Source organism: Dipodomys spectabilis, unplaced genomic scaffold (genome assembly GCF_019054845.1).
Source record: "Dipodomys spectabilis isolate Male_0828 unplaced genomic scaffold, ASM1905484v1 ptg000017l, whole genome shotgun sequence".
In the NCBI taxonomy this organism is placed as follows: Eukaryota; Metazoa; Chordata; class Mammalia; order Rodentia; family Heteromyidae; genus Dipodomys; species Dipodomys spectabilis.
Window position 1 is genome coordinate 6,925,796 of NW_024870694.1, and position 71,538 is coordinate 6,997,333.

The 71,538-nt window shown below is 47.0% G+C and overlaps 1 protein-coding gene across 2 annotated transcripts; it reads right to left on the bottom strand.

Annotated features, from left to right (window-relative positions):
- Nucleotides 1-466: 466 nt before the first annotated feature.
- On the bottom strand, nt 467-44,992 carry Sema5b (semaphorin 5B). 2 transcript variants are annotated; one of them, XM_042668675.1, is made up of 21 exons: nt 44,796-44,992; nt 39,226-39,325; nt 33,625-33,670; nt 17,591-17,653; nt 17,233-17,331; nt 16,321-16,534; nt 15,377-15,662; nt 14,774-14,909; nt 13,213-13,420; nt 12,863-13,070; nt 6,047-6,164; nt 5,725-5,906; nt 4,563-4,706; nt 4,177-4,324; nt 3,825-4,050; nt 3,419-3,637; nt 2,872-3,042; nt 2,623-2,772; nt 2,239-2,283; nt 1,624-1,829; nt 467-1,469 (listed from the first exon to the last, which is right to left on the bottom strand). In XM_042668675.1, the coding sequence occupies exons 1-21, from the start codon at nt 44,944-44,946 to the stop codon at nt 1,311-1,313; spliced, it is 3,279 nt and encodes a 1,092-aa protein (XP_042524609.1). In that variant the 5' UTR covers nt 44,947-44,992; the 3' UTR covers nt 467-1,310. The 2 variants fall into 2 exon arrangements, with proteins under 2 accessions (XP_042524609.1, XP_042524608.1); XM_042668674.1 differs by having other exon boundaries at nt 3,825-4,324; nt 44,796-44,952.
- Nucleotides 44,993-71,538: the final 26,546 nt, after the last annotated feature.

Sequence of the window (71,538 nt, forward strand, 5' to 3'; positions counted from 1 at the left end):
CTCTTCTGCTACATTCTTCCGTCTTCACCCTAAAGTTGTTGCCAAGACCCACTGCTCTGGAAACAGGTACAAATCTCTCCTGTTGTGTTGCTGTTGGTATATCTTGGGTCTCCACTTACAAATCTGTTTATCCCCAACTTTTCTGAAAAGGGACTAGGGCAAAATGTGTATACATGCATATAAACCCACACATGGGATGAAATCCTCTATTAAAGTCAGACTCAACTTGGATCATTTCCTCCACCTTGAGAAACCATCTGTTACCCCAGGGTATTGCTCAGATGGACTACATTGTGCCAAGAGGGGCCCACACACATATGCACCAAGACAGTTACATTCGGAGACTGGATATCATCTTTAATTAATAATGCCACAGCTTAACATCCTTTCTGTTGCTGCAGCAGATGGTGTGTGTGTGTGTGTGTGTGTGTGTGTGTGTGTGTGTGTGTGTGTGTGTGTGTGTTTGTGTCTTCCTGAATAGATGAGGGGCCAGCAAAAACTCCCAGTCAGGTCTCAGCCAACAACTCTGGTGAGCAGCAACTGGAATAGAGTCTCCATTGAGAAATGGAGGCCAGACTCTGCCTCCTAGGGTCTTAGCCTTCCTTCCTCTTGGGTTACCTTTCAAGCATTTGGAGCATGAGGCTAATGTTTGTTCCAGGCCAGATTAAAGGGCTTCTTGGCAAAGATGAGTCTTATCTCCAGTTCCCAATTCTCATTTCCTCTGACCAGAGGAAAATCCTTGGGTGACATACAGATTACTAGGAAGAGGTGGACAATCTGGACCCGCATTGGTCCCCTGTGCCACATGGCTCAGCACCACAATGGTCCATCCCTGGGCAGAGGTCCAGAGTTACTGAGCCGTTTATTTAGTTCCATCAGAGACGAGCTGGATCCATCTCAGGCCTTTCTTGGGGTCAGCCAGAGGGGGGGATTTGGCTGATGATGCCCCTGGAAGTCATTTCCAACCTCAATCTAAGAGGCTGCCCTCCTGCCAACTCTATTCTCCAATTCTTCACAGGCCCAGAAAGTCCACAGCTCAGATGTGGCAGGGGAGGGTGAGCCTGATGGTGGGTCACAACGAGGCCATGAGAGACCTGGGCTGAGCTGGGTCCACAGCCATATGCCAGCCTGAAGTCAGTCCTCTCCCCCATGGTCACCAACAGCCAGAGCTCTCTGACGCTGATGGGATCTCCACAGGCCAGGCAACAAGTTTTTGGCCCAGTACAGAGGGAGAAAACCAAAGTGACTGTCCGATCTCCACTGCTCTGTGCCTTGGAAAGGCAAGGAGCCCAAGTCCCAGGATGGTAGGATCAGCTGTTGGGGAAGCACCGCTGTCCAGGTGAGGCCTCGGACCGAAAGCTGGGCTTGTTCAGCGGGCTGGGGTAGTAGGTGGTCGTGTATACATTGGTCTGCTGCAGTGGGTAGAAGTTGGCTCTGTCATCAGGAATCAGGTTATTCTTATTCAGGGTCTGTTTGAGGAAGAAGGAACCAGAGAGAAAGGAATGAAGGGAGAGATAGGAAAGGGGGTTAAGCCTAGCCAGCTTGTGAAGGAACATTCCAGATGCCATTCCATTATGCCACGACTCTTCACCCTGCTCTGTGCTAATGTAAGAGGATTCCCACCTTGAACTCCATGGGTGTGTACTTCTCATTCTTAGGGGTGCCTCCGCCCTTATAGTGCAGATGGTTGGGGGTGGCAGGATGGACAATGGTGGACTCCTGGGACTGGCGCTGGCAGTGATGGCAAGACAGGTACACTGCCAAGGTCAGGAGTCCAGAGCCGAGGAAGCAGGAGACGCCTGTGGCCACCAGGTGGATAAGATTGAACCCTGGAAGACAACAGATGTCTGGTAACAAAGAGCCACTGTGAAGAAGGTAGGTTCTCGACTGCCTCCTTGGGAACACAGACAGCAAGAGGAGAGTCTGGGACATGAAGAAAAGACAGGGCTCTGGGCCAGCCAAAAGAAACAGGGAAGGCAGGCAGTCTGTCACAAAGGCCTCTCTCACAGGACAGCCTGTGGCTTGAGTCAGAGGTAGCAATCTTAGATACAGACTGCTGATGGCTTAGCTGGAGGACGTGGATAGAATTGCCAAGATCTCCTTGCACACAGCCCAAAGCAGGTGAAGACCCCTACCTCCCACCAAGGTTTGGCTGCCTGAAGCTAAGTGAGAAGAATCCAGACATGGGAGTGGGTGGAGAAACGGTAGAAGGACAGTCTCAGGAGTGGCTCTTTTTACCTGCACAGCTGGTGGCCTCTTCCATGCTGGAGGCAGGCAGGATGACTGCAGGAAGACAAGTGGATTGAGTGTTAGGATAGCATGGAGAGGGAACAGCTCTCTGCTGGGCTGCTGTGGGTCAAGCAGTGAGTTGCATGTGGGTCTGGGGCCTTTCCTCTTCTATGTCTACTGGCAGACCCTCTTTTATGAGGGGCCCTTCCTCCATGAAGAACAGCCCTTTCATGAGGTAGGGCCCCAAAGTCCTAAGTGTGTGCCAGGGATAAAGGTGTGGCTTTTGTCTGTCATTCTGCACTAGGACCCTAGCCCCAGGGACACAAGTTTCCAGAAGGGAAGGATACTAAAGGCAGAGCACATTGGTGAGCAGCTACTAACATAAGAACCTACCTGGAATCTCACTGTATGGGCAGGGGCGGCTCTGGCTGCTGTTGCCAGCACAGGCCCCGGGTCCTGGGACCAGCTCTTCACAGTGCCGGCTCCGGCTTTGGGTTCCATCCTCAGTGCAGACACCCCACTCAGACCACGGTGACCAGCCTTCTGTGGGTGGGAGGTGGAATGAGGTGGAGTGCCTCAGGCTCTCTCCTAGGGACCAGAGGCTCCACGATGCTCCCCGGCCCTAATGGACGCACTCAGTACCTGGGCAGGCCTGTGTGGCACATAATGCTTCCTCCGTGTGCAGCCCCAGACAGATGTCCTCACCTGGGGAGGGCGCCGGGCTGGTGCAGGAACGAGTGCGTTGATAGTGGCCCCCACCGCAGGAGGCTGAGCACTGGGACCACGCGGTCCAGCAGGACCAAGCACCCCGCACTGCAAGTGGATGGCATGAGGAGGGCCCCCATCTCCACTCAACAGACCACAAGAAGGGAGGGTCCCCAGGGGAAGCCAGGGAAATACAGGCAGCAACTGAGACCAGGAGGGAGAGGAACTGAGAAACCAAATTCTTTCTTTAACCCACTAGGGGAAAGAAAACAGTGAGGCAGGCTTAAGAAATGGCCACCAGAGTAGCCACGTCCTCCACGGTCAGGGTAAGGAACTGCTCTGGCCAGCCAGGCTCTGGTGGCTCACGCCTGTAATCCTGACTACTGGGGAGGCCAAGATTTGAGGATGGAGGCTCTCAAGGCAGTGCGGGCAGGGAGGGGAGGTCCTGGGGCCAGGCCTGTGCGCCCCTGGGGCACAGGGTTACCTGGGCAGGCCTGGGGGTTGCAGTCCTGGTAGTCAGCGGCATCGCCCACACAGGGCAAACCCCCGTTTCGGGGCTCGGGGTTGGTGCACGTTCTCTTGCGGACGCGGAAGCCCAGTTCGCAGTCCCGGGAGCAGGCCGACCAGGGACCCCAGGCGGCCCAGCCTCCGCTCAGCGTGTGCGGGGAGGTGTTCCCGCTGCGCAGGAGATCCTCCACCAGACCTGGGGAGGTGGGCGGGAGCGGTGGAGCTCAGCGATGGGTGGGTGGGGGGCCCAGGAGGCCCATCCCGCCCCGGGTGGGGGTCTCACCTGGGGATCCCGCGCCACCCCTCACCCCCTCCCTCGCTTCCCACCCGCGCCCCCAGGCCCGCAGCGCAGGCAGTCAGGGAGGGAGGGTCCTGCGCGGTACCATCGGTGTCGCAGGCTCCGGAGCCATCGGGCGGGCAGGTTCGGGTCTCGGTCCTCCTCTTTCCAAACTGCAGGCCGTGGGGGTCGGGCAGGGGCGCGCGGCAGGTGAAGCGGAAGCGCTGCTCCTGCCGCGCGCCGCCCCGCGTCACGTTCACCGGCAGCCACGGGGTCCAGGGCGTGTTGCGCCGCACCTCGGGGCAGCCCTCGGGGTTGCACGTCTTGAACTCCTTGGGGGGGGGGTGTGGGGTGGGGGTGTCAGAGCCCCAGAGCCTGCAGACCTGCCCCTGCCCGCGGGGGAGGTCTCCACACTCCCCCACCCCCACGACCCCCCTCCCCCCTCCCGGGACCCTCACCACGCCGCAGCCCGGGCACGAGTTGCCATTCTCACACGCCCGACGCCGCGATTGCACGCCACCCCCACAGTTGCTGCTGCATTTGCTCCAGGAACCCCACGTGGCCCAGAAGATGGGCACGGGGCAAGGCGTGTTCTCATTGCAGAACCTGGGGGGGGGGGGGAAGGGCAGGAGCGTCACTCTAGGGAGGGGTAGATCCCTGGGGGGGGGGGGCGGTCACAGGGTCAGCTGGTCCAGCAAGGACAAGTCACCTGGGTCACCCTGAGAATTCACTTCGAGGAGGTTCTGGAAGTCTGGGACCCCCCCCCCCCCACCGCACCACACACACACGCACACACGCACGCTCGCACGCACGCTCGCACACGCACAGCCACGCGCTAGCTCACCGCTCCTCCCTGCTCTTGCCCACGCAGATGCGGCCCCCGTGGCGGGGCACAGGGTTACTGCAGCTTCGCTGGCGGACCTGGAAGCCAATCCCACAGGATGTACTGCACTGTGCCCACGATGACCACGAGGTCCACGCCCCATTCCTGGTGGGGTGGGAGGGGACGGAGACACAGATGCCCCTCTGAGCCCTAGCTCCTTAGATCTGGTCTGCATCTGGGCAGATGGCTTTTTGTATTGTTTTCAGGAAGGAGCAGATAGTGACAGAAAAGAGCAGCTCCTAACCAGGTCATCATCTCAACCATACTTGGGATTCATCCGTTTGTTCATTCATGCCTCGAATCTGTACTGAGAGCCTCTTCCATACATCAGGCTGTGTCCAGGGCAAAGAACACACTCTTTAGATGAGGAGGGTCTGGGCACCTTGCCAACTTGCCACCTGTCTTTTCCCTCTTTTTCATTAGCCAGTACTTAACATGCAACCTTGAACTGGCACGTGCAAATGCTACTCTCTCTTGTCCACTTTGTCTCAAGGGATCAGAATTGGGCTCTATAACTTACTAGAATACTTATCTTTAAGACAAATGACTGCATTCCTACCCCTTGAGGTGGTTGTGAGCGTTACATTAGGGAACATATATGACATCAAAGATGCTTTAAAAGTATGGGTTGGTTGCTATGACCATTGAGCAGTATGCAACATTCTGCACACCTACCTCCTTTCATCTCAATCACTCTCTGGTCGGTATTATAATCCACACTTAGAGAAATGCAGAATGGGTAGGTGCTGGCCAAGGTCATGCTTGTAGGCCAAGGTCATGCTTGTAGGACCGCCACCATCCCATGCTGAACCTCAAGTCTGGACAACCAGGCTGATTGTAGCTAGTCATTGGAAGAGATTACCATGCCTGCTTAACCTTTCTTCTTTGCATCAGTGCATTGCATCCATGGCCTGTGAGGCAGAAACTTCTCTCCCCCTTGTGTGAAAACTCTCCTAGAGTACATGTTTCCTGCCTTAGACATCAGTCACTTGTCTAGTCCCCAGCACTTCCCAGGGGCAGTTTTCTATTCCTCAATTTAAACACCTGGGTGGGGATGCCCTATTTCTCCAATTCTCCCTCTACACCCTAGAAACACACCCATCCAAGCCCTGTCCTCACCTACCTGGAGCAGTTGGCGATGTGGATGGCTGGCCCCAGGCACTCCAGGCCCCCACAGCGGGGCCGGGGAGAGTCACAGGATCGGGCTCGGCATAGACAAGAGCCTGAGTTGTCTCCATCTAAGTGCTCACATGGTTGCCATGATGACCATGGGCCAAAGCCTCCATCCTGAGTCACATTCCGAACCTGCAGGCCCACATACAGGGAAAGGCCTCTGTCATATGGGGCAGGGACGGGGTAGAAAGAGACCCAGAGGGCGACTTGGGGAATTATACTAGGATTGAAGGGAAGGGCTGAAGAGGAAAGGGACATGAAGGGTTTCTCACAGGACAGGCTGTGATGTTCTGGGTCCAGAGGCTCATGTTGGTACTGTCCTCAAGCGTGCTGCAACGCTGCTGCTTCCCATCCCAGCCGCAGTATGGGTCTCGTGCCTCTAGGCATGTCCTGCCAAGATGGAGGTCCTGAGACTTAACCAAGCCCATTGGCTTACCAGTCTCAGCTTCATCTCAACAACATACCTGAACATACCCCTCCAGGTACCCCTTCCCATCCAGTTGCCCCCCCCATAACATGCTGTGTGTCCAGTATCATTTTAAGCACTTTACAAGCATGAATTAATGAATGTAGCATCCAGTGAAGTGTGTGCATCATCATCTCCAGATTTATAGAGGAAACCAAAGAGCTACCAAGGTCTATAAACCCTCCAGAAACTGTAACTTAACCAAGAGACTGACCTGCTTTCCCCGAGAATGAGCACTTCACAGTCCTTATACAGGGCCACAGGAAATATGGGCCACAGAAAAATTCAAAGAGCTCCTGATTGTCAGATTCTCTGATTACAGATGGAGAACACCTTAAAAGTGGTTCTCAGCTTGGTGCTGGTGGCTCATGCCTGTAATCCTAGTACTCAGGAGGCTGAGATCTGACAATCATGGTCTGAAGCCAGCCCAGGCTGAAAAGTCTATGAGACTCTTACCTCCAGTTACACACACACACACACACACACACACACACACACACACACACACACACACACACACACACACACACACACAGAAGTGGAACACAGTGGTAGAGCACTAGCCTTGATCACAAAAGTTTAGGGACAGTGCCTAGACCTAAAGACCTGTGACTGACACCAAAAAATGGGGGAGGGGGGAGAATTCTTGACTTTGGCTCACATGAGAATCACCAGAAAAGCCTTTAAATATCCTTATACCTGAGCCCACCTGGACAAGAATGGTAGGGTGATTTTTAAAACTCTGGGTGATTCAAAAGGGAGCCAAGGTGAGAGTCACTGGTATTTGTAACGCAGGATTTTTATTGTATAAAGGAGAGGAGAGACTAGTTTTCCTCTGAGATCACACAAACTGTACTAGGTAGAGCTGGGGCCAGACCTAAACTTCTCTCACCATCTGCCTTACAGCTGGAGTCATATCTAACTTCACATCCTAAGTGAATGTGGGCTCATCCTGAAAAACCCAGGTCAGATGCGAGGCTTGGGTACAGTGCAAGGTACACAGTGCGAGCTGTTCAGTAGGAAAAAAAAGCAGAGTCCAGTGCCTTGGTAGCATATGAATAAGCTCAGCTGCCAGAAGAAGGTCACATCCCAGGTCCCCCGTTTCCTGATCTCACAGTTGGTTTCTCTATAGTGGCCAACAAAAGATAATGGTTCACACATCAATGCATGCCCCAGACGCCCTCACTTCTCATGTTCCAGGATTCCTTTCTTCCTTCACTTTTTTGATTTAATCATATAATGTGTCCTTTACATTTTGAAATAAGAAATATTAATTTCCCCTAGCAGGACTTTAAGACAGACTATTGTGGGGATTATGGAGTTAAGATTGGCTGTCCCTTGTTAAATAAAGAAGGGTATCCAACCTGGAGATGGAACAAGGGACATTCCAACCCCTAGAGAAACCACTGCCCATCCCACAGGATGCCTGATCTCTTTACTCCTTCCTTCAGCTTTCCCCTCCGTGACCTGATCTCCTGGACAGGATATAGAAAGCAAGGGGGCAGGTGTGAAAATACACCTGAGAAGGTAATCTGGATTGAAAAGAAGGTAGGGGTGACCATTAGGAGAGTCCATGTCATTAAGTAACCATGCTGAGGGATTTTCCCCTGGCCAAAGGGGCCTAAGATGCTGGCAGATATGGGGATAGAGACAAGAGCCCCAGGTTTAGCTTTGCATGGCTCCAGGATGGATGCTGTCTTTTCTCTTGAGACTTCAAGATAGTCTCCTGTCAGATGAGTTCTTTATTTTCAGTATGCTCAACAGGTTATGGGCCCTAGAGATAAAAGAATTTCAGTGAGAAGCCTTATGATGTCTTGAAGGGGCTGAAGAAAATAATATTGTCCTCTGTTCTAGGCTAACTCATGATCTTTTTTCCTCTACCTCTTGCTCCACCACCCATCCCTTGTTGCTTTTAGTTTGTGTTTCAGATAGGGTCTCTCATTGAACTAACTTTGCCAAGGCTGGCCTCAAACCATAATCCTCCTGCCTCTGCCTCCTGCTGGGCACCACATATGAGGCATGGAACCACCATTGAAGGCTTCTTTTTGAGGTAGAATCTAGCTAAGTTTTCCCCTCCCCTGATGCTAGCCTGGAATAGTGATCCTCCTATGTCTGCCTTTTGAGTGGCTGGGATTGAAGGCATGTGCCACTGAGTAGCTTAGACCAATGATCTTATATAAGTGAAGTGATGCTTGGCACCCTTAGTGAAACTCAATAACAACACTCTGGTCTACCAAGGGATCCAAAACACCTGTTGCTGTTTCTACATTACTCACTCAAAGGACAATCTGCGTGAGCCATACAATGAAAGTGTGCTTCCATTTTCCTCCGGGGTTAATAGTTTGATCCAATGGTGTTTCAACAGCAGAAGCTATCAAAGCAGACATCATGGGGCTCAATATAATCCATGTGCACAGAAGTTCCAGCCAGCATGGCTTTGAGATTCTGCTGAACAGCAGATGTTTAGACCAAGAAGACTGCTATGATATTCAACTGAGCAGAAATCAAAGCCCATACCTGAGTTTATTTCTCCCTACCCTCCAAAAAGGGACATCAAACTTAAGAGGCAACTGATAGGGTTATTGATAAACACAGTAAATTCACTAGGCAAGAAAGAATTAGCCATGACTTCTAATGGATAATAATAAGAGATACGACTACCTACCAAAAACAAGTACCAGCCAGTAAATAGTTAAGGACAGAAAATTTGCCTCTGCTTCTTTTTTTTTTTTTTTTTTTTTTTGGTCCAGTCACGGGGCCTGAACTCTGGGCCTGGGCGCTGTCCCTCAGCTCTTCAGCTCAAGGCTAGTGCTCTACCACTTGAGCCACATCGCCACTTCCGGCTTTTTTTCTTTTTGCTTATGTGGTGCTGAGGAATCGAACCCAGGGCCTCAGGCATGCAAGGCAAGCACTCTACCACTGAGCCACCTTCCCAGCCCCTTGCTTCTGCTTCTATAAGACTAAAGCAGAAAAAAAAAAAGATTCTGGAGGAAGCCAGGGTGCTTTGTGCTACTTACTCCTCAGGGCCTAACTAGTTCTAGAGAAGTTGTTCCCAGTCTTCACTGCAAATCTGGGCACCTTTCAAAACTCTTAAGCTAACAGAACAAACAGCTTACCTACCTCTGGGCCTTTGGGGACTAGAAGAGGCGCAGACACTAGAACTTGTAAACAGTACCCCACCCTCATGCTCCGTGACTCCAGTGATGAGCCACAGTTGGGAACTGCTGTTCCAGGGCCACTTTTGTCAGGAACCCGAGCCAAGTGACAAAATGCCTTGTTTTTCCAATCAGTGAGAGAATAGGAAAAGAAGCAAGGAAGAGTGGAGGCTGGCCCCAGCCTCCCCTTTAAGGCCCTCTCATTCTCTCCAGTGTCGTTTAAGCCCCAAAGAAGGAAGAGGAGATCGGATTCTCCTGCCCTGCTGCTCCTGCCCCTGTCTCTGCCCCTCTCAGCCCGAGGTGCCTTTGAGACGCACTATAGTGCCTATGCTTTCTTGCTGTTACCAACTAAAGGGGATCACTGTTATCCTGGTTCAAGTGGATCACCCCCTCATCTGCCAAAAGGTGCTTCAAAGATAACAGAACAGGGGAACACACTTAAGAAAATGAAAGCTCCAGGCTGAAGAGAGTTACAGTTTGCTTTTGACTATAGAAGCTGGAGTTCTTTTCATAAAAGGAGCCATCCGGACAAGAATAAATCACCATTTTTTTTTAACTGTATTGTCTCAAGCAGCCATTACAAAAGTGAACAGGTTTATCCCATGGGCTTGCAGGTGGAATGGAGATGGATGGTAGAGATGTGAGCAGACAGATTCCAGCTCCCTGCAGTGACCACCTCACCATAGGAGCTATCCAGTACGGAAAGGCCATCCTGGTGCTTGAGAGCAAATGGTGATTACTTAACCCTGAGGAAGTACCAAGGGCTTGACTGAGAGGAGATGCTAAATGAGCATGGACCTTTCTGCTCTTTCAGGACAAGCAAGAGGACCTGTGAATGAGCTGATGTTCAGGACACCCTCTGAACGACAGGGCAGAAGGCCTGCTGGACAGATAAATGAGATGATTCATGCACTGAGCAACTGCTTCATGGAACCCAACAATGGTTCGTTCTCTTGGCTGTTCCTCATGTGTGCCCTGCTTGTCTTTGGCCAGACCAGAGTCTTGGCTGTGCCCTGTAATGCTGAGATTTGCCTGAGTGGAAGAAGACAGCTGGAAGTAACTCCCTGATCAGAAGAGGAAGCCTAATGGCTGCTCTCTGCTCACCCACCCTCCTCCTCATGCCAGCTTTGGCGAGGATGAAGACATATGCATGAAATGTCTCTCTCAGGACACAATAATACCCCGTGGCACACATCTCACAATAGTACAAATTCTTATATATTATGATTGGCAGTTAGCTTTCAGACACCTGGAATGAATGCTGGCTGCACATACCTGCTTGTGTCATTTTATTAACCTTGTAATAATGTGACTTTGCATTTTTATAAATTTTAGATCCACCTGGCAAGGATTTCATTATCCATTCCAAGCTCCTATCCCAAACTCATGAAACAAGAAAGGACAAAAGTGTCAGAATACAACCAACTTCCTGACACCTTACTCCATGGTAGGTGTGCACTGGACACAATACCAACCTCCTTGTCCCCTCTGCAGAACTGTGTTGGGAGTCAGCTGCCCACATCAAGACTGCTAGCCACTGTCCAACCGGTCATAGTAAAACACCATTCCATGCAGCCTGAGACTTCATCCACTGCTTCACAAGCACTTTTGCACCCACAGCCACAGAATTAAAGTCAAATTCTTCTCTTAGCTTTCTTAGCTGGCCTTCCATCTATTTTCCAAGCCCATTCCCTATGCCATGCCAACTATGATGGTGCACACCTGTAATTCCAGCAGTGAGGAGACTGAGGTAAGAGGATTGCAAGATTGAGGCCAGCCTGGGCTCCATAGCAAGACCTTGTCACGAAAAATAAAAATAGAAATATCCAGCCATTCCCCAGACCTCTTCTTTACTAACCTCCTTCTGAGCCAAATAATTAGTCAACTGAAAGATTGGTCCTGTGCGGCAGACCACTTTGTACTTTGAGCTGGGTAAGACTCCCTGGTGGGGTATAAATAATCTTGGGCCACTGGGTTTGCCTTTAAGGATTTATGACATCTTTGAGAACAAGGCATATGTGAAATGTTTAATAACAACACAAATGTTAAAGAAGAACACAAGAGATGAGGGAAAAGCTGTCAGCAGCCACTAGCCCCATGATTCATTGCCAGGCAGTGCTATCTGCATTCAACATCACAGATCCTGAGACTCCACAGAACCCAGGAGGCTGGGCTGCTCCTAAATGTGATTGGAGATTTAAAAAAAAAAAAAAAAAGGAATAAAGACACTAGCTACTGCTTATGATTTGCTAGACTAGGCATGTCACAAATACCATCCTCAGTCCTTACAAACTCTGCCTAAATTCAACATCATTTGTTCCACCAATTTCCCCCTATTTTTCTGTTAAGAGAACTGAAGCTCAAAAAGGTTAATATGCTCAAGATAATACAGCTAGGGGGATGATGGAATGGAGATGGATCCCAAGGTATGCTTACTTCCAGTACATGAATCCTTCCCACTATACATATTGGTCTCTCTCCACATGGTAGCTACAGGTTACCAGACATCCAAGCTCTGTGGCTGGTTCATCTTGCCTCCTTTTACATCAACAACCCTGCAAAAGTGCCCTGAACATAGTAGGGCTTTGTAAATATTGTTTCATTGGCAGAACCATGAGTCCAGGCTGATGGATGTTTAAGTGTCTGCCCTTTGCCCTGCCCTGCCTCGGCTGCCGTACTACCTCCATGCAGCCTCCATCCAGCCCTCCTCCCTGCCCAGCTCCCAGCACACTGGCTAAAGAACAACCCTTGGCAGAGTGGGTAACATTTGTCTCTCAGATCTCTCAGACAGATGGCACAGCCAGGAGTCTCTGTGGCAAAGACTGCAGAAGTCTGTGTGGCTGTGACTGTGCCAGCTTTTGATGATCATGAGGACAGGATGCAGCCTGGGCAACCTCAAGGGCTAGGAATCTGGAATACAGCTTTGCTTCCCCTGCCCCCTAAATACTGGTGTCACTGGTGCCAAACTGGTGACTCCATTTGACCGTGTGGTATGGATTCTTTATCTCAGAAGCAATGTGAAGCCAGTGCACTTCCTCCACGTGGCTTTGCCACCCAGATTTCTTTGCCTCTAAAAAGAGACAAAAGTTTAGAGCTGACTCAAAGCACACCTGGGCAACAAGGGCTTGCTGTGTCAAAGACAAGGACTTCTCCCTAACGCAGGGAGCAGAGTCAATCAAATAAGCTAGAAACGGCTGACAGGCGTGAACCACGGGATTGCCACCACCACGATGCCCCCCAACCGGGGCCGTGGAAAGTGCTGCAGGTTAAGACATTCGGCGAGGAGGAACCCACGTTTCCGAGAGGTTAAGTGACTTGTCCAAAGGCATGCAACTGCAGGCTGTGCAGGGATACCACCCCGGATGGCCCTGACTCCAAAGCTGCGTCACACCTCCAGGTGTGACTGGCAGGACGCACCTGCCAATCACGGGCGGGCCACGCCCTCGGTGCCGGCCCGGGTGGCTTACCCCTGGCTGCGGTAGGCGGCGCACCTCTCCAGCGGGACGCGCAGGACGCCGTCGCTGAGCCCCACGAAGAGCGCACGCGCGCTGTGCAGGATGCGCAGGCTGCGCAGGGGCTCGCGGCGCGCGGGCGGCAGCACGTGCAGCTCCTCCAGGTAGCAGCCGCGGAGGTGGCGGCTGGCGGTGGACAGCGCCTTTAGGATAGTGCCGGATTCTAGGGGTGGGGTGGTGGAGTGGCGGGGAAGGGGGAGCACACAGAAGGTGGTCTTGAACCCGTGGAACCTCGAAGCCCCGCTCTGCCCCACCCGGCAATCGCCTCCCCACCTGCAGCCCAGGGCGGGCCGGGGCGGGCTCACCCGTGCCGATGTAGAGCACGTGGTAGAGCGTGTCCTTGGCCTGCACCAGGTCCACCACCAGGTGTGAGAAGCGCACGCTGTCCTGCGTGACGCACGGCTCGGGGGTCACCGGCTGCACGGCCTCGCTCATCAGGAACAGGCGCTGCGCATCCTGCAGACTGCGCTCCGTCAGGTTCTCGTTGGGGCCGGTCTCGGGCAGGGTGCCGCACTGCCGCGGGCGGGTGGGGGGAGCGGGTCACCCAGCGCCTCCCGTGTGCCCACTTCCACCACGCCGCATCTGCTGCCCTCCCCTCCCACCCGCTGGCCTGGATGGGGTGGGGGGATGCCAATTCTCCAACACCCTCTCCCCCCTACCCCCAACATCCCTGCCTGGTCCCCTGAAGCCTTTCCCTGGGAAAGGATGGCCCTTCTTTGGAAGTGGGACATACAGGAGGAACATGGGGAACAGAGATCTGCCAAGGCTGGGAAAGAAGCAGCAGAAGAGAAGAGGTCTGGACTATCTCCAGTTGAGGATGAACAGTGCCTGTAATCAGTCAATCCTTCTCTCCCTCCCTCCTTTCTTCCCTGCCTCTCCCTCTGCCTTTTCTTCCTTCCTTCCTTCCTTCCTTCCTTCCTTCCTTCCTTCCTTCCTTCCTTCCTTCCTTCCTTCTTCCCCTCTTTCTTTCTTTCTCTTTTTCTTTCTTTGTCTTGTGCTGATACTGGGGCTTGAATTTGGGGTCTCCAGCTTTCACTTGACTTTTTCACTCAATGTTGGCACTCATCACTTGAGCCATACCTCCAATTCCACCTGGTTAACTGGAGATAAGAGTCTGGTGGACATTCCTGCCCAGGCGGGCTTTGAAGCTCAACCCTCAGATCTCAGCCTCCCGAGTAGCTAGGATTATAGGCATGAGCCTATAATCACCTTGGACTAATCTCTATTTTCTCTCTCCTGTATCTCTACCACTTCAAAGTTTTTATGTCTCCTAATCCAAAACTGTAAGGCAATCAACCACTTTTTATTGTGCACCTAGGACATTCTAAGCATATCAATCTTCGTACATATGTATGCAATATTATCTGTTTGGTATTTCCTTATCTGTTCCAGATAAGGAAAAAGAGACTCAAGGAGATTGGGTGACCTGCCACATTCGCACAAAGTCAGGCTAGATGTATATCAGGATTGCTGGACTGCAAAGCCTTTCACAGCTCCAGACTACTAGTGCACCCAGAGACCTTCTAGGCATTCATGCCCATGCTGGACACACTGTGAGGAAACCTTGGCTAAAACTCCTAAATTCTGGCCAGAACTTGCTTATGTACTGCTCCCCTGGTTCCCTAAACTTCATAGAACTGAGGTTCAAACTCTCCACCCTTCTAGAGATAGCTCAGAGCTGGTGGACTAGCTCTCTCACCCAGTATCCCCTCTCACTCATACTCTGAGAGATTATCACACTCTCAAGGACCCAGAAATTAGGCCTGAGAGCAGCAGGCTAGGCCTGATATTCATCTGTGTTGAGCAGTGGGGGATCCGTTTGTGGCTGGTAATGAGGGATGAGGGACAGAGGAAGAGAAGCTATACCTGGAAATTGGGGATGGGGTTGGCGATGGGGAGCCAGGTGGCCCTGGGATTCTCCTGGTAACGAAATGGGCCGTTGAAAGCCTGGGAGATGGCACTGAGGTTGAAGGCGCAGACAGCTGAAGCAGCAATGCTATTTCTGAAAGGTAAAAGGTGGTGGTGGGTGTCTGCTCTCCCTGGGGTTCGACTCCTTCCTCTGACACCCGCTAACAGGCCTACCCTTCAATGTAAGATCTCCAGGAAGGAGATCCCCAGCCTGTGTTTTCCAGGGCAGTCAAGTGGGATGAGGTGGCAGGTTTGCCAGAACAGCCTGCTGGCTTCATTCAAGAGTCATGAAGTACTGAGTTGGGACAGGACTACAGAGAATCCCCGAGCCTCTCAGAGGTGCTGCTGTGGGCCTCTTCCAGGGCCACTACCCCTTCATGCAAGGCACACTGCTTCCCATTAATAGAATCATAACCCATTCCAGAATTGTAAGCCCCCCAGTACAGGAGGCATAGCAATGCAGATATGAAGAAACAAGGGCTCACCAGGCTGCAAAGTCAAGCTAGCAGAAGCTCTGCCATGGCAGGAAAGGGCAAGGAATGACAGAGGGCCTGGACTCACACGTTGGTGGTAAAGACACCATAGATGAGGTCCTGCTCAGGCAGGTGGAAGGCACTCTGCAGCTCATTGTAGTAGAAAGGGACCTCGCCGGGGCGGGAGCAGTTGAGTCGAGCCTTCATGAAAGTGGTCCATGTGTCCTCCAGCAGGAAGCGGCCTCCCACATCATTCTTGCACACGCGGGCCACCCGAGAGTACACAGTGCGCCCACAGTCATGCTCCACCGCATTCTCCCGCAGGAAGAAGTATGCAAACAGCCCGATGTCATAGGCTGCCACAAAGTTTGGCTCTTGAGATGGAGATGCAGAAGGGGAGCAAGGTGTGTGTCAGGCCAGCAGGGAAGAAAAAAGGACAGTCAGGAGGATTTGACTCATTCAGTTCTCAAATGTACATCCTACCGCCCCCAACTTGGCAGCCCAGGGGCTTTAATCTTGTTCCCGCCTCCACTACTAAGTGCAGCAATAATAATTCATACATACCCATTACTCACTATGTACCAGATGTAATCATAAGTCTTGAACCCCCACTTAATTCTCACTACAATGTATGAGATATGCGCTAGGACTGACACCACATTACAGATGAGAACATCACAGCCCAGAGAGATTTAAGTGCTTACTCAAGGCCACAGAACTAGTTAGTGATGAGTAGGGGATTCTCCAAAGGGGGAGGGAGGGAGAGGCAGAGCATAATTTCTTTCCCCTAACCACTTTTTCTAACCAATCTCTATCTCATTTCCCCCAAATATCCTGTCCTTCATATGTCCTGGACATCTGTAATTTCATCTGGGGCCCACCCAACATGCTCCGGTCTTTCAACAGACATCTGCCCTACCTTGGCCTCTTTCGTGACTAAACAAGCCTGAGCCCCATATATACATGGAGCAGGAATGAACACTGGCGGGGGTCAGAAGGAGGGGAGAACCATCTCGGGCTGTGCCAACTTACCATTGAGCCACTTGGAGTTATACTGGGCAGTGCGGAGTGGTGGCCCACTGCCCAGGCTACGATAGATGGCAGGGTCCCGACCTGAGAAGTCGATGACCGTAGCTGCATAAAGCTCCCCTTGGGAGGAGATGACAGCTGTGGAGTTGTGTCTCGGGTCGTAGGGACAGCGAGCCACACCATTGATCTTCTCGATGGTCCGGCTGAGGTTCCCCACCTGTGCATGATGGGAGAAGGGAATGCTTTTCCATGCCTTTTTCACCCCAGAGTTGTTTCCTCCTTCCCCCCGCCCCCAGAATCCTCCCCACTGCCCACACACAAAGGGAATTGCCATCATGGAGGAGGAAGTCCTGTACCAACAGATGGACCCTCAAAGCAGACTAATAAAATATAGAGGGCCCCCAAACTCAAATTCCAGATGGAAAATAGTGTTGTTGTTGTTTTTTAAAAAAATAAGTATGCCTCAAATATTTCATGGACACACTTATATTAAGATACCATTTATTGGCTGGACACTGGCGGCTCATGCTTATACTCCTACTCAGAAGGCTCAGATCTGAGGATCAGGGTTTGAAGCCAGCCCAGGAAGGAAAATCTGTGACTCTTATCCCTAATTAACCAGCAAAAAACCAGAAGTGGTAGTATAGCTTAGAGTAAAGTGCCAACCTTGGCCAAAAAAGTCAACCAGGAGCGTGAGACCCCTAGTTGAAGCCCCAGTACCAACACACACACACAAACACACACACACACACACACACACAAACACACACACACACACAGATACCATTAATTGTTCACCTGGAATTCAGAGCTAACTGGTCATACTTTTTGTTTTTGTTTTTTCGGTCCCACTCCAACAGGCAAGAGACCTCCTCTTATGTCCTCTCTAGCTTACCTGCCTTTTTGCCCACTCACCTGTCTGCTGGAGCACACTGGGGAAAAGGCATTGGTGCCACACATAAACACCTTCCGGCCGGCGACAATCAACACTCGCACATAGTTCTGACACTCTTCCTGAGGAGGAAGAAAAGAGGAGGCGGGGAAAGAACAGAGAAAGAAAGAGAGAGGGAGACTCTGCAGGTAAAGTGCTGGAGTCTTTCCCCTACAACTCCATGCTAATGTCCTACAACACCCCTTTGCGGATCTGTGGTGGGGGTGTCTCTGTTCCTCCCTCATCTAGGCCATGCCACTGGGGTAGGTGACCTCACACTCCCCTATCCCACAAACCTAGTGCGAGCTGCAACAGGGCCCCCAGGACAGCAAGGACACATACCTCAGTCTTCCCTTTGCTCTGGCACGAGCGACGCGTGTCCTCATTGGAGGCCCACTCTGTGGCCTGTGGGAGAAACATAGACATCACATTGCTTTTTCCTGACACTCCCCTCTAAGACAGGACGTGGTTGGCTTCTGGAGTGGATGGGATGCTGAGAGGTAGTAGCAGAAGACTGCGGAGTGTGGTTTCTGCTTACTACATCAGAGGACCAGGAAGGCCTGCCAGATGCCCTCACCCCAGAGACTTTTAACAAGAAGATGCTCTTTCAGTCCAGTGCTTTGGCATCTCTGCTTGGGGCCAGAGGCCCAGAGTGCCCACTCTTATAAGCTCCATCATCCCACACAGCTGCCTTAAGAGAGCTGCAGGTGGCCAAGAAAGTCCTTTTATACTACCCCAGATTCTTTGGTGGGGGCCAGGAAATGTGTTGACATTAAAGTCAGGTGTCCTTCATATGAGTGCCCAGTGGGGAAGAGTGTCTCTAAAGGTTATATTTTTTAAAACCTTAGAAATAGGAGATTTAGGCCAGGTGCCAGTGGTTCATGACTGTGATCATAGTTATGTGGGAGTCTGAGACCAAGATGATTGTGGTTGGAGACCAGCATGGTCAGAAAACTGCACAAGACCCCATCTCAATCCATAGTGGTATGTGTCTGTCATTCCAAGGTAGGTGGGAGGATGAGATTGGGAGGATCAGGGTTCTAGGCCAGCCTAGGCAGAAAAGTCCTGGACAGTCCATCTCCATAGATGGACTAGATGCAATGGTGCTGGCCTGTGAACCCCATGACAATGGGTAGACTCAAGTAGGCAGATGCTCAGGTGTATACCTGTTCAGGAAGTGAGACCTTATCCTAAAATAATCAGTAAAAACACACTAGCATGGCCTAGCTAGTGTGAGGCCCTGAGTTCAAACCTAATTACTGCCACAAAAGAAAAAATGAAACGAATTTGGGAAATTTAATTTTCCCACTACAACCTTGCCAAGTATTGTTTCTCTCCTCTTCTTAATCTCTGAAGAAACTAGGCTTGAGTGGTCATCATGCAGATGGTTCATGGGAGAGCCAGGGCAATGGCTACATGATTTTATTCTTCACTCTGCTGCCCCGGGGGGTGAGGACTTCCCTTTCCTCAATAACTTCCCTTCCCATGGCATCTCTGCTTCCCCTGAAGCGTCTGAGGCTGTCAGTATAGTTTTGGGGATGCAACTTGTCTGTGCCCAGGACATTAGGAGATGACTGTTTGCCATCCAGGTTCCCTGTCCCTTCAGTCTATTCTCTCTTTACCTTCTGAGTAGCTCTGAAGAGAAGCAATGTCTTATCTAAGCAATGTCAACAGCCCTGCTGTGGCTCATTCTGTATGTCTGGGTCACATACATAACTATGAGTCTTTAACCTGTTCTGGAGACAAAGCCTGGAGCAAGCAGTTCTCCCAGCCACACCTGTTTTGAATTTCTAACAAAGCTGCTCCCAGCTGTGCAGATGCTGCCAGCATAGGGTAGAGGGAAGCTGGCCCCTGCTATCTCTGGGTTCAGGAGCTGCAGAATAGCTTTGGTCAAACCTCCCTTGAGTGGACTAGGTTCGTCCTGCCCTGCTAGCTTGGCACTCAAGACCCTGCTTCTCAGCCTTAGAGAAAGGAAGATCAGGTTTCCTCTGATTGGAAATGACTCAGAACAGCTCAGAAATGGGACTAGGAAGATATCTCAGTGGTAGAGTGCTTGCCTTGCATGCAGGAGGCCCTGAGCTCGATTCCTTAGCACCACATAAGCAGGAAAAGCTAGAAGTAGTGCTGTAGCTCAAGTGGTAGAGCGCTAGCCTTGAGCTGAATAGCTGAAAGACAGTGCCAAGGCCCAGAGTTCAGGCTCCACGACTGACAAAAAAAGAAAAAAGAAAAAGGAAAAAGAAAAGAAAAGAACTGCTCAGAAATGACTGAATACTGTCATACCCATGAGAGGGAATCTATTAAGAATCCTCATAACCTCTGGGGGCAACAAAGAGCAATGACTCTGTCCTTTCTCACCCCTTGGCCTCCTTGGGATCCCTGAGCACAGGGACACATTGAAGGGCAGCTGTTCCTGAAGGGACAGGAATCCCATGGGAGCAGCATGTTGCACACTAAGAAAGTCACATTGAGTGCAACAATAAGACTGGCATAGTGCCAGGGACCAGAGACAAGTTCTTTCTTTAATTCTTGAAACAGCCAGTAAAACATACAGCCTTCTTCTCTGTTTAAAGATGAGGAATCAGCAGAACACCACTGGCTCACCCCTATAAGCATAGCTACTTAGAAGGCTGAGATCTGAGGATTATGGTTCAAAGATATATGGCAGGAAAGTCCATGAGACTCTTATCTCCAATTAACCCCCCCCCCCAAAAGCCAGATGTGAAGCTGTGGCTCAAGTGCTGGAGTGGTAGCCTTGAGCTAAAAAGCTAACAAACAGCACCTAGGCCTTGAGTTGAAGACCCAGGACTGGCGCGCGCACACACACACACACACACACACACACACACACACTAATAATAGAAGATAAAGTTTATTGCTGGGCACCAGTGTCTCTTGCCTCTAATCCCATCTACTCAGGTAGCTGAGATATGAGGATCTCGGTTCTAAGCTAGCCCAAGCAGGTTATTTTAATTGGCTAGACCAGTTAATTGGTTATCTCCAATTAACCACCAAAAAGCCAGAAGTAGAGATGTAGCTCAAGTGGTAGAGTGCCAACCATGAGCAAAAAAAAGCTCAGGGACAGGCCCTAAACCTGAGTTCAAGCCCCAGGACTGGTACTACACACACACACACACACACACACACACACACACACACACACACACACACACACACACACACACACACACGCACGCATGCATACATGCATGCATGCATACACACATGAATGAATACATAAAGTTAAGGAATCTAAGCCCAGAGAGACTAAGCAATTGCCCAGGGTTACTCACCTAATAAACAACAACCCTAGAGGCAAACCCAGACCACTAACAAGAGCGCTGAACAGCTCTTTCTGCAGCATCTTGCAGCCTGTCACAGTGAACAGATTCCCTGAACAACAATTAACACCATATGGCCCCCCAAAGAGTATGGGTGTTTGTAATGATAACAGCACAGAATGGGCTTTTGGGAGTCATTTTATTTGAAAACTTATTTTTGTCATGGTAATGATGCACAGAGTTTTTTCAAAATATATGAAAAAACAAAACCAAAAAAGCTAGAAACCTATTCTTTTTATAACCTAACCCCTTTCCTTTGGACAACGACTTCCACCTCTTTTAGCTGTTTTTCAGTTTCCTTTTAATCCAATGTCCCAAAACTAGGCGCCCATCTCAGACCTCATCTGAGTCCTTATCAGAGAGATGAAGATTTTCCCCATGTGCTGCTCTTCATTGAACAAGTCTAAAGAACACTCACGTCTCCCTTTTTCCTATCCTCCTATTATAATAATCTCATATTTTTAACTAAAGTCAACATCAGTATCTACATGATTGTAAATATGCAAAAATTGTTTACCGCTACAAGCTAGTACCCCAGATTTCACTGAATGTAAGTTACCATCAAGTTGTAATATGAGCCACAAAGAAAGAAAAGATGCTGTCAATTTTTTATCTAAGTTTTTGATGTAAAGTTATTGAAAGTGCTCTTATTTGGACATATTTTTATGACACACAGGTAGTTCTTGTAAATTAACAAGGTAAACAAAATTAAGTATCATTAACCTTCCTTAAATTAAGTGTTCATCTTCTCAGGAACATTTTCCTATTCAGAGCCATCAGTGCCAGCTTTTGTTATTGTCTTTATGTTTGTTTGCTGGTTTATTTAGAATATCTCTTTTTTAATTTCCCAAGTGTCAGACAGGCAGGATTTTTCTTCTTTTTTTCATATTTTTGTGCCAGGTGAGGGGTGTTTGAACTCAGGGCCTGGGCACTGTCCTTGAGCTTCTTTTGCTTCTTTTGCTCAAAGCTAGTGCTCCAGACTTGATCTATAGTTCCATTTCCTTTTTTTAAAAGTAGTTTACTGAAGATAAGAGTCTTACAGACTTGCGGGGGAGGGGGGAGGCTGGGAAGGGAGGTGAAGGGTAAACAAAGGAGGAGGCTGCAATGCTTGGTAAGAAATGTATGCATTTTCCTGCCCATGTAATTGTAACCCCTCTGTACAGTATGTTTTCAAATAAAATAAAATAAAATAAAAAAAAAAAAAGAGTCTTACAGACTTTCCTGCCTAGGCTGGCTTCAAGCAGTAATCCTGAGATCTCAGCCTACTGAGTAGGTAGGTTTACAAGTCTGAGTTACTAGCACCTGGCAGGCAGGATTCTTAGAGTGATCCACTCTAGTCTCTAGGACTTTCTTCCAAGCTACTGATCCCACTCTTCAACTTTGGATACAGGAACTTTGATCTCACCTGAATATTCCCACAGAAGGTGTTCTGACAAACTAGAATTCTTGTTCCTTCTTTATATGACTACATATGACTATAAGGTCAAGGGGTTGCTGTAGTCCACTCAGAACAATAGGATTAACCACTAACATCACACCTGACCCAACCATGACAACTTCAACAGGACCAAAGTTGGATCAATAGTGGCTGGAAGATGTTTCCAATAGTACATTATCTGATTTCAGATTCATTAACATGTGCAAATAAGGCTGGGTGATGGTGACTCATGCCTGTAATCCTAGCTACTTACGAGGCTGAGATATGAGGATCACAGTTCAAAGCCACTGGGCCAGGAAAGTCTGTGAGACTCTTACCTTCAATAAGTTACTCAGAAAAAGCTGGAAGTAGTGCTGTGGCTCCAGTGGTAGAGAGCTAGCCATGAGCACAAAGAGGCTCAGGGACAGTGTTCAGGCCCTGAGTTCAAGTCCCAGGACCAGCAAAAAAAAAAAAAATGTGTAAATGGTCATCCGAGAATCATCAAAATTCATATAATCTTGGGAGATTTCCTTTCTTGGAAAACTTTCTTTTTTTTCTTGTTACTAACAATTGTCTTGCTTTTTTTATTTGTGTGTTTTGTGTGTACCCATCACTGATTCTTTCTGAATGTCATAAAGATCTTACAAATCTATTCAATGTCTAATTATATGCATGAATGATTCAAATTACCTGTTTTCATTTGTGCTCTCATTCCCCAACCTCCATCTTTCTGTGTCAGTGGACCAGATGCTCTCGGGACCTTCTGTTGGCTATTAACTGGGATTTACCTTCTCATTTCCATCTTTCTTGATTTACTGACTAATTTTAGTAGAATACCTTTCTGGTATCTAAGTGAAAATGGTAAATCAATGTGTGTGTGTGTGTGTGTGTGTGTGTGTGTGTGTGACAGAGAGAGAGAAAAAACAGAGAGAGAGAGAGAGAGAATGAGAGAGAGGGGGGTGGGAGTATGCCATAAATTCAGGACCTGGGCATTGTCCCTTAGCTTTTTTTCTCAAGACTGCACTACACTACTTGTGCTACAGCTCCATTTCTGACCTCTTGGTGGTTAACTAGAGATAAAGAGTCTGATAGACTTTACTATCTTGGATGGCTTTGAACCACAATTCTCAGATCTCAGCTTCCTGAGTAGCTAGGATTACAGGTATAAGCCACTGGCTCCCAGATGGATCAATTTTTGATTACATGGCTAATTCTCTCTTTACATCTGATTGTTTTGGTACCGAATTATAGGTTGAAAATAATCTTTACTTAGATTTCCTTAAAATTTTAGTATTTTATGCAAGAAGTAATATCTAACCTATATTATTGCAGTACATTTCACTGAAAAAGTATTGAAAATGTGTTATTCTATAGATGTAGAATTCTATATTCTTTTGGCATTACAATTCTGCACCCAATTTTGTTATTGCAGCACATCTCTAATTGATTCTGTATTAACCCTCACGTGGCCCCTTCCCTGAAACCAGTGGCTTGTTGGATGTCCCTAGCGTTTGAAACACCTCCCAGCAGCCTCTGCTTTATCTGGCCTACAGTTACCCATTCCTACTTTCCATTCTACAGTAATTGGGCCTGGGAGAATGGCACCCAATTGTCATGCCTCAAAATCTGTTTTAGAGGATAGTAGCTAGGTTTTTAGATATTATTATCCCAAATGCATCTTTTGTATCAGTCTCGTAGAAGGAAGGGAGGCAGGACTTGCCCAAGCCTGCAGGCTCTTCATGGGGCTGGATTCCAGGCAGCAGCAGCACAATAGGCTCTGCAGTGGGGCTGTCCAGGGATCCAGGCACCCCAGCCTCTCCATGGACAGGTTTCAAGTTTTCTTCAGGTTGCAGGTCTTCAAAACATTGCTGTTCCTCCATGACTTCCATTTTCATGGGTCCAGAAAGGTGTGAGGTATCCTTAGCAGCAGGGATCTGGGCAGCTGCCAGCATCTTGTTCTGGCATCCTGTGCCTTCACCTGCAAGGCACAGCAGCAGCTCCTTCAGCTCCTCCTTCTTCTCCTTCTTCTCCAGGGACAGCCGGCTGACACACTCGTCTTTCTCCCGATACAGTTTATCCAGGACTTCCATCTGTTCTTTATAGAAAATAATGTTCTTTTCAGTGGCAGTCATGTGTTCTGACAGCTGGCTGCCTCAAAGTTGGAGGTCATCCACTTGTCTCTGATAGTCCACCTTGTCAGGCAGGTCATCGGTGAAGCAGATTTTCAGCTTCTTCTTGGGTGCCAGTGTGCCCTGCTTCCTCTTCCCAAACAGGCTATAGGTCCAGCTGTTAGAGAAGAGGGTCTGGTGCTCCAGCTTTCTCTGGCACTGGACTGCCAGGTTCTTCAAGCATTTCATAGCGGGCCTACTGTTCCTGCAGTTGCCGGCTGTGCTTCACCTTCTTTGATTCAGCAATGGATAGAGCTTCTAGATAAAATTTCCATGTGGTTTGTGAGTTGTGTCCTCTGGGACAGTCATATCAGGGGGACTTGCCTCCTCACCTCTTCTTTGGTCAGGCCTTTACCTTCCCTAGGGAAGACTAGGAAGCTCAGCTGGGCCCACAGCTGCTTATTCTCATGTCTTGTTGCCTCCAGGCACTTCATAGTGTCTGGTAACTTTTCACTTTCCATCTGGGCCTCCAATTTGCTCTGCACCTGCTCCTGCTTCAACTGCTCCAGCAGCTGGGTCTGCCTCAGCAGGTGCTGCTGCAGGGCCTCCTTCTCTAAGGTCAGCTGTTGACAGGAGGTCATGTGCTGTTCACAGGTGGCTCTGAGCTCTTGCAGCTGGGCCAGGTATTGATCATTATGCTCCTGCAGATTCTGAGCTGTTTGGCTCTTTAACTCAGCCATCTCTTTTCTCCTCATTTCTTCTCTAGCTCCATCCAGCTTCTCTTGCGTATCTGTCTTCACCTGCTGCTTAGAGTGCAGGACACTATCAAGCTCCTCCTCCTTCTCAGCCTATTGAAGGTATCCTGCAGCTGGGTCAGCTGATCTTTCAGCTCTCGGTGTGCATGAGTGTGCATCTCATGGTCGCATGTTCCTATTCCATTGTCTTGAGGATCTTGTGCCGATCCTCAGCATGCTGATCCCAATCCTCAGCCTTCTTCTCCAGTATCCACAGCCACTGCTGCTGCCCCAGGTTCTGGAGATTGAGGCTCCGGTTTTCCTGTATCTGGATGTGAAGTTGTTCCTCCGGGTTCTTGAACTCTTTCTGCGACTGGAAGGCCCGGGCCTGCAGCTGCTGCTCAGCCTGAGATGGCCCTGCAGTGCAGGGGGCTGCAGAGGCGGCAGCTCTGCCAGCTGCTTTCTCAGTTCCAACAGCTCTAGGTCCAACAGCTGCCTCACCCCTTGCTCTTTCTCCTCTCTCAGTTGCTCATCTGCTCCAAGAGCTGCTGGACCTTCTCCTGCCACCTGGAGCTCTCCACCCTCAGGTCCTGCACAAAGTTCTCTCTCTCCACCTTTAATGTTGTCAACAACTCTTTCATGTTGTCCACTTGTCTTTCCAACTCTGCCTGCTCCACTAGTGCTTGTTGAAACCTGTGAACTTTGATCTTCATGTCTGCCTTCTGTGTCAGAAGCACTTCCAGCCTCTCCTGCAGCTCAGTGTTCTCTTCCTCCAGGTCATCACAGCTTCTGGCCTTTTCCTAGAGCTGCAACTTCGCGTTATTCAGGGCTTTCATGAGTTCTAGGTTGTTCTTTTTTTTCTTTTCTTTTCTTTTCTTTTTTGTCGGTCTTGGGGCTTGAACTCTGGGCTTGGGTACTGTTCCTGCCCTCTTCAGCTCAAGGTGAGCGCTCTACTGCTTGAGCCACAGCACCACTTCTGGTTTTCTAGTGGTTTATTGGCGATAAAAGTCTCATGGAGTGTGCTGCTTGGGCTGGCTTTGAAGCGCAATTCTCAGATCTCAGCCTCCTGAGTAGCTAGGATTACAGGCATGAGCCACTGGCACGCAGCTCTAGATTGTTCTTGTTGGTCTCATTCTGCATGTTGGAGACCGCAGACAGTGTCATCTCTAGCAGTGTGACCCACTGCTCTGAAGCCTGCAGGCAGCTTTCAAGATCTTGGTGCTCCAGTTCTCTTTCATTGGCCACCTGCTGCATGTGGGCCAGGGCAGACTGTAAGTCAAATTTTTCTAAAACCAACATCTGTATTGATAGCTTGTGGAGCTCCAGTTCTGTTTTCAGAGCTTCCTGCACACAGGCCATCCTTTCATTTTCTTTCACCTGTTGTTCCTGCAGGTCTTTATTTTCCTCTTCAGTTGTTTCACCTCACTCCACAACTGTTGGCTTCTTATTCTGCTGGAGTCCAGGGCAAGCACCAGGTGTTGGTGCGCCTTTCCAGGCCCTCAGTGTTCCTGGGACCTGTGACACTCTTGACCCTGGCAGCTCTGGCAGTGCCCAGTGGAGGGAGAGAAGCAGGGTCTGCATGGTCTTTGGTCACACCCTCAGTTCAATTACAGTCCCTAGGGGTGTTTGTCTTGAGATTACCTGCCTTCGAATATTCTTTTTCTTGGAGTCTGCACTGGTATTCCAGGACAATTCTGTTGTAGGAATTCTTGCAGTAGTTTCTTTCCAGCAGCTAATTTTTTTTGTCTTGTTTGCACTGGGATGGGGAAGCGGGGCACATTCCCAGGCTCTGAAACTATCTCTAGGCTCACAATCACCACCTACTATGACTACTTCTTACTATATCTCTTAAATCACCTTGATTCTCTTTATTACCGTGTATCAGTTTTACTTCTCTCAACTGCTGGTAGTCATATAAACCAATAGAGGAGAATGGCAGTGCTGCTAGGAAGCATGGGATGTGGGCATGGCCTCAATTCTTGTATCCTATTGGCTAGAATGAAACATGAAAAAATAGGAAGTGTGGCCAGGATCTTGTGATCCAGGTTCAATGACAGCTGCACCTGCAGCCCCTTCCCTATCCACACTACCCACATGAGGGACAGTTAGGGACCGAACTCTACCTGGGTGCCTGCACAACTCTACTGGAGACCATGACCATGACCTCCATCACACAGTTATGTCACAGAGCAATCCTGCTACAAACTTTCATGACCAGGGTTGGGGATATAAGATCCCAGAATTCAAGTGGGTGAATAAAAAAGGGACAACAGGGACAGTGCATCATGGTACAGTCCCTTTCCTCATTTCACAACCTGGCCCCAAATATTTGTGTCTTAGAAATCCCTCCATCAGAGGTAATTGAATTGGACTAGTTCAACTTTCCCTGTGAGTTCATGTCCTGTATCACCTGATAACTGGCTCTTTGGAGTTCAGCCCATCCTTGCTCTAATCCTTTGCTGCATATGGGAAAGCACCTTCTTGTGGTTCTCAATATGGCTCTCAACATGGCCACCTGGAAAACAGGTAGAGAGGTCTCACAGAAGGCATCCAGACACTAATTTATCTTTAAAATTCTATTTTGCTTTCTCTCACTAAGATTTCCAAATGATGCACCAGCCTCTAAGGCTACTACCTGTATTTCTAACTATTTGGGAGGCTGAGATCAGGAGGATCTTAGTTCAAAGCCAGGTCTTATCATGCAATATTTGCACTTATCCTGGCTGCTGGAAGTTGAGATGAGGATTTCACTTCTTCTTTATTCCTGAGTCACCCAGGGCAGAAAGACTCCATTTTAATAGAAGCTTGATATAGTGAGTCACACCTGTAATCTTAACTGCTTCCTGCCATTCTTCCAAGAGCTTTCAGCCTCCTGTAGCAGTGGTCAACTTCTTCTGACTATGGAAAGTCAATCACAAACTGATCCCAGATCCATCTGGACAGAGGAATGTGATTCTGTAGTCGGTAACTCCTTCCTTTCTCTACCAAAGATAAAATTACTTTCATGTAGGACGGCCTTGCTATCTTCCCAATACTTCCTACTAGTTCCTGAAGCTAGAAATTGCATGTCAGATGGTCAGTCCAAAAACTGAATCACTGTCCAGATCTGCCAATGTCTTCAATAACTGTAGTGTATCTAAGTCATAGCTCTGCCTTCCATAAAATCTGGGAGGATGGAGAGCAGCAAGACTTGACCAAAGACACAGTACCAGGTTGCAATGCTGAGACTTGTCAGTCTCTGGTCTCATTATGACATTTAGGTTCCTCAGCCAGAGTTGATCCACATGCTGGGGCATGGATAGGAGCTAGGCTTCAGTGGGCTGCTTCTGGTCTTCCTTCAGAGCAGACTTTCACCTGTCTCCTTGTGTTCAACCTGGTGGCTGCAGTCCCTGCTGCTCAGGCCACAGACTACCCACTTGTTTGTGTTTTTCATCATTGATAGGAAAGTAGCAGTGGTGGCAGTAATAGTGATTCACAGCAGTGAAAGCTCTAGGATTTTTTTATGCCAGACCTGGGGCTTGAAATCAGGGCCTGGGTGCTGCTGAGCATTTTTGCCAAAGGCTAGCACTCTACCACTTGAACCACTTTCAGTTCTTTTGGTGCCTCATGGAGTTGAGTCTTGGACTTTCCTGCTGGGACTGGCTTTGGGCCTTCATCCTCAGATATCAGCCTCCTGAGTAGCTATGATTACAGGCATGAGTCACTGGCATCTGGCTTTTATTTAGAATTTTCAGAGTATTTATTCTTCTATGGTTTTCTAGGTTCCGACATTGCTCTAAAGAATTCTGATATGATGCTGACTCTCCGTCTTTTGTAGTAGCTTTTTTGGTTTCTAGAAGTCTTTTAGGATCTTCTATTTATGAACAGTGGCCTGAATTTCACACTGGGTGTTTATTGTCTTTTGAGAACTAAGTCAGCCTTTTCTATTTGAAGATTCATTTTAACAAAGTTTTTTTTTTATGTTATTTCAGCCTTAATTTCTACTTCACCTTTTTGCCTTTTTCTCTCTGTGTTTCTGTTTTTGTGTGTTTTGTTTTTTGGGGTCCGGTCATGGGGCCTGAACTCTGGGCCTGGGTGCTGTCCCTCAGCTTTTCAGCTCAAGGCTAGAGCTCTACCACTTGAGCCACAGCGCCACTTCCGGCTTTTTTCTTTTTGCTTATGTGGTGCTGAGGAATCGAACCCAGGGCCTCAGGCATGCAAGGCAAGCGCTTTAACCACTGAGCCACCTTCTCAGCCCCTGTTTTTGTGTGTTTTGAGTGTGTGTGTACAACTATTACAAATCCAATCCACTGTTGGCTCTTGTGCAATGATCTCCTAGTTTTCTGTTAGTTCTCTCTTATTTTTGATTTAGTGTTTGTTTTTTAAATTTCTTGTACATTTTTCTTCAACTTAATCTTTTAATCCTATAATCCAATTCTTCTTTTCCCAATTGCATTTCTAATTTGAAATTTATTGGTTATAGACAAAATGCTTTCATATTTCAGAAGATACTAATTTTTTGTAATTAAATTTTAAAACATTTTCTTATATTGCTTACATTATCTCTGTTTGTTACAGCTTCCTTCATTTCTTTATTTGCTTATTTTGGTCTTCACTTTCATTTATTTCCTCAAATGTCTGATGATTATTGACTATTCATACATATTTAAAAATAAATCGCTAACCCTTTCCCACTGAAAGGAACCAATGCTTCTTGAAGAAATGGCTGATTTCAGCAAATGGCTGGGCCAGCAAATGCTCAATTCCACAATATCCCACACTCCAATTTCTGAGCCTATCTAAGGCTTCAGCTTGCCTCTGTAAGGCATTCTGCTCTACTAAGTCAGGATGATCACTCCATCCACTTTCCACTTCCAGAAGGCACTGAATCTCTTCTCCAATGATGTCTCATATTTCATACTACATATGAATATATGCCTATTGAAATTTCTCACTTTCGATGGCTATCAATCAAGGAGTGTAATTTGACATATACTATCAACTTTCCATCAACTCCAGGGTGATGATCTCTAGTAGCTGTGTGGTTCAGTTTTTTAAGAATAGATGAGATATCCAGAGACATGAATCAGAGAGTTTCCTTGTGAATTCAGCAACTTTCCTGGACACATAGAAGCCAGACAGAGATAATGGCTGAGCATCAGCACATCTGAGCACCATTCAGTAGAGTTTAAACTTCCAACAAATCTATGTTGTGGCCATCATCCAAGCTTAGAGAACGCAGGGAACTCAGGAATCACCCCCAATGACAACCCAGGTCCTAACAAAACTTTCATGGCATCCTGAGATCATGAATCTGTTATAACTGCCCTCCATCCACATCATCCCCTAGACCTACTCTGGCAAAGATTGCTCCTGAGCTCCTAATTGCTGAACCAAGATAGCTCATCATGCTGGCTTCTCAACCCCCTGACACAATGTCACTGATCACTGACCTCCTTTTCAAAATTTTCCAAGACTAATTGATTGGGTTAAGCTGGTAACAACAGTGCAAGTGAGCTGATTTAAGCTGACTTAATTCCCCTACTCATCCCCTACTTCTCCAATCCCTCCTCCACTTTAACACACACAACTGCTCGGTTTCAGGCTGCCCCTCCTGCCTGTGATTTCGATTTTCCTTAAGGAATAGCAGTTTACATTAATTGTTTAATAGAGGTCAGGTACTTAGAATCCCTTTAATGGATACCGGTTTGCATAAACTGTTTGCATTTAGATTTTACTTTAAGGAATGTTAATTATTTAAGCTATCAATAAAACATCGGGTTTTACGTTTGCTTAAGTCATACCCTGGAACCGAGTGGGAGGCTCAATTGGCTCTCTAATGAAACCTTAAAACCCATGTGCATCCTTGCCCTTGACAGGGCAGTCCTTGGTCAGTTGCTTATAATTAGACTGAAAGCTTAGAGCAGGGGCTAGACACCTCCAGTGAAGGCAATAGCAGGATCCTTACTGGCGCGATACTTTTACAGTCAAAACTCAAAGGCTAGGGTTTTCTCCCCAGGCCAGACAGCAGACACAAAGGAGCCACTCTGAGGATCAGAAGCCAAGGTCTCCAGTCTTGTTGAGAGGGCATTGGATGGCCTGTCCCAACCTCTTGTTTATTTTTTCTCCTCTGTGGCTACAATGTGGACACAAAGTATATTTATTTTTCTCCTTGCATTTCTTAGGAGAATGCAGGCTGTACTTTGAGGATAGGTCCCTAAGTGACATCCCGGGAAAGGTGGTAAACCCAGTTCCTGATCCTCTTGAGGCTGTTTTTCTGAGAATACCCCTGAAGCTGAGTCTCTGCCTCTAGAATCCAGGAGAAAGTAAGCCAGAATCTAAGAGGCAACAGTGTTTTTCAGAACCTGGTGATTCTGTTATATAGCCATCAGTGGCCAAGCAAGCACCATTCCCCTCCTAATTCACAACATCCGGCTGTGCATGTCAGAAACCCAGCTTCATCTCTGTGTTCTAAACACTGTTAATTTGTTAATTTGACCCACACCGAGGGTCACCTTACACAGAGCTACATGCCTGAAGATCCTGGAGCTGTGTGATGTTGGGGGCCTGTGTGATTTGCTACCTGAAGATCCCTTCCTATTTTCACGCCCATGTCTTCCAGTAAAGTCTCCCCATGACTTGCCAGGACAACTTCAATGGTCTCCTAATTAGCTTCTCCACCCTTAGTCTCTTTCTTGGCCCAGGTGATCAAATGGTCAAGCCTGTTCATGCCACTTCTCTGCTTAAGTCACTAGTGGATTCCCATTGCCCTTCAGAATAAAATTTGGCCCCCCTCATTTCAGCAATGAAGCACCTCACAGCGAGGCTGCTCTGTCTCTTCCAGGCCTCATCTCCCACCCTTACCCCACTGCCATCCTCTGATCCTGACCCTCAATGCTGTGTGCTATTTTACACCTCTCTTATCCCCTTCCCCGCCTGGAAAACACATCCTTTGAGCTCCAGTTCAAAGGCAGCAACTCTGGGAAGCTTTTGCAGGCCCTGCTGGGCCCAGAGGGTTCCTTGTGCATCCAGGCCACCGCTCCCACAGCACTGCCATTATTTCTATCTCTTCTATCCTTGGCCCCTCTACACAGAGGATCTTCATTGACAGATCTTAGGAATCCAATAAAGTCAAATGCCTGGTGCTTAGGGAAGCCCCCCTCGACTTATGGCCTCCCCTTTTCCTCACCCTACTTTGAACCTTCTCTGCCCTGACTTCCTCGGTCCCTGACCTGCTGGGTTAAGTTTCTATAGATTCCACTTAGAAACTAGGTTCTGTACTAGCTACTGGCTACTAGCAATGCCATAGAATGACCAAACTAGCAAACCACAGAATGTTGTCTCTGGGAACCAGCCCAAGCCTCAGGAACATATCACACGGTCCACCTCTAAGAAAGGGAATTTACATATGATCCTTTTGGGGGGGGGAGGGTGTCTGATTGTGAGGCCTGAACTCTGGGCCTGGGTGCTGTCCCTCAGCTCTTCAGCTCAAGGCTAGTGCTCTACCACTGAGCCACCTTCCCAGCCCCTTACATATGATCCTGAGTCCAAGGGATAGACTTTACCTTTGAAACTCAAATGCCTACTACCATAATCTAATACCAGACTTGGGTTTTAGTGAGCATTCACTAAATGTTTATTGGAGGGATGGTTGGATAGACAGATAAACAGATAGGCAGATTGCCCAGTAAAGGGATAAATAGAAGGATAAATGTATTTTTCTTGCAACTTTTCCTTATTCCTCCTGACCCCTCCCTTTCCACGGAAATAACTTCATACCATCCTCTGATAGCCATCCAAGAGTTGCAGTGATCCCATAGAGTGTGGACTCAGGTTGGAAAAAAGGAGACCAAAATGTCATACTAGCTTATCCTTCCCTATCTGCCCACTGTGGTGAAACTCAATGCCAAATAGTCCAGCGCTGGATAACCTTTTGAATTCTAATTAGATTGCATGCACCATTTATCACTTTTCCTGGAGGTCAAAGACTATCCTTCCTGTACCCCCAGCCCCCAGTTCAGTTTTGATGTCCAGTCAGTGCTCAATGAGTGCTCGATAGTTGGGAGATGAAGCCTTCTAAACATGATAAGTGAAGCTCTTCTCTCACTGAGGAAGAGATGATTGTCCTTTGGAATGTTCAGCCTCTGCGGAGATGGTTTGGCATCTGTTTCTCAATCTGGGATAACTGTTCTGGATCAGGGAGTCCCATTAAAAAGTCTCTCAGAGCACTTAGGGAATTATGCTTGGGGAGTCTTTCTTGGCAACAGATAATAAATCAATCACAGCTCAGTGAAAATGAATTAGAACGGAATCACTTAGGCCAAGCTAAGAAGGGAACCAGGGACACCCTTTTCCTAGAGGCCCAAACTCAAGAGAGTTTCCTGTGGACTTAGAATTCCCAATAGTCCCAGTTTCCTCAGTACAACTCCACTTTTAACTCAGAAATTGATGGATCTCAGAGGCAAACAAGGGTCAGGTGAATTTTGTGCATCTGTCCAAAGAGACAGTTGTTCATCCTGACCTGGTGCTCATTTTCTCACCAGCAGCTTCTCTGAATTATGCAAGAGCCTTGTATGCAGCACCCCTATGTGTATGTAGGCTGCACCCCACTCCCAAGTATATCCCCAGCAGTTACTTTAATAACAGGCTCTGAGGCCATGCCCAGATGGGAAAGGGCAGATGTCACCTGCTGTGAATATTAGGGGCTGAATTCTGAATATCACATCTCAGGTTGCCACCCTCCCCTCTCCTTGCCCTAACTTCCAAATACAGGAAATTTCAGGAAGAAAAATAAATGTACCTGAAGGAGAGAGACATTGGCAAGGCTGAGTCTGAAGAGGTAGTTCCTGTGAAAAGAGAAACAGAAAACATAAGGCACGCTAGGTTTGTAGGCAGGACCCCACCCCAGGAAGAAGTCTCCTGGTTCAGGATTCATGGGGTGCCAAGACTATGTTGACTGCAGAGGACCTATGGTAGGCCACTGTCCAGGGAGAACATCGCTTCTTGTTAGTGTGTTAAAATGTCTTGTAGCTCTAGCAATAGATAGAGAAAATCCCATTTTATAGATGAGGAAACAAGTTACATCAATGGTCTGGGTCACATAGACAGTAACTCTCAGATTTGTCTACCTCCTCGAGTCCTGTGCTATATCTGGTCCTAGCTAACCCAGCAAGCATAGGGAGGAAACTCCTCATTCTACTGTTAAATAAGTTACAGGAGACCATTGTTTAGATTAAGCTCCTAGGTACCAAAAGTACTAAGTCCCCAAAGACCAGACAGAGAATCGGTCATGCTAAAGTTTCCAAAACTGATCTTCAAAGAAATCAGGAAAGAGAGAAGAGCCAAAATTTCCAAATGGACTAGTTTCAACTGGCACAATAGTTACATTCTGTCTGCCTTGATCTGACACCAAAGCAGGTACTGATGTCACCTGATGTTAGCCACAGTTATTTTTCTATTGTTCTGTCTCCAGTCTACAAGAAGAACTTTGAAATGGCCAATCTGTTTTTAGTTCTTTGTTTCTGCTTTCTTTAAGAGCCATTTTTTGTCTGTAAAATGAATGTCTTTGGCTCAGCCCATCAGAACCTTTGTGTGTGTGTGTGTGTGTGTGTGTGTGTGTGTGTGTGTGTGTGTGTGTGTGTGACAGAGAGAGTGAGAGAGACAAAGAGACAGAGAGACAGACAGAGAGAGTACTGGGGCTTAAACTCAAGAATTGGGCACTGTCCTTTAGCTTTTCCCCTCAAGGCTGACACTTCTGGTGTAGTTCAAGTAGAAGTAAGGTTCTCATAGACTTTCCTGGCTTGGAACTTTGATCCTTGGATCTCAGCCTCCTGAGATCTAGGATGACAGGCATGAGCCATGGGTACCTAATCCCAAACACTTATTTTGTTTTATGGAATAAAGTGTTGCATAATTCCAGTTAATATCCAAAAACTAAACTTGTAACTTTCTTCTGACTTCATCTTTTCCAACCTTGGAGCCTGTTTCTGTTCACATGTAACCCCAGGAGCTCTTTCTTGAAGGGACTCAAACCAGCTTCCTCCTTGCTGGCCCCCACCCTGAGCAATATGCCTCACTATACAGGCCCCCAGAATCCCGTTTGCTTTCTTATTGCCTGTAGTCAGTGACTCCTCTAGATCTGACTTCTCCATGGCCCTCTTCCTGGACCACCTACCTTGTCTCCTAAAGTCCAGTTACCTCCATCCTCTCCCTCACCTGTGTTCTTCCTTACACCTCCAAGCCTCTACAGCACTGCCAGTAACATCTTCCTCAAACACTTTTTATCCAGCAGCTGGCTGCTCATGTGCTTTAAATAGCAATGGTTATTTAAATATTAAATATTTAATAGTGTTAATAGTGGGAGCCGGTGGCTCATGCCTGTAATCCTAGCCACTCAAGAGACTGAGATCTGAGGATCATGGTTCAGGAAAGTCCGTGAGATTCTTATCTCCAATTAACTACAAAAAAATATAAGTAAGCTGGAAGTGGATCTGTGGGTCAAGTAGTAGAGTGCTAGCCTTGAGCGAAAAAGCAAAGGGACAGTACCCAGGCCCTGCGTTCAAACCCCAGGACCAGCAGGAAAAAAAATTCAGACACTGAGAATTCATAAGGATCAAGCATTGCTCAGACCACTTTGTGTGGACTTTAAAGCCAGAGGGCTATTCATAGGGACTCAGAACTCAAGGAGTCATAAGGGTGACATACCCATTGGGTCAAAGTGCCACAGAAAAGTGATTTTTAAACTCAAGGTTCAGACCCTATGACAGACAGGCAGAATTCCAGCTGAGCCACTTGCTAGGGCTGTCTGGAAAATGGAGGAGTCAATGCCTGGCTTTCTTATTTCAGAGGCTGATGAAGACTCATTAAAAGTCTTTATTGTCAGGTACCAATGGCTCACACCTGTAAGCCAAACTATTCAGGTGGTTGAGATTTGAGGATTACAGTTCAAAATCAATCTGGGCAGAAAAAATAATAGACTCTTATCTCCTATTAATCATCAAAAAGCTAGAAGTGGTAGTGTGGCTCAAGTGGTAGAGAGCTAACCTTTAGTAAAAAACTAAATAAGAGCACAAGGTTCTGAGTTTCAAGCCCCAGTATCAGCACAAAAAATAAATAAATAAAGGAAAAGAAAAAAGAAAAAAAAAGTGTTAATAACAAACAGAATTAAAAATCTTGGTTCCTCTCCAAAGACTTTCTTCCTCTTCTTTCTTTTTTTTTTTTTTTTTCTCTTCTAAGCCATTCCTCTTTGGGTTCCAAAACTTTTTAGGAATAATTACTTTAGAAAGTTCTGGCTCACCTTAGCTGTGCTGAGAAATGAGGAGAAAGTTGTGAAGTGGGCCAAAATGGGAAGGAGGGGCCCTGCTGAAGGAAGCCAGGGCTGCAATTGGACACCTCCGATAGGGAGATCCTCTCCCAGTTCTGGTTGTTGGCCCAGGTCCCATTCAGCTTCTCTGCTGTCCTGGGGCTGGGCAGCCTCACGGATGACCTTGGCTCCAGGCCTCAGCTGCTCCCCCCCCCGAATCCCCTCTCCAGCTCCTTGGCAGGGCTTCCCTGTGCCACACTCCTGGACGGGGGACAGATGGGCTCCAGCTTATGGCTCTGCCCCAGCTGTGCGCTCAGGTAACACTGGCATCTGCTCACAGCTTTAACAAATTAGGGGAAACATTCCATCACTTGGTTCATCTTTATCCCATCAAAAATCATTCATCACAACATCCCAGCCGGCGCTTCTGAGAGCAAAGAAATCTCTCCAGCCCATCTCATCCTCCATTCTGTAGGGAACAAAGCAGGATTATAAATTGATTTTTTTAATTAAAAAAAAAAAGAAATCCCTAACCTGAATTCTTGAGGTTCATGAGGTTTGGGAAGAAGGAGAAAAAAAAAATCAGGTAGAGAAGAAGGAAAACAAGAGGAAAAATCTATAAGGATCCATAACAAATCATAAGACACCAGCCCAGAGTGGACTTTTTCTCTGTCTAGGCTCAAAGACCCAGGACAAAGTATGCTTTCCAGCTGTGAAAGGGAAGCTTTCACACATACCTACCCATAAAAAATAACACCATTTACAGGGTGTGCCTGCAGTGTGACTACAGGCAGGACTCTTAACCTCTGATAAGTGCTGGTTCCTAAAATAGGGGCCTCACAGAATTCACTTTCTAAGACAATGGTAAAGACTGGATGATTTTCTGCATGCACGGCTTACAACACGTACTGGATTATTTGCTGCACGTATGCTCTACGACGTGTATTAGCTGATTTACCACATAAAAGTACATAAAATAATAATATTGCTGGGCACATGGCAGGTGCAGAATGAAAGATAGCTTTCAAAATGCTTCCACAAGGTTCAGAGAGGAGTCTCTAGATGCTACTCTTTGGGTTTGAAAAGTGCATATGCAAACGTGAAATCCCAGCTGGGCAGAAGGATGACATGAATGTCAGCTTCTGAATTATAATGTGGCACTACAGTTATATAAGATGATACCATTGGGGGACCCTGGGCAAAGGGTACATGGGATTGCTCTCTATTATTTCTTATAGCTGAATGTAAACTCATGTTAAAGTACAAAAGAAAAATGATTATTTCTCTGTCAGAAATTAAGGTCCATTGCCTTGTGTGCCTACATCTGTAGAAACAATGAGGGAAGGCCTCTCCAATCTGTGTTTCAGTGTTCTATTAAGAAGGTCCACCTAGGTGGAGCTAGGTTACACCCCCAGGAGGGATCCTACTGGTGTGAGGGTGTGTGTGTGTGTGTGTGTGAGCCTTGCTTTTCACTGAATAATCTTTTTCTCATTCTTTCTTTTTCTTTTTGTGCTAGTCCTGGGGATTGAACTCAGGACCTGGTGTTGACCTTGAGTTTTTTGTTTTTTATTTTAGGGTAGTGCTCTAACACGAGCCATAGCTCCACTTTCAGCTCCTGGGAGCCTTCCCCTCTCCTTGCCCCGTTTTGGTGGCTAATTGGAGATAAAAGTCTCCTGGGCTTTCCTGCTTAGGCTGGCTTCAAAATGAGACCCTCGGATCTCAGCATCCTGAGTAGCTAGGATGACAAGCATGAACCACCAACACCCAGCCTGGATATCCTTTTGTAACTCTTGCATGTTAATACCATAACACATAATGCTGGTGCAAAATAATTTTAGAGCTTTGTTTAAATGAAAAGAAAATACACTCAACCCCAACTTTTCACTAGTCCTGTATAGTTGGCTGCACTAAGACTGTAACTCAGACTTCATAGATGAAGAAATTGAGACTCAAAGTTCAAGTTCTCCCTAGGATAAGAATGCAGCTTGTTTGATCCTAGTCCAGAGTTTATTCATGACTTGCTTCCTTTTCATACAGAAAATGAGGCAAAGACACAGAAGACCAGGAGTCAAGTATGACCGGCCAGAGTAGCCCAGAAGTGACCAACCCAATGGCTACCTCTGTCCATCCCTCCTGCCTCTGGACCTGCTAAACCACACAGAACATCTGGCACCAAGAGTGAAAAATTCAGTGCATGTAACACAGACCTACCAGCAGAAACAAACAAACAAACAAACAAACAAAAAATAGCCCTGCGGTTAGGAGATCTGGACTTACCCCCATGCCTTTGCCATCTTGGGAAGGTCTATTTTCCCTCTCAAGCCCTCTACTTCCTCATGTTTAAAATGAGGGCTTTGGATCAGACTAGTCATTCTCCAAGTTGGAGGGGTCTACCCCCAGAGTTTCTGACTCTAGAGTCAGAAAGCTGCTTTTGAGCCTGGGGAATTTCCACTTGCAACCAACTCCTAGGTGCTGCAGGAGTTGCTGGCCCAGGAACAGCCTAAAACCTATGTGATAGGCCATCTCTAAGCTCCTTCCTTACCAGGACCAGCAGTTGTACAATTGGTGAGAAATTAGTTCCTCCTACTCCACCCCAGAAAGTCTCATGAGCCTCCCTAGGGAGCTTTATCTCTTGAATACCAGATGTGAGCAATGGGGCTCAGGGGAACAGGCCACAGGGAAGGGAGGCCCTTCATAAAAGAAGGCACATGGCCTGTGCCAGCACCCCAGGTGCAGGCTGCCAGCTGGCCAGCAGGGGGCTCCTGGGTACCTTTTCTTTGAGAGCTCTGAGAGAATTTGCCAACTGGGCAGGTCCTGGCATCAGGGAGGGACTGGGGCAGAAGGTAACCAGCAGACATCGCTGCCAACCCCTGAAGAATGCGCTGGCTGAGATCAGGAACTGTTAGGGGACCATCTCCCTATCTCCAGCCTCTATCTGCTACCTTCCGTGAGGATAGACATTTAAATACAAGAGTCTGGCAGAAGAGACCAGGACTCAGGATAGGGGTTTGTCCACAGTGCCTTCATCCAAAACAATATTCCTTCCGCCAATTCCAGCCCCCTTCAACTTCCATCCAAGTCTCTCCTGCATCTCATTACCTGGCTCCCACGATAAGCTGGTTCCTGGAGGGATCCAGAGCGAGCTGGGAGAAATCTCGGGCTCCAGGGTAGGTGAAGTTAGATACCCATGGCTTCAGATCTGGTAGGAGAAAAGGCAACCCTGTGGTTACTGTTCGACCAGAGTTCCCAGCTGCACTTGCCCACCTTGGAGCAGACAGCTGTGTCTTGGGGAAGATCAGAGAGTGCTGTTTCTGCAATTGGAAGAAGATTTTACCCTGTACACAGGGGAACTTTGAATCATTCCTGACTTCCCTCCAGATCTCCAGCAGCCATATCAGTACACATCCTGTCTGTTTTTTATCTCCAAACGGTTTCTCAAATCCACACACACACATCTTTCACTCCATTCCCATTCCCTATCATGCACCCTCATCTCTTGTCCTGGATTGGTGCCAAGAGCCTCCCAACCTGCCTGATCCACTCACTCCAGTCCATTAACACAAGGCCACCAGAGCCATTTTTCTAGAATACAAATGTGGCTATGTCACTCTGAAGCTTTAGAACCCTTCCCAGCTCTCCAGGGAAAGTTTCAAGTCCTATCACCTATGGGTTTCTGGCCTCACTGTTCTCCCAAGCTATCTGCCTGGCAATCACTGGACTAATGAAAGAATGGTGCTTCATCCTTACATTCCCTCCAACCCTCTGCCCCCGCCACACTAAACTAAAACATACTTCTCAAACTCATAGCACCTGAAAACCTCTGTGCCTCTGCACAATGGCACAGTCCCTGTCACCCCCAATTCCCTGACCCCCACAAACAGGATTTAGAGCTCCCATAGCCTTTTGCTTTACTGACATCAGAATTCTACCACAATATGCCAATGGTTTGTCTTGAAGACCAAGAACAATCAATCTTTTCCTTCCTTCCTTCCTTCCTTCCTTTCTTCATTCCTTCTTTCCTTCCTTTCTCCCCCCCCCCCTTTCTGTTTTGTCAGTTGTAGGGCTTGAACTCAAGACCTGGGTGCTGCCCCTGAGCTTTTACCTCTCAAGGCTAGCACTTTACCACTTTGGTCCACAGCTCCACTTCCAGTTTTCTGGTGGTTCATTGGAGATAAGAGTCTCACAGACTTTTCTGCTCAGGCTGGCTTCAAATCACAATCCTCAGATCTCAGCCTCCTGAGTAGCTAGGATCGTAGGCATGCACTACTGGTTCTTGGCAGAAAGATCTTTCTTGGATCCTGGGCAACTATAAATATTGCATGAATTCAACCAGGAGAATCAGGTCTTAGATAAGATTCCATAGAGGTGGAAGGGACAGAGTCTGGGAGGTCAGAGTCCACCCCTATCTTTAAGAAGGTTCTTCTAGACAAAGCCAGTCAGAAGGACTGAGTGGGCAGAAAGGGTACCATGCAGCCATCTGGATAAATGGGGAATGGTCTGGAACTGTGCTGGCTGACTTTCTCTTGTTCTTTTCCATGGGAGACCCACTGTTCCTATCGTGGCCCATAGCTCCTTAACAGATCTCACTCCATCCATGCCTCCCAACAGGGAGGGAGGGAGGGAACTAACACCAGTAAGGATGGAGCTGTAGACAGAAGAACTTTTACACTGATGGGATAAAGAAGGTGAATGGGAGGCCCTGTGCTCTCTCTCTTCAGTACATTAGTGAATGGCTCACATAAGTCCCAGCAGTGTGTGTGTGTGTGTGTGTGTGTGTGTGTGTGTGTGTGTGTGTAATCCAAGGGAAATAAATCATTGCTCATTATCCCTCCACTACAGAGTAAAAGCAGCCCTTCATTTCTGCACGACAGGCAAACACTTAATCGCTCCCTGGAGAACTGGAGGTTGTTTTTTTTTTTTTTTTAAGTTGGATGTTTTTCAGAAAATTGTGATATGCATGATTAAAAAAAGAAAGTCTGCAGCAAAATGGAACAGACTCCTTGGGCCCACCCCTGCCCCCAGCAGGTGACAAGTTGCTGGCAAAAATTGTCACAGTACCTTAATGGTATTTGGACATATAGGTATAATGAATGGATCTAAACCCCAGTGAGCTGTTTTTTTTGTTTTGTTTTGTTTTTTTGCTGACCTCAGCCCCACTCTTGGAAATCTTGGTAGGATGTTGGACAACCTTAGAGACTAAACCAAGGGCTCTCCTGTCCAGGAAAGACCTGGATGCTAACCTCTGCACATTCTCTTTATCTTTCTGTTCTGTTCATATTGTCTGTCACTGGCACTCAGAATGTGCTCAGCCTTTTCCCTGTGTGTGTGGTCCTCTTCAGACCAGATGCTTTCTAACAGCAGCAAACAGGCTGTACTGCAGTTCCTCCTTTCCTGCAGACAGGGGCATTCCACATGTGGGCAGCTGAATGGGAGAGCAATGCATGTGGCCTGACCGGTCCATGCAGGGACTTCATTCCATCTCCATTCAAGGCCTTTATCTCAGGAAGGATGACAATGGCAGCTGAGGCTGGGAGGTCCTTGCAGCTTCTGCTCCTCTCTTCCAGCCCCAAAGGAGCCTACATGGGTAAGTGGCGAAGGGCAAGGAGAGAGGTGGCTGGGCACGGTGCCTTGGTGCTGGGGAACCTTGGGAAGGGAGCCAACTTCCTCTTATTAAACAGGCAAAGGGGACCAGAGGGAAGGCTGTCTTTAAAACACCAAGCACGTTCTGAGATCTGTGTGCAGCAAAGGCTTTGGACAGGGACTTTAAGAGAAAAAATGACATTCTCCATGACGCGCCTGTGATTTTAATTATAGCCAATTCAATTACCCACTTTGTGGATTAACCACTGCTGGTGTTAACTCCAGGCTGGTTTCTCCCTGCTGTCGAGAAAGGGCATGCTGTGGCCAACAACAATGTGAAGGCTGAGAAGAAACCCAGGTGGCCCCCTTCAAAGAAACCCCAGGAGAAGATTGAACCTTACAAAACATAAAACCTCCCATCAGCTTTTGCAACTGGCAGCTGCTCTAGGATATTTAGGGGTTGTTCACAGATCTGTCAGGTGGCAGAAGAGAGGGGAGCTACAGCTACAAGGTGGGAGGCCTGCACATTAGCCAGAAATGCAGCATGCTGTCTGAGGGGGTCTTGGAAGCCAGGGGGTTGGATGTGCTCGAATAAGGCAGTTTCTCTAAAACATGTCATCAGCCAGAAAATAGTCCCTTGCCCAAGGGAAACCAAGTTGCTACTGCGTGTTTGGCTGTACCAGAAATGTAGGGAAACCAAGGAAACAGTTCAGGTTGTGACTAGCTGGGCCAGGAATGAAAGGCAGTGGCCTTTGAGAAATAAATATAAGATGTCTGAGCACCCAAAAGAAATGTTTGTTGCCAGGCCCCGGTGGCTCACACCTGTAATCCTAGCTACTCAGGAGGCTGAGATCTGAGCATCGAAGTTCGAAGCCAGCCGGGGCAGGAAAGTCCGTGAGACTCTTATCTCCAATAAACCACCAGAAAACCAGAAGTGGTGCTGTGGCTCAAGTGGTAGAGCACTTGCCTTGAGCTGAAGAGCGCAAGGACAGGGCTCAAGCCCAGAGTTCAGGCCTCACGACCGACAATAAATAAATAAGAAATGTTTGTTTACCTCTGGCGCACAATTGCGCCTTCTCCGTGCTGGCACCAACAGGGCTTATAGAAAGTTGGTGATTGCTCGACATGGTGCCTCATACCTGTAATCCTAGCTCCTCAAGAAGCCGAGATCTGAAGATCATGGATCAAAACCAGCCCGGACAGGAAACCCTGTGAAACTCATCTCCAATGAACCAACAACAACAAAAAACCAATACTGGAGCTATGGGCTCAAGTGGTAGTGCGCCAGCCTTGAGTGAAAAACTTAAGGGACAGCATCCAGGCCCTGATTTCATGCCTTAGTACTGCCACCAAATAAAGCAAGAAAGCAAGAAAGAGAGAAGGAGAGAGAGAGAGAGAAGAAGAAGAAGTTATTGATCTCAGTATGCCTCACATACACATACACACACACAAACACACACATACACACACATTGGTAAATAGGAAAACTCAAAGCTGTAGGGATGAAGAGGGGGTGGCAAGTTCCTTCATTCCTTCATTTTGTAAGCAGGTGGGTGGGACATCATGTTCATTTAACTCACGCTGAAGATCAAAGATGAGATCAAAGGAGACCCAGACACTAAGGACCCCCCATTTCTCTCCTTGCTTGTCTTTCTCCTACCCCAGTGTGCCTCCATACAGACCAACTACAAGAAGGGGAAGGTAAAAAAGGATTCCTCTGAATCAGTATGGCCAATCATACCCCAAACCCTCCAAGAGGAAATGTCTATGAGGAACTGTCACAGAGTCCTGCAATCTCAACCCACCCTAGGAATTCTGCTCCTGTTTCCCCAGTTGGTCTTTCCCTGCAGAAACAACCACCAAAGCTAGGGGATCCCAGCTCAAATAAGGCAGCAGCAAGAAGATAGCTGGAAATCTTCCTCCTGGAGATAGGAACCCACACTCCCAGCATGCTCTTAGCTTCCCATTCTAGCAGCTCCCACACCTCTCATTCATGTGGCTCCTTAAGTCCCCATGCCAGCCTTGGACTTGATGATTGATTTTCTGCTCTGGTTTCCATCTTTTCTGACCCTGCTGGTCATGTGGCCACCCGGAGGACAGGGCTTTGTGTTTTCCTATCAAGGGCCCAGTGGGGCAGAGACTGCTCTGCAGAGAACAAGCAGCAGTATTAGGAGACTGACCTTGAGGTGTGATTTTGAAAAGTCTCCCCAGCATCCAAGGCTTGCTTTTCCTATTTGTAAAAGGAGGAGGCAATCTCGTGTCCCTGCCCACCTTCCCCAACCAGGTGTTTCTGAGGAAGGAGCAGCCCAGTGTTAATTGGACTCAAGGACCAAGGATTCTGGAGATTACACCACAGCATCTGTGGTGGCATGTGAAATGTGAACGTGATTGTGAGTCAAGCAAAGACCCTCAAACTGGTTAATAGGCCATGGGAGAACTTCTGGGCCTCTCTAGAATTTGCATTTTATTTCATATTTTTGGATTATCGTCAAATGTATATACCAATTTTAGACATCGTGGAGAATTTATGGACCCTTTGGAATATGTCCAGAGATTCACAAATTCCAGTTTGGGAAACACTTTAATACAACACTCCCAGGCTCTCCGTTGACACAGAGAGGAATAATGAGTCAACCAGGGCCCCTTTCAACTGAGGGCTCCCAGGACTCTAAAGACAGGCATTCCTGCAGCAGATTTAGACCAAGAAGGAGCCTTCTAGAGCTCGCCAGGGACTTCCTAATGCAAGAGGCCCCTTGCTCCTTCCTTAAAAGAAGCTAAGAAATGGAGCCTAGCCTTACAGAACAGATAGAACTGAGGCCACCAACCAAATCCTGACCACTCTCAGGCAAATTCATTCTCTAGAAAGATAACCACTTCTCCCCACACGTATGAACGACGGACCTGAATAAATGATTCAGAGACAAAAGTTAGACCCAGCCCATTATTACCTGTTCTTAAAATATCTATCCTTACAGGAAGAAGTCTCAGAACCTACAAGGAGTGAACAACCCAAGGGCTTCTAACACCTAAGAAGACCCTACTCAGGTCTGATCTAGGTCTTTCAGGACAACCAAGTGGGATGCTCTCACCTTCAAAGGCCACGATGGGGTGCTCCCTCCGGGCGCACAGCAGCTCACTGTTGGGCTCACTGGAAATATCCTGAGAGCTGCAGAGGTGGGACACCAGCAGGGTGAGGCTAGGCAGGAACAGTGAGATAGCCAGGGGTCCTGGGCCCACCATGATTGGCCCCTCTGCAGTCCTAGCTCCTGGAGGCAAGCTGGGAAGAAGACCTGCAATGCAAAACTCAATCTCACTAAGCATTCCCTCCATCATGGCTCATATCTCAGTTTCCTCATGACTGTCAGTGGTCCCTTGGGGTTTTAAAAGATACATTTATATTGCATCTATGTTACTCAGAGTTTACTCTGCCCTGGTAATGCAAAGTTATAGATCATATCTTGAAAGCTAATTTCCCTTGTAATGGTGTTCTGGACAAAACTGACAAATTACAGAGCCTTTTCTATTATGATCCCAAATGCTTTCAAATTCGTTTTAATGATAAAGGTGGTATATCCATTTAATAACTGGAGCTGGGGCAATGGGGAATCATTTGCAGAAAGAAAAACTTGGACCCAAGTCTAACTTACACCTTACAAGGAAGAATTCCAAGTGGGTGAAAGATGTAAATATTAAAGATAAAATAATAAACAGAATAAGAAAATTTAGACAGAATCCTTCATATCATGGAGTGGAATACTATGACTCAAAACCCAGAAGTTATCAAAGAAAAGACTGATTAAATTTGACTATATTTAAAGTACAAACTTCTACATGCCCTCCTCACCCAATGAGATGATCAAGACACTATGTTGAAAACAAACTTTACAACTTGGGGATGGGGAGGGAGGAGTTGGGGAGGTGGGGAAGGAAGGGATTGTAGGGGAAAAACAAAGGAAGGGGTAACAATGCTCGATAGGAAATGTATTCATTTCCTTACTCATGTAACTGTAACCCCTCTGTACAGAATTTTTACAATAAAAATATATATTAATTTTTTTAAAGAATCAAAAGTCAAATACAAACTTGAAACAAATATTTGCAATTCATATCACAGACAAGGACTTTTATTCATAAACACATAAGAACTATTAGGAGTTGGTCTCAGGCCAGCTGAGATAAAAGTTAGTGAAACCTTATTTCACAAACAAGCTAGATGTAGTAGTAAATACCTATAACCCTAGGCGCTCAGGAGGTAGAGGTAGGAAGACCGACAGGGTAAAATTGAAAACTCTATCTGAAAAACAAACTAAACCTTTTCTGAACAAAACAAAAGGACTTGGGGTTGCAGCTCAAGTGGTAATGGGCTTGCCCAGCAAGCATGAAACATGAGTTCAATTCCACAAAAAAATACCACCAAAAGGAAGGAAGGAAGGAAGCAAGGAAGGAAGGAAGCAAGGAAGGAAGGAAGGAGAAAGAAAGAAAGAAAGAAAGAAAGAAAGAAAGAAAGAAAGAAAGAAAGAAAGAAAGAAAGAAAGAAGGAAGGAAGGAAGGAAGAAAGGAAGGTAGAAAAGAAGGAAGGAAGGAAGGAAGGAAAGAAGGAAGGAAGGAAGGAAGGAAGGAAGGAAAGAAGGAAGGAAGGAAGGAAGGAAGGAAGGGAGGGAGGAAGGGAAGGAGGGAGAAAGAAAAGCAGAAGACCAGCAATCCAGTAGAAATGGATAAAGAACAGAGAAAAAAACAGGGATTTAAATATCTTGATATTCTCACCCCCCACCAAGAGCAATGCAAATTTACACTTAGATGGGATCCTATTTATCATCTATCAAGTTAGCAAAAATTCAAGGTAGACAGCACCAATACTGGGGCTTGAACCCACAGCCTCATATTTTCCCTCAGCTCCTTGCTCACAGCTGGTGCTCTACCACTTGGGCCCCACCACCAGTCCAGTATTTTGCTGGTTAATTGGAGGTGAACTCTCCCAGACTTTTCTGCTCAAGCTGACTTCAAACTGCGATCCTCCAGGTCTCAGTCTCCTGAAGATCTAGAATTACAGGCATGAACCACTAGCACCCACACAAAACAACACACTTTTGGTGAGGCTGTGCGGAGAAGGGTCCTGTCACATACTACTAAAATTTGCAAAATGGGCACACGCTCTGTGAAGCCGGGAGTACCTCGCAAAACTACCTATGCAGTTATTACCCTTTGACCAAGTAGCCTAATTGATGCTTGTACACCAGCATCAGTTTATAAGCTATACAACTGTGTTATAAGATAATGCACAATTTGAGTGTCTGTAACAGAGTAATTGTTATGTACATTGAATTTAATAACGAAGTTTTGGGGTTCTGGGGTGGGTAGCTTAGCAGTACAGCTTTTGCCTCATATGTGCAAGCTGCAGGGTTCTATCCACAAAGAGAAAAGAGAGGGAGGGAGGAAGAGAAAAAGAGAGAGCACAACATATTTAGACTTGTGTTTTACGTGTTGTTTTTCGATTCATTTCTCTAGTAATTTACTTTTATTGAATTTTATGTAAGTATCCATCTGCAACTGACTGTAAATTGAAACATCAAAACTGTTCCTCCACTACAGACAGTTGAGAAGCAAAAATAGACTGCAGAGGCACCTGCATGGCACAAAATGACTTGCGTATGAGGTTTTCACCATGACATTCTTTGAAATAACAGAAGGATAAAAACAAACCAAACATCCAGAAATAGGAGGCTGCTTACAAAAGTCAGGGTGTTTATCTCTGTAATGGAATACTATGCAGCTGTGAAAATAATGCTATTTTCTTCTATGAAGTGAAAGGTAGTGCTAAATCAGGGACTTCCATCATTCCCTGGAGCAGGTGAAGGGGTTTCAAAGATTCTGGACAAGTGAGAGCCAGAGGGTAAGCATGGGGCTTCTCCTCCCTCTGAGACCTTTGTTCCTGAGTCGTCTTCTTCCCTCTTTCCTCCATTGTGATGATTTCCTTCCTGCCTGTTTCCTCTCGGGTGTGAATGGGATGATACCCCATTACTAAACTGCTGCCTGGCTTCAAGGAACTCATACACAGACAACAGCAGACACAGCCAGCCTACACGCCTTCTCCCCCCAGGGAATGTGTTGATTCCCAGTTTTGATTCCCTTGTTCTCTGGCACAGGTTAAGTGTGTACATACTCAGCCTTTCTAGAAGAGCCTGGACATACCTCTTCGGCAGAGACCCTCTGGGAGGCAGGATGGACCCAAACTTTTCTCACACTGCCACTGGAGTTTCCCTCCATGCTAGGTTTGCCGTTTCTGCTGCAGGCAGGCTTGGCTGTGATGTCCCATCCTTGGTGCTCACTAGACCCCTTCCCTGGCACATGTCTGTGACCCTCCTCAAACAAGGTCATGGGGGGTGGGAGAGGGGCATTAAGGAGCTGGCCCAGCCTCTGGAGCCAGACAACACGAGGTCAAACTGATCTCTAATTATTAGCTGCGACACTATAGGAAAAACAATTTCTCCCTGCCTTGATTTCCCTAACATCAATTTCATTGGCAGTTAGAAGTTAGTTCCTCTAAAACAGTGCCTTCTGGGGTGGCACTGTGGTATCCTTCGCCCTTTGACCCTAGGCCTTCCATGGGTACTTCCCTCCACTCTCTGGCTCTGTTTCTGCCAGGTAGATCCACTAGACTGTGTGCACACTAGACTGTGTGCAGGGCTTCCCTTCCTCCCTCTGAGTCTGGCCAATGGGAGGAAAGAAGAAATCAGTAGGAGTGTGTCCTGTTCCTGCTTCTAAAATTGCTCCCCAGTCTTGCCTTTGAACCCAGGGTGGTACCACCTCCTTGGTGACCAGCTCCAATGTGCTGCTCATGATCCTGGCTCCCAAACCCCTTCCCACAACACTGCATACACTTCCTTTATTAAGTTGCCCTTACATTTCCCAATTTGAGAGTGTCATCTGTTCCTAAGGGGACTCTTGACTGAAAGAACACCTAATTAAGGAGACTGAACACACATGCAAACATCCTGCTAGGCTCTCTTCATCAGCCCCTGGGGGTATCTCAGGTGGCATGACAATGCCCTTCCTTCCAATGTGGCCCCTCCACAGCCTTCCTGCCAACTCATCCAGGTAGGACTGCCACCCTCAAGGACTCAGGCCTGGCGGCTCTGCCCTTTGTGTGGCCAGATCCTGATCCCTAGGGGCCTGAATCAAGGATACAACCCAGATCCCTTCTCCTCTCCCAGTCCTTAGCCTTTACAGTTCCTCATTGCTACAGCAGAAGTCCCATTCCCACTATGGATTTTATGTAAATATGTTCTCCAGGTCCCTCTTGAATCAATCATTGCTAGATTAATATCAATGCATACATCTGGGCCCCAACATGGCACACTTGTCTGTGATTCAGGGGACAGGAAGAGACATTCAAGATGTATGAGGGGCCAGGGAAGGATGAAGGCAGGGCCTGGATTTGGGATCTTCTCTACTCAAATACCTTTCCTCCAAGCCACAGAGGAGAGAGATTGAGAAAGATGCCAGTGGATATGCATACAATACACGGGGGTCACCCAGAGGCAAGTGACATCACATCAGGACAGCTGGGGGAAATCCTTCTATCAGAGCAGTGTAGTGTCCCAGGCCTTGGGAGCTGACTCCAGGTGCTCCACAGGGCTTCTACACAGTCCTGTATTGCCACCAGCTTCCAGGAACCTCCATCTTTCTTGACATGGAAGCTAGTAAGTAGGTCCTCAGGGGGAACAAAGCAGTGTCTGAGCAGCAGGACAGTGAATATGGGCTAGAGTTTGGAATGTCAATGGCCAGGGCAGAGCCTGATGAACCAGAGCTTGCAACATTGCACATTTTGGAAGACAGAGCAGAGGTACCACAAGAAAAATGAAAGGGATGGTAGATCTTCCGGTCACTGAACATCACAAAATCTGACCTTTAGAACCGGGTTCTAGATACTTTGGGAGGTAGGGGCTCCAATTTCTAAGAATTCTTCATTATCTCCCCTTCACCCACAGCCAAAGGTATAAGTCCTAACACACAGTAATCCTCAACCCAGTTGAGGATTACTCAAAGCCGCATGTGCCAGGGCGGTCACATGACCAAAACAGACCAACCAGGAGTTCTTTCATAGCAATTTGGCCCCAAGAGTCAAACCAGCCTTTGCAGATGAACCTAAAACATATACTATAAGCCCTGAGGAGGGGTTGGTCATCTTCCCCTGTCATTATGGATTAGGACAACCTAAAGACAGAGACCAATAACAGGAGGTGGGGAATAGAAGTTCACAGAATGCTGACAGATCATCTGTCCTGAGGTCTGGCTACATCTTATGTTGATGAACTGCTCCTCTCCAGATCCCAGTTAACTGGGGCCACCTGTCTAGAGGGCTGAGAAGTTTCTGAACACGGCATGTTGCCTCTGGCTGGCCCTCGATAATGTAGAATCTGTGCTGGAAATGAGGAAGGCCAGGACAGACATCAGCAGGTAATGATGTGGACAACTCCTTGTCTGACACATGCCAGCTGGCTTCAACAGGTGGCCCATGTGTTGTGTGATTGAGTCATTGATAGGCATGCAAGAAGGACATTTCTTCTTCCTACCCAGTCTACAGATAGGGTGGGTGGTGTCCTGTTAACTGCTTGCCTTTGTTCAATGTTCTTTACCCTTGTGCTAAGCATAGTGGCATGAGAAGACAGATAGAAGCTGGGATGTTGACCCAGGATCAGCTCTGCTCCACCAACTCCAGACTCCTTCCCTAGTTCTGAACCTGGGACACACCTTACTTGTTCCTTATTTATTTACTTATTTACTTAAGACTGAGGATTAAGCCCAGGACTTCAGGTGGGCCATGCACTCTACCCTAACCCTGAACTTCGGTATCTCTGGTTTCTCTTAGGGTTGTCTCATTGACTAAATAAACTATTTTGCTGGAGGTATGGCTTAGCTGTAGAGCACCTACTGAATAAACATGAGGTTCTGAGTTCAAACCCCAGTACTGCCAATAAATAAATTCCTCAAATGGTTTAGAACAGCACTTTCTGCTCTAAAGTGCCAACTATTAGTATTAGAAATGTATTAAGAGATTAGAGGTCTAATCCCTTATTTTGGCCAAATACCATTATTATCCAAATACAATTTGGCTTCTTATACTTAAATGCAAATATTTCTAAGACAAATAGGAATTTCTGTTTCTATATGTGTGATCTGATGCTGAAACAATCTCAGAATTTCTCCACCAGCAGAAATCAGAGGCCATCTAATTTTTCTTAGGGTTACATGGTATCCTGGAAAGCCCTGAGCTTGAGAGGCTGCTGTTTTTGGTGCAAATCTCAGATTTTTCATTCATAAATAAGACCAACAATTCCTTGTCTTAGAGGGAAGGCCTTGCAGCACCCAGAACTAAGGCAGGCACAGAGTAGGCCTTTTGTAAACACATTTGTATAGGTTGGTAGGTATAAACAATGCATTCAGCTGGTTTATATGTTTATATTCAGCTATTTACATGAAACTTCACTGAGTGCTTACTGATCATGTTCTATGTGCCAAGCCCTGCATAGATAGGGATGTGTGGGTTGGGGAGTCTCACATGATAAAAGCCTGGTCCCTATCTCAAGGACTTTATAGCCTAATGGAGGACAGGAGATGTGTTCCTGAAAGGCAGAGGCAGCGATCCAGGCCAGGAGTCTGAATGGGGAAGGGGACATAGAAAGCCAGTCTGTACCCTGTCTCTGGGCTGCTTGTCATGGGCATGGTGGCAGGGTGCTCTAGGAGTGGGGGAAGGGAGGTGAGGCACCAGCTGACTCCTGCTATTTTGGGAAACCCTGAGCCAGGGTTTCCTCCTGCGCCAGGAGGAAAGCATTTTCCTAAACCTTCATCCAGAGCTTCTCTTGCATTTGCTCACATTGCTGCCCCAATTCCCTGTGGGCCCTTGCTATGGGGTCACTCTAAAAGGGCCTGGAGGCGTGTGAAGGCATGTGAGTGTATGGAAGAATGCGCATGCGTGCGCGCATGCACACACGCACACACACACACACACACACACACACACACACACACACACTCACACCAGGAATCATTCCCTGGGACTTCTCCAGGGTTTATTTTCCCAGCACAGACAGTAGGCAGATTAGCTGTAACCACAGAGGGGATAAATCTCAGGGTGATGCTGGGGGAGGGGGAGGGAAGGGCAGAAGGCCAGGACCCAAGTGGTCCAGAGGCCCACAGGACAGGGACCTTGCTGGGGCAAAAGAGAAAGGAGAATGTGTATGTGTTAATGCTGAATCCCCCACAAAGCCCAGACTGCCTTCTTCCTATACAAATGTGCCCTCCCCTGCTTGCAGGAGAGCCAACTATCCAGATCATCTGAGAACACCAATTCATCCATCACTTTGTTCAAGAGGAGGAGACAGGAGGGGGTCCCAGCTCTTACAGTTTCACAGCCTAAGAAGAGGCCAAAATACAGGTAGCACATGATCAGGAAGAAGATGCTAAGAGTGTCTTATAAGGTATAAAGTACCCTGGGAAAACAGGGAGGGTTGCCCATGGGAGGAGCCATGATGATATCTGTCAAGCAAGGCCTGACAGAAAATGAAGTGGAACTGTCCCAGCCATTGACGCCAAGAGCACTCCAGACGGAGGGACAGCATAGGCAAAGACTTGGCTCTAGATTTCCTCAGCTAAGATGCTGAGATGTAGACAGAGGGAGGTACAGAAGGAGAGGAGTCTGGAAAAGAAGATGGAGGCCAGATCAAATCTAAATCTCCTACAGGCTTTTTTCTGCTCACAGGAGGACTCAGCAATAGTTGGGACAGTCCATCAGTGCTTTGAAAAGTCAAGTGACAGGGGGCAGGTAGAAGGAGGGATTTAACATATTTACATGTCATGGCAACTCTGAGCATTGGAATCGAGTACCTCTTTGTGCAGGACAGCCCAGTCTTACATCTGGAACCTAGTTGGACCTCTGCTCCTAGATCATCCTTATGGAGATCATACTAGCTCCATTGCAGGACTGGGCCCCATATAAAGACAGGAAGAAAGAAACTAGAAATCTAGAAACTAGTTTCTAGAAACTAGAAACCCAGGATAGAAGCCATGTGTACCTAGGCAGAAACACTAAGACTTCTGAAATTGCTGCTGACAAGAAAAGCAGCAGGCAAGACCCTTTTCATTTTTATTGAAAAGGAAAAAAAGGCATGTGGCTGGGTACCAGTGACTCAGACCTGTAATCCTTGCAACTTAGTAGGTAGAGATCAGAAGAACCCGGTTTCCAGACCAGCCCAGGCAAGAAAATTCTTGAGGCCTCATCTTAACAGAAAAGGCTGGGCACAGTGGTTCAAATCTGTCATCTAAGCTCTATGGAAAGGTAAATACAAGGATCAAAGTCCAGACCAGCCTGGGTAAAAAGCAAGATCCTAACTCAAAAGTAGGCAATGCAAATGTGAGCAGTAGAGCAGGAGACCCTTCGTTCCTTCCCAAGTGCTGTTTTTTTGTTTGTGTGTGTGTTTTAAATATAATGACAGAGGATAACTACTGACCCTAAAGGTAAAAGTGGCTGGAGCAGATTGAGTATGTGCAATGCACATCTTTGGGCTGCCAAGTCTCCTGGTAACTTGGTATGAAAGCTGAAAGATATCCTCAAAATCATCATTCTCATTTAACCAGTGGGAAAGGGAGGTTATCAGGTCAGAGGAACTGGCCCAAGATCCCCGCACTGGTTAACAATGGAGTTGAGCTGTGACCTGAGGACTGTGAGCACTGCCCTCACCATCCTTCCTGGAGGACTCACTGGCCCAGATTTGTGGCATCCTTCCTGGAGGACTCACTGGCCCAGATCTGTGGCATCCTTCCTGGAGGACTCACCGGCCCAGACCAGTGGACGCATTCCACGGCACTGGCTCCACACCCTCCAAGCCGTTTGCAGAGTCTAATTTAGTTTCCTGAGTTGGCTTTTTTTTTTTAACCCAAGGAGAGCACTTTCTAGCTATAAATTATTAAGCTGACTTTCTGCTGCAAATCAGCCTCCTGTGAGTTGGGCTGCAGGAGCCAGTTTCCCAGGTCCTGAATGGCTCTGGAGAAATCAATTCCAGGGGTTCCAGATGGACAGGGCAGAGTCAAGAGCTGGAGTCACCTACTGACAGCTGCCTGGCAGCTTCTCCCAGCCCAGGGCCTGACAGCCAGGGGCGAGCATTAGTGAGGAAGCAACGATTCTTCCCCTAGTCCTCACCTCAGGGAAAGGGGTTCAGGCTGGTCCATCTCCAAACCCCTCCCTCCTTGCCTCCTTTCAAAGTCTCCACTTGGCTATCTGCCTGAGAAAGAGAAAGGAAAAGAGAAGGAAAAGAAAAGCAAAAGAAACAGAGGAGAAAACAAGAGCAGGAAAGAATGTTTTCCAGCTACAATTCGGCATAGAAAGTCATGGGGTGTGCCCTTTCACCCCCAATGCTCAGCCCAGGCCATCAAATACGCAGCAGTAGGCTTCTCTGTGGAGGCAGAGGTATCTTCCCACCACCCAGCACTCACCACCTGGGGGGGCTGAGCCCAGCCAAACTCAGCACAAAGATAAGATTGAGATGCAGATTCCTCCCAGTGCTCTCAATAGAGCAGATTGGACACAGATTTTCTTCTTTTCTTCACAGTTAGACTGATCTGAGGGAGAGATAGGGGCCCAGAGACAGATGGGGACCAGATGCAGGGGCGGAGGGCAAGGGCTGAGTGGGGGCAGCCTGGAAACCTTGTGAGTGTAAGAGAAGCCACACCTTCTCACCCTGTCCTTTTCCAGAGTAAACTAATTCCTTGCCTCTGCATTTTTCAGACCGTGTGTGTGTGTGTGTGTGTGTGTGTGTGTGTGTGTGTGTGTGCGTGTGTGCGTGTGTGTGTGTGTGTGTGTGTGTGTGTGTGTGTTCTTCACTCTTCCGTGTAGCCCTAGAGCTCCAAGCCATGCATTTTGTCTCATCAAGGTTAGGAAGTCCTTCCTAAAGTCCCATGCACATCCCTCCAACTGCAACTAAACCCATGGAGAACATAAAAGGAAAATATGATCACAAAAGGTTTAACAAGAGGACCCATTTACTTCAATCATGAATATGTACTCATTGGCAGAACCAAGACTAAGTAATTAAACAAGAATAGCCATGTTATCATATACCAGGCAGGCTCTGTGCTTAGTATACTCCCTAATCCACACATTAACTTTGTGGGTTAGGCACATATTGTAAGTAAGGAATTTGAAAAAGGTCAAATCTGTAGAAGCTACATCTAAACTCTGACATCTGGGCTCTGGGAACTGGCCCCATACCTGGTCTCAGCATCTCAGCATATCATACAGAACTTAGTCAGAAATGGCACATGTGTGTGTGTGTGTGTGTGTGTGTGTGTGTGTGTGTGTGTGTGTGTCTGCAGCACACATACATGTGTACCAGTACTGGTACTCAAACTCAGACTCTGGTACTCAAACTCAGACTCTGGTCATATTCTACCACTTGAATCATACCCCCACTTCCAGCTTTTTGTTGGTTAATCAGAGATTAAGAGTCTCATAGACTGCCCTGTCTGAGTTGGCTTCAAACCATAATCCTCAGATCTCGGCATCTTGAAATAGCTAGGATTACATGCACGAACCAGGGGCAGCCAGTTAGAAACAACACTTTTTCACACAGTCCGATGAGAGGAGTTCAGACCATTGCAGGGAAACCTCCCAAAGCGCCATCTGCAATCACTGTCATTGTGGTTGTAGTGCCTGGCCTTATTCCTTTGAACATAGTGTGTCAACTACCAAGAATATACAGGCATACTCACATCACTGGGAAAAGCAAGTGTGAACATATTGAGGGAAGATTGAGAGAGAACATAACTCTTTAGAGGAAGTAGACCAAACTCATAGGGAAAGAGTCCAGCACAGGAAAGAGATAGCTGCAGGTCTTCATGAGGTCCCTGCTTCATGGAGCTGCAGTGTGCCTTAAAGACACAGAGTCAAGAATGTGTTTGGTTTATGCCTTGCCAAGATCAGTAGAGGCCATGATAATGGCACTAATATGATGATGGGTAAGGTTTTAGTTCCTAATTCTCCAATATTCTGCAATACTTTATTGCTTTTGTAAGGAAAGAGAAAACAAAGGAGACTGGCCTACTTTAATTACTGGAATTAAGTGCTAAGGATGTTGCCAAACACATCTCCTGCTTATCTATTCATTAGAGCAGCCTCATGTCCCCTCCCCACGGGCAGGCGCACTGTGAAAACATGTTGCTATCAGATATTCTGTGGCTGGCTTTATAAAAAGGAAACTACATTTGAAAACATGCCTATAGCTCAAAAGCAGATGCAAAAGCCAGAGAAATGTCTGGATTTTCTTGGGTTTTCCAGCACAGACTCATTTGTTTAGCACAAACTTTTGCAGGGAAGGTCAATTACTCCACATTCTCCTAAGCATGGCTCTTCTATATCTTTAGATAGTTATCACTGAAGAGATAGATGGTGGTGGTCTCAAAACAATGTGAATGTGCTGAGTGCTGCTGAAGTGAACCCTTGATGGTGGTTAAAATAAATTGGTAGAAATATAAGATGGTATGGCCAACTATGGAAAACACTATGGCAGTTCCTCAAATATTAATGTGTGTGTGTGTGTGTGTGTGTGTGTGTGTGTGTGTAGTGTACTACCACTTGGTTTTTTTGCTAAAGGCAGGTACTTTTACCCCTTGAATTACACCACCACTTCCCACCTTTTGCTGACTAATGGAGATAAGGGTCTCATGGACTTTCTTGCTCCAGCTGGCTTTGAATAGATTTTCACATCTCATCCTCTTGAGTAGCTAAGATTAGAGGCATGTGCCATTGGTGCCCACCTTCAAATAGTAAATATTTGATCCAAAACTTGATCTAGCAATTCTACTTTTTGGGGCTATCTACATAAAAGGATTGAAAACATGAGGCTGGGAAGGTAGCTCAGTGGTAGAATGCTTGCCTTGCAAGCATGAGGCCCTGGGTTCGATTCCTCAGCACCACATAAGCAGAAAAGGTGAGAAGTGGTGCTGTGGCTCAAGTGGTAGAGTGCTATCCTTGAGCTGAAGAGCTGAGGGACAGCGCCCAGGCCCAGAGTTCAGGCCCCATGACCAACCAAAAAAAAGGATTGAAAGCACGCTGTGGAGGAGATAGTTGTGCCCCCTTTAGCTGTTTGCCTGGTGCAACATGTTCAAAAGCAGTATTAGTACAATGACCAAAAGGTGGAGGCAACCTAAGTGCCCATCAATGGATGAATTATAAACAAAATGTGGCATATGGAAACAAGTGGAATATTATTTCAGCCTTATAAAAGAAAAGAATGCTGACATGTTACAACATGGATAAGATATGCAAAGAGAAATAAGACAGTTTTTTTAAGTATGATTCCATTTAAATGAAGTAGACAGAAGAGTCAAATGGTTTCCAAGAGCTAAGGGGAAAGGGGACCTACTGTGTCATGGGTAGAGTTTGAGCTGTACAGGATGAAAGAGTTCTGAAGATAGTGGTTACAATGGGAACACAGCCATTGGAGCCACCTTAATACCACTGAACCCTACACTCAAAAAATAGTTAAGATGGTAAATTTTATGTTACTATAAACTTAAAAAAAATAGTTCCTAAAACATTCTAGAATGAGGTCCCTGGGAGAGTGCTGGTAACACTCCCAGATGAGGATCTTCTCTCTGCTCATCCCTCAGTCTGAAACCCAATGGCAGCATCTCCCTCTTCTCCATGGCACATTTACACTTGACCAGTGAGTGAAGCAAATTTCTCTACTGTTCATCCCTACCTTGGGACAACAGGTACTTGAATGGCTTGGGGACCAGCTAAAGTGAGAGAGAACCTGAAGTCTATAGCTGCATGGTGAATCAGGCAAAAGAGATGAGATTAGGCATGAGGCCAGATTGCCCAGTGGACAGTGAGGCTGTCCACTGGATGATTTGTGTTGTTGCTGTAACAAATAACCATGGAACGCACATCTGCTGTATAATAGTTCTATGGGTTCATCTTGGGCCTCACAGGGCTGAAACCAAGATTGGCAGGTTGTGCTGTATTCTAGAGGCTCTGGGGGAGAATCCTTGCCTTTTCCAAGTCCAAGAGGCCACCCACATGGCATTTTCAAAGCCAGAGGATCATATCTCTAACAATTCTTCCACAGTACTGCTCTGTCTACTCCTGGACAACAGCCAGAAAGATTGGACACTTTTAAAGACCTGCCCAGAAAATTTAGGAAAGCTTCCCTGCCTCCAGGTCTTTAACGGAATTACATCTGCATCTCTTTTCCCACCTATAAGGTGATATGTTCACGGTTCCAAGGATAAACAACAAAGGACCCTTTGGTTGCCATCGTTTCCACCTGCCACACCCACTATAGGTTCTCTCATCTGGTCATCAACTGAGGCAAACACATTTCTGGCATCCAGAAAATCATTTATCCTGATATTCTGAGGAGCAACAGGGTCTGTTAAATGTCCTCAGAAAATCAGGGCCACACAATGTGTCAGGAGGGGAAAAAAAAAAAAGGCCATTGTAGAAGGAACTAACAGCAGGGACCATAGATGCGCAACCCAAGAGGGAGGGAAAGGAGGGTTGGGCTGGCTATATAGAAATAATCCAACAGGGTGACAGAGTCTGTCCCACGAGATGGACAGTCCCAAGGTGTGAAGAGGTTATGTGAAACACAATACAAAAAATTCATGAACAATCACATAAAAGTTATACAAAGCATGATCACTATTCACTTCCCAAAAGGATTTTCCAAAGTGTTCTTCAAGTAACAAGTTCTACTGTGTTCTTAAAATAGGATTTACACTCGATTTTTCAGTAACACATAAAAGGATGCTTGTAAATCTATGGAAATGAAGTGAGACCAGTAACATCTGCCGATTGCCTTCTGCGCTATGGGTGTCACATGCAGACGGAAGAAACCACCCAGTAGAGAGACAGGCTCAGGCTGCACCTTTGGGCACACACACACACACACACACACACACACACACACACACACACCATCAGTTGTCATCATCGTCATCCAATTTACTCCTTACAACCACTTTACCCTCATACATGTACAAACCACAGCCAGAGAACAGAGGGACATGTATAATAGGGAAGCAAGAAGTTGGGTTGGCTACAACGCTCTTAGGCTACTCCACAGCAAAGAGATTTTTTGAAGGAATCAAGGAGTTGGTGTGTTTGTGTCATTCATGGAAGCTGTACCATCCAACATGAACATAGAATGCAGAGCAGAGAATGCTTGGACAGTTGTTTTCCTAGTGAGTCATTTCTAGATTGACATTCGAGTGGGTTTTTTTTTCAAAGCAGGAACAAAGCCTTTCATTCTAAAGTCATTAGAGAGATGATTCGAGAAAGGAAAGGAAAGGAAAGGACCACTGACCATGATGTCGATGGTGGATTTCCTGTCTCTCTGGGAGCTAGCTGAAGCAGATGAAGGAGGAGACAGAAACAGGATGTCGGAAGGAATGGGGCTTTGGCAGTATTTCACTTTCTCAGCTATGTGATCTTCTAGAAATATTACATGGGCTTCAGAGTAGGTAATAAAGAAGAAAAGCCCATAAACTCATGGACCATACTTATACTGATTTTTCTGTCACCGTATTGGCCAGGTTCCTCCTAACTTTCCTTCCTATATCCCAGCTATGTGGTTCTCCAAGGTTTAATTCTTCTGTTTCCTCTTCTGTCATCATGGCCACTCTTGAGTAGTCTCAGCAATCCCTGACTCCAAGCATTCCACTTTTACCCACCAGCTCGCCAGATCTCCAGCCCCTCCTTCTCAACTCCAGCCCACATGACCATATCCTTCTCAAACAGCAGCCATTGCTAGTACTGCCTGCCCCAAATGAACCCTGCCAACTTCCTTAACCTGTTTTCCCCATGTTCCCCTATCTTGACTCATATCTCAGCGTTCCCAGACTCTTCTTCCCCACATTGCCTATACCCAATCCAATGTCAACTCATGTCACATTGCCTTCAACAGTACCAGGATGTCCACCTTGTCAGCAGGGCTGGCAAGTAACTAAGGAGCCAAGAGCCAAGGAGCAGGACAGACAGCTGCCTTTCATCCCTCTACCCCAGGTGACTGTTGCTCCTGAGGACACTGGCCTAGGCCTGTCCATCTTTAAAGAAAACCTCCCTGGTTTGCTTACTACATCTACCCTCCACTGGCTTTGGGCCCCATAGAGCAAGCATTGAGCTCTTCAGCTTTAGGCTCAAGGCTCTCCAGAGGCAGAGAGAATGGTGAGGTAGAAGGAGACAGCACAGAGAAAGCTGATGTCACTCAGGGTAACAGAGCCATTAATTAACAGAGCCAAACATCTGGTGTTTAATTAACACCCTTCCTCCACTTTCAATCTCCCTCCAGTTTACTTTCCCAGAGAGGCTCCATAGTGGGTGACACTGAGGTAGAACCAAGAATGGGCTCTTGTCTGAGTCAGAGAAGGAAAGAGAGAAGCCTGGGTTTAGTCCCCATGTACTGAAGAGTAAGAGGACACAGAATCACTCTACAGCCTCTGACATAAGAAGAAACAGGTTTATAAAAGTATACTTAGCCCAGATACTTGTGCAGGAGGTAGGGGAGGAAACTCAGTGGGTGGGATTGTATAAAGAAGTCCCTGACTCTCCTCCTGGCTAACGCTATTGGTTACTTCCCTGATGTTTATTCCTCCATTCTCTTGATAGCAACTTCAGTGTTTCACAGAGTAACCATGTTCTTCCTGGCCCAGGTGAGATGCAGTGCAGGGGGCCCATGTTCCTAGTTCTGACTAGAGAGGAGGAGCCTGTTGCATATTCAGCTAGAAGTTGCTTTCCTCAGAAAAGGATAGATAACAGGCATTAACTCCCTCCCTCTCTGTGTCTTGAGCTACAACAGCCAGGATGGAGCTACAAAATGTGGCAAGAAAGTAACAGAATATCCTGATGCTGTTGAACTATTGAACAAACAGTGGTAGCCACTGCCAATACAAAACTTTTTGTCAAGTGATGTTTTTTTTTTGTCTGTGTGTGTCAGTGGTAGGGCTTGAACTCTGGCCCTGGTCGCTGTCCCTCAGCTCTTCAGCTCAAGGCAAGTGTTCTACCACTTGAGCCAGTGCCACTTCTGGTTTTCTGGTGTTTTACTGGAGATAAGAGTCTCATGGACTTTTTTCCCCGGGCTGGCTTTGAACCACAATCCTCAGATCTTAGCCTCCTGAGTAGCTAGGATTACAACCACCAGTGCTTTGCTGTCAGATGATTTTCAAGCCCTATGTTTAAGGTTATTGTAAGTGGTATTTGCTGCCATTTACAGCTAAGAGCTTTCGTAGTATTACACTCCTTTCCCTAAAATTTCTCTTCTCCAGGAAGATAAGTAAGTGAACACTTGATAATAAGACTGCAACAAAGTCTGTACTCTAGATTATCCAGGCCCTGGGATTAGGGACTTGTCATCAGGATGGGCCAAGGCTGCATTTGATGCAGTTCCTCTAAGAGAACATCTCAGCTCTACCTTCCATCCATCAATACAGATCCATGCAGCAGGAAGCTTGGTTGACATTAGTTTATATGAATGAGTTCATAAATGGATGCATGTTACACTTCTTGGCACAGGTGTCCCAGTTTCCAACTGGCAGGAAATGACTCTTAACAGCTACCTTGTATCTAGCTGATTGAAGACCTACTTCCAGAAGGATATCCTGAAACATCTTAAGCCTGTGGAATTACCCACTTCCAACCTCAGTGCATTCCTGTGATGCACACCTATCTTTTTAGTTGGCACTTAATCATGCATCTTCATTTGCTTTAAATCTGACTCCTTGGTTAGATTTTAAGACTCTTGAACAGGGTAGTGACTCCTATCCATTTAGGTCACCAAAGTCTTCTAGTATCTAAAACACATAAGATGAGAATTTTTTTTGTCTGAACTTGAGGAGTTGAAGGAATGGTTAAGAGGCCAATGACTTAAAAAGTGATCCAGAGAAGAGACTTTCCACATGTCTGTGTAGTACTTGAAATTTTACTATTAGACATGGACTACTTTGACTAGGTGAATCACCTTAAGTAAAAACTTAGCTACTCTAACCAACAGTTTTGTATAAGGAAATCATAGTCATAAGACTTATGTGCCACTGAGAGAATCGAGTCAGAATGAAAGTACAATGTAAGAATGCTTATCATAACTAGTCTTTAAATGTGATTAGTCTTGGGAAAATTATCTCACAAATCCTTTTCTTTTCTTTTTTTTTTTTTGGTTGGTTGTGGGGCCTGAACTCTGGGCCTGGGTGCTGTCCCTCAGCTCTTCAGCTCAAGGCTACTGCTCTACCACTTGAGCCACAGCACCACTTCTCACTTTTTCTGCTTATGTGGTGCTGAGGAATTGAACCCAAGGCCTCACTTTACTACTAAGCCACCTTCCCAACCCTCACAAATCCTTTTGAATCTGTTCCTATAAACTGGAGGGTAGAGAACAACTTTAGATTTCTCTGTCCCAACCACCTCACCAATGGCCTCTATATATCTTCAGAAGTATGTAAGAAACATTTTGAGTTGAATGAATGAGTGTTTCATGGGAGCGAAAGAGGTGGCAGGTGTAAGCTGGGTGTCAGTGAAACACATCTGTCAGCTTAGCTATTCGGAAGGCTGAGATTCATAGGATCCAGTTCCAAGATAGTCTGGGCAAAAATGTTCTAGACACTCTATCTCCACAGAGGAAGCTGGACACAGAGTCTCATGCCTGTCATGCCAACAATGATGCAAAGCCTAAAATGGGGAAATGACAGTCTGGATGCATGCAGGGGTAGGAAGCAAAACTATATCTTAAAAATAATCAGTGAAAAGCAGGATTGGAGGCACGGCTCACCTGTAGGCTGTCTACTCTGCAAGTACAAGTGAGTTCAAACCCTAGTCTCTCCCCAATTCCCCTAAAAAGCAGTAGGGATAGATGGTGGTGATGGTGCCATTCCCAGATGCCCACCTCTGAGCTGAGGCACCCATCCCCAGCTGCTGTCAAAGCAGGCTGTAATGGCTCACACCTGCAGTCTCTTCCAGACAATCTTCCTCTCCAGACACTCCCAGACTGACGACTTTCACTCCACTCCAGGACCCTTGGACAAGCACTGACTATCAGGAAGAAGGCAATTCCAGACCATGTCTCCATGTGGAACAAATTCTATTGTACAAGTCATGCTCAAAGCTTTCTGCAAGACAAAGCAGTCTGGCTTCTTCCTCTGCTGCATCTTGGTTCTTCATGCTCCTCAGTCAGTCACTGTACAAGAATCCCAGCTTTGGGGAAGTGACCTGACACAGACAAGCCCTCAGGGGGCCCTTTGCAGAACAGTCTATGAAGGAGGTTGGAAAAGGAATAGGCTGGGGGTCAAGAACAAACTACACACCTCCACTTGGCTCCAGGTGAGGCTGTGTGCAAGAGAGACCATGCATAGGGCTGTGGCCTTGACTAAGCCTCCTTCTATACTCCTGGCCTCCCTAACTTGCCCCTCTCTCCTGGGAAACCACAGATCCTCATCAAGGCCCAGAAACATTTCCCCAGGAAGCTTTAAATAAAAAAAAATCAATTAGTCTTCATGTCACCAGATTATCTTTTTTTTTTTTTTTTTGTCAGTTGTAGGGCTTGAACTCTGGGTGTGGGCACTGTCCTTGGTCTTCAGCTTAAGGCAAGCACTCTACCACTTGAGCCACAGCGCCACTTCTCACCAGATTATCTGGATGAGCCTCAGGAACGTTAAGAATCGTAGGCTCACAAGGAATGGCCTAGAAAGGGCATTGGGAGGCAATGAAATGCTCCTTTACAGTTTAACTTGCTTTATGCTTCTGCATCTATACCTCTCCCCCTCATTGTAATTGTGACCATTACAGCCTGCTTTATTCTTATTTCAGGGAGTGACCTAGGAGTAGGCTGAGATAAGGGTCTGGCTCCCAGGGTGCTGTGCCTCTGACTGGAAGTATGACAGGTGTGACTGCTTGTCATGATAAAGCCAATCTCAATCTCCTTAATAGTGGGAAATTCATCTCTTAGTAATAAAGATCAGAGGAAAACCAGGCCAATTCTGATCTTCCTGGGCTTAATGATACCTTACATGGACATGATATGAGACCATGGTCTCCTTTCAGACTCCAGGCTATACAACGTTTCCCTCTGTCCCAGGAAGCTGGACTGGAAAGGCAAGGAGTCACTTTACTGAAACCACGCCTCTTGGTAATGACAGCAGTGTCTGGTACCAATCACTATAAGGCATTCTTCTGCATCTTCTCTGCTATATGAGCCAGCATTTATCAAAGGCCCCAAGTCTGGGTCTCAATTTTTGGGAGAGATTACTGTCTATGAAGGGTCTCTCTTTTGAGCATTCCAGAGTCTTCTGGTCATTAATTAATGCTCATATCAGATTCTATTTTTCCTTATCAATGACCTCCAATTTTCTAAGTTCCAGATGCCTAGGCTTCTGATGAAAATTCATGGTTTGTACACTCAAATAATTATCTCTAAGCTTTTGTGTGGCCTTTATTCTATTTATTCTTTTCTGTTTAACAAATATGATCTTCAGCTTATCTTCACCATATGCGAATAAAATAGCTTTTCTGCCCTTTTCAAGATGAGAACTGGGGCGAGGGACACAGCTTAGAACTGCCCTCAGAGCTGTTAGATGCCAAAGCCATAGCTCTTACAGTCAGCTTCCAACCTACTTAATGAACTACTATAGCGATGAATTCTCCCTGAAAGGAAGCTAAGGTGGCTTAGTACTCTCTCCAGACTTTGAGGAAACAGAAGGGAAGCTTCCCGGCCTTTTTCTCATTCCTTGAATTCAAGACTAAGCCCAACCCAGTTCCTCTCTCTCCATTCAGAGCCCTCCTCCTTATGTCTCATAAGGAGGCTTCTGGATCCATTTTCTTCATCTCTTCCAGTCAGAATACCTGCTGCTGTCAGGACCTTGGATCATGCTTCTATATTCTAGATTTTGGAATGAGAGTTGCTGGCTCTACTCCCATTCTGCCCTTCCCCCAGACATCACAGCCTTTGAGTCCTCCAGATCTTCCTGGAGCCCACCAGCCTTGATATTTCAGTGGTCCCACTGAGCAGCTCAGGGCTGCAGGTGCTGCAAAACCGACCCCTTCTGTTTCTCCGCATTCACGGGTGCAAAGAAAGTCATTGCTCATTAGCTGTGCCAACGGCGGAGGTGGCAGAGAGCAGCAAGGCAGATAATCCAAGGTAGTGGAAAAATGTAAAAATCATCTCTATTTGGCTGTGGAGGGTATTTTTGGACTTACAGTTGAATGTGGGTGTGTGTGATGTACTGGGATTTCACAACACTTCAAACACTGAAGCAAAACCAGCAGGACCTGAATGCTGGTTTTAGGAGTTAGAAAACTGTCTACCCTGTTCCTATTCCTGCTAGGCTGATGGCTCTGTGTCTCAGGCTGACATTTGGGACCAGCTGAGACCTAGCTGCTCTCTGTCTGGGGGTTGGCCCACATTTGCCACTTACTGAGAACTCAGGCTGCAAACATGGATGCCCAGAGGGATGAGGCAGTCAGGAAGGGAGGCCAGCTGGTAGGACACACAAAGAAGTGGCAGGGTAAAGATCATGAGCCCCATCAGGAGGGCACTGCCACTCTCCAGGGCAGCTGCTCCAATGATGACAGACACCATACAAAACACATCTATGAAGAGATTTGGTCCACTGACCACTGGTATGCCATCTACAGCTTCATGGTTCTGTGGGCATCAGGATTGTCTGAAGGACTTGCTGCTTCAGCAGATTCCCCAGCTTCTGATTCAGTGGTTCTGGGTGGGGCCCAAGAGTTTGCATTTCCAGCAAATTGTCAAGTGATGCTGATATGGATGGTTTATGGGCCACACTTTGGGAACCACTACACTGATGATCAGTTTTCTATGGAATGAGGGAACTTTATATCTTCCATACCTTTCTAACACTTGCTAGCTCAAGAGCTAATTGTGTCCTTAACAAGTTGAAAGTCAGATATCCTTGGAAGAAAGGACAGATGCACATTCTGATATGCCAAATATGCAATTAGACTGTCCCATGAACAATATCTCATTTAATCATCATGGTATTGTCATAAGGTTGCATTATTGGCCGCACTTTACTGCTAAAGATCCAATGCTCATCAGATATTAATGTCTTAGTTAAGATCATACAGCCAGGAAATGACAGTTCTGGGACTGAAATTTCCAGGAGGTCTAACTCCAGCACCACCGATTTCCTCAGCCATCAAATTACACAAAGAAATAGGGCCTCTATACAAAATAGTTCCACTTTCTGGGACTGAGCAGAATTGTCTTCACCTTAGGAGACTTTCTAGGTTTCTCCATCAGGAAATATCTCACAGAAGAGGTCAAGAGCCAGGAAATTTGGAGAGGAGAGAATTCTTTGCCTCCTTCCAAAATTAAGGATCAACCAGGACATGGTCCTTGAGTATTAACCTCTAATCTGTGATTCCCAGAAGATAGGCTGGCTTCTTCTGAGGCCCCACGGTAATCTAGAAATGCCATGCTGGAAGCCATTCCTGAACGCAGCACCTGACGCCTAGGAAGACATTCACAGGAGGGAAGAACTAATGTATGCAAACTTGTAAGGGCAGGGCTATGTCTGTCTGGCCCAGTGCCACATTCCTAGCTGCCAACCTAGTGCCTGATGTGTAAAAGACACTAAATTATTTAACAGAATAACAGAACAAAAGGTAGGAATCTTTCTCTTGGCCAAAAGGACTTTGGATAATGTGCTCACTAATGGTTGAATGCATAGACACTCATAAAGCAGCCTTGAGAAGGAAGATGTGGCAGGTGATAATTCTGCTCAAGGTAATTGATCAAAAATGTTTTCCAAACCCATCATGAGTGGAGAAACAAAATTATTAATAGGTGCTCTGAGAGCTGGCAAGAATAATGTCTTATTCACTTCTGAATCCCCAGCCCCGTGTCTGTTGAATGAATGAATATGCTTCTCACCCGGAATGCCCAATTGGGAAGATGCCATACACTGCTGCATGGGTGGTGAAGCTTGGGGACAGGACACTGTCCCCAAGGCTTTCAGAAAACAGCTAGGATATGGGGAGAAGAGCATGGACTGTGGATGAGATGCCTTCAGACCTGAGGCCAGCCACTCCCTACTATGGTAGGAATGGCACCCCTGCCTCCCTTATTCCTTTTATTTTTTTGGGGGGGGGGGGTCTAGTCGTGGGGCCTGAACTCTGGGCCTGAGCGCTGTCTCTCAGCTCTTCAGCTCAAGGCTAGCACTCTACCACTTGAGCCACAGCACCACTTCCGGCTTTTTTTCTTTTTGCTTATGTGGTGCTGAGGAATCGAACCCAGGGCCTCATGCATGCAAGGCAAGTGCTCTACCACTGAGCCATCTTCCCAGCCCCCTCCCTTATTCTTAAAACAGGGTTAATGATAATGGCAGCAACAATGCAATGATAACAGTGACATCACAGACTTGTGAAGCAGATAAAATGCCTGTGAACATAAATCATGAATCGAATCATGAATAGAATAAGCACTCAATGAGTACTTCTTGACCAATGAGTCCCTTGATACATCTGCCATAGCTAGGCCACTTCTCCAATCTGCATAGATTTAAGAATCCCTAACCAGGAACTTCTTCCACTGTCTGACTTGACTTCCTCCTACCACAACTTCAGTCCTCTTATCCCCATGGGAACCAGGAACGGGCCAGAGTTGGTGGCACTCCTCTAAGTATAGTGTAGTTCTCCCCAGCTTCTCCAGGAATCCAGGAGTAACAGGCATTCTGAGGTCATGCACTGTTGTGGAGAGTATATATTGATTTATAGGATGTTCAAGTAATAGCTACTAAGCCAATGGCAATAGGAGTGGCTCTCAGCCCTTCCCCAACATCCTCTGGCATCTGTCACACAAAATAGCCCAGACTGCTACCTTTAGAGTTTAAATCAAATAAACAGCATTCTTGGAATATACCTTGTGGCATATTTTCCATTATTTGTTTCTTTGTTTAACACATAGCCATTGGCCGAGCATTGGGGCACGGGATCCATTTGTATGGACAAGAATGTTCAGATGCCGGGGTTGAGTGCACATAGGTGGCCCAGCAGGTAGCACCAGGAATTGTGTGTACTGCCTTTACTCAGATGGATTCTCTCTGCTCTTCACAGTTGTGTTGCCCATCAGATGTCCCTAGAAATTCAGATAGGTCACTATCATTCCCATTTAACAGATGAGAGGTTGAAGGCCTCGGCAGCAGCTAGAGATCCAAAAGCTCAGAGTGGGAAGTTATCACTGATCTGTCTTCCCACCCTACACCCTCTCTGTGCTCCAGAATATCCTTCTCTCCCCAAGCCAAGGCTTCAGGGCTGCTTCGATGTGGATAAGAACTTGAGGCTGGGCACTTGTACATTATTGGAGATTCCCTTCTGAGATGACTATAAAGATTACAGAGTGTCTTTATAGTTCATTTTGGAAATCTGAGAGCTAGAAATAATATTATCCTAGGGTTTCCCAGAAAAAAAAAAAATCACACACAATACCTATTTGGAGGGCAAGGCAGTATTGAGACTGGTGCAGGAAAGGGAAATGATGGATGTCCAGTACAGCTGGGGCCTGGCCTCCCTGAGCCCAACCTGCCTTCAGGTTACATTTATGTTTTGCTCTTCCATTCTATTACCAGCTTCTTGGTCTGGAGGTGCCAAGCTGCAGAGAGCCCTTAGTTGTCTGAGAGGAGATAGCCAACGAGCTACCAATCAAGGGGGCACAAGCTGGCCCAATTCAGCTTCTACCATGTGAATGCAACCACCCAAGGACAGGCCCACACCTCCCTCTGATGTAGGTATGAGTGAGCACAGCCTGGCAGCCTGTGCATGGTGCCAGAGCCTGCCCTGACCACCCCCCCCCGTCATCTTTGAGAGATGAAATGAGAAAAAGGTGTGCAGAGGGGTATAATTGAACAGAAGGGAGAAAAGAGAAGTGAAAATAGTTAATCTGTTAAGGTCATGAAATGGAGAGGTGGGATTTTTCCTTTTGGTTTATGTTACTGCTGTTATGATGGTGCTTGTGCAATAAATAACATAGGGAAGAGATAAGTGTCCAGAACCTGAACTGAAGTTGCATAATACTGCAAACTTGGTAGGCTGCAGATTCCCCCAGGGGGAGACAGTGTGGTGCCCCAGATGTAGGAGTAAAAGGGTAGGAATGGGAGCATAATTGTGTCTTGACTTCTCAGGGCAAGGTTTGGGAGTGTGGCTGCCACCCTCACACTGCCCAGATTCACCAAAGAGCAAATGGTTGGCTGGGGAAAGCTGGGAGGAAAGGCCCCAAACACACACTCCATACCCCCATCTACTCCCTACAGGACACAAGCTGCTGCAACCAGGAAGGGAGAAGGCTGCAGGCAGCTGGCTGACAAGGAGAGGCTGGAGGAAAAGAACAGGGCATATCACAGCCCCCTTGTCCGGCTCCAGCACACAGATTTTCTTGGGATGATTCCCAACTCAGCCCTCCCAGACAGGTGACAGATAGGTTTTCTGGCCTGGGACTGCACCCTGCCACTTCCCCCAGCATACTCAGAAACACCCACATGCACATGCACTCACTTGCTTGTGTGAGTCCAACTCCACTCACTCCTCCACTGCTTCTCTTCCAACTGTGAGGACACAGCCCCAATACCATCCAGCCCTTCACACCTGCAAGGCAGGGGACTGGCCCTTCTGAGTTTGGGTGTGTGTGGAGGTCAGGTAAGGGCATATGTCTGAGAACCCTTCAAATACAGTGTCCACCAGGTGAGCAAGCATGGAGATTAGGGGTTAGGGCCAAACAGAGAGCTCTAGCTCCAGGCTAGGAGATGGGAATGAAGGAGAGGGGCTTTTAAAAGAAGTACAGTGGCCTCTTTCTGATCTGATATAAAAGCAGCTCTTCTTAAGAGACAGAAAGATGGTCAAGAACTGACAAAGCCCTTCCAGTGCTTAATGAAGCTCTCTCTTTAAACCTGGCCATTGCTGCCAAAGTCCCTTAAACGCTACATTCATGGAGCCCAGTTATAATAACAGCTAATAGACTTACTATATGAGAGCCTGTATCTCTGACTCACCCTGCAACTCAGGCTCTGACCTCCTTCTTTTTCCCTAGTAGAACTGCCTGGATACAGAGTGACTTTGGAAGGGGCATGCTGGAGGGGCACCTGAAATAAATCCTGCACGTGGCCTCTGCTCAGCCCCCAGGACTGAAGGGACACAAAGAAGGAAGGAAGCCATGCCACTTCCTTCTGGAAGCTTTAGCTAAGTGCCCAGAGGAGCTGTGATCTGCAGGCAGCTGTAGAGAACACTGGACAACAGGAGGGGTAGACAGTGTGCTCTGGGGTAATGTAGGATAAGGTAGAAGGCAGCTCTGCTGGGTCGTTGCCTGCCAGGAAAACAGCCACTGCAACTGAGGACAAATACTAGAAGGCCCAGGATGGATAGCTCAATCTGCCTCAATCTGGGCAGGGAAGGAAAGACATGAAGACATGAACCCTGAGCCAGAAGTACCAGTCTTTTTCTTCCTATCATCCTCCCTGTCCAGGCTCAGCCTAAGCCACTGTGATCCTTCATGAAATGAGTGACCCTGGATTCAAATTCAAACCTGGGAATTCCTCACCCCTCAGAATAATTTGCCTCATCTGTATGACCTCTCTATAAGGTCAGTTTTGAAGATGAAAAGATAATGTTTACTAAGGCACAGAGCTCTGTCTGGCATCCAGAAAGCACTCAATAAATGTCATCCGCTGTTTTATCATCATTATTAGTGTTGTGATTATGGAGACCTCCCATCTCTCATTATAGATGCTCACAATGGCCTCCTAAATAGCTTGCTATCTTTCATCTCTCTTCTCCTTGCTGCTTGGTCCTACACAGAGTTGCCAGCATAAAAATCTACAGCAACCAGTCAGTCACATTATTTTGCTGTTAAAATTCCCCTACCAGTTCCCCACTGCCTACACAATAGACCCAAACTTCCTGTGTATTGACCCTTTCCATGTGGCACAAGCTAACTCTCCTGCCTCCTCTCTGGTGATCTGCCCTCCATTCCAACCCCTTGTCTCTACCTCCCAAATCAAGCTACTTATTATGCACTGGCCCAGCTCCCCGAGTATGCCCTCTCCTCCAATGGAAACCACAGGATGAAGGCCCAAATGCCAGCTCCTCTCTGAAGTCTGTTCTGACCCTCACCCAGCTGAAGATTTCCACAGCTGACAGATGGAGCATGTGGTTTTTGTGCTCTCAGCATTCATGTGCAGTCTGGGAAACCCTTCACAAAGTGTGGTCCTTGGACCAGCAGTATCAGCATCCCCTAGAAACTATTCAAAATGAGAATTATTCAAATCTGGAAGTTAGGGGGTGGGGCCTAGGAATCTGTTTCACCCAGTCCTCCAGATACTACCACACTGTTGCTTGAGGGACCACTGATGAAGAGAGATGGATACAGAGAAAGAAGGGACCAGCTTGATCAGATCACTTGGTAGGTAAAAGAATATGGCTACCCTAATGGGACCTGCAGAGATTCTGATTTAATTGAGCTGGGAGAGACCAGTACATTCAAGTTGGTTTTTTTGGTTTTTAAGTTTTTTCCACACTCACAACATTTTATTAGGAATACTTTCAAACATACAAAGCAGTTAAAAGATTGCAGCGTAAACACCTGCCTAACCCGCCACCTGGATTCTATCATTAACATTTTGTTATATTTCCTTTATCACATATCAATCCATCATCCCTCTACCCAGGCACTCATCTATTTTATTTTGATGCATTTCAAAGTAGGTTGCAAACATCATCCACATCAGACAAATGTGTGAGTGATTTAAATGCCCTCCAGGTGGGCACACTGTATAGCTAGG

What these genes read in the sequence shown, in the direction of transcription:
- Sema5b (XM_042668674.1), bottom strand. Translation starts at nt 44,946, where the DNA reads ATGGTGGGCCCAGGACCCCTGGCTATCTCACTGTTCCTGCCTAGCCTC. An exon ending in CGTGCTCTACATCGGCACGG is followed by an intron (nt 13,071 to 13,212) that starts GTGAGCCCGCCC and finishes CCCCACCCCTAG; the next exon opens with AATCCGGCACTATCCTAAAG. An exon ending in CCCATACAGTGAGATTCCAG is followed by an intron (nt 2,284 to 2,622) that starts GTAGGTTCTTAT and finishes GTCTTCCTGCAG; the next exon opens with TCATCCTGCCTGCCTCCAGC.